A 72,089-nucleotide genomic window follows, 5' to 3' on the forward strand; every position below is an offset into this window, starting at 1 on the left:
CTGCTCTGCGGTTTGAATGAAAGAAGGAAATAAAGTTTTTCGAGAGCGCAAATCGTATCGTTCTATTTTTGTTTGCTTTTTACATAAGCTAAACACGCGTAGCAGTTTCTCTTCATTGTTTCTTTTTCTGCACCAGCTCATGGGGCCGATCCTCTCCTCCTTTGCTCACGCAGAACCCCCCACCGAAAACGGGAGCTAGGTCTATGCTAGGCACTCAGGATCGTGCCCCAAAACCATATCACAATTTCCCGCGGGAGATCGAGCCTTGGTCTCCAGAATGTAGACAGTGGGGAAACTATGTTTTCGATGAAATGCGAAGCCCTGGGTATATATCTCGGCCACAAACTTCCTGATCTTCTAATTTGTTAAAAAACCTTCGTTAAAGAAGCGATTCCTGTGGCTAAAAAAGCGATTGATAGTTTAAGTTTTTGTAGCCTTCATAAAATCTTACGTTTCCTCAGCGATTTCTGGTTTGTTCGGAGGTAAACCAGGAAAGCTAGAGCCCGATCCCGCGAAGTGTTGAGTTCTACAGGAGTAAACCGTATTGAGCAACCAGGCAAGATTCGGACACTAATGGGGATGGGGGAACAGGCTATGTCGTAGCTCGGAAGGTTTCCTGCCCTGTTACAAAACACAATGCTGCCACTGGAACTTTGGTCCCACTCGGCTTTCACCTACTCGCACTGAATTTCACTTCTGGGCAACGTAGCCTCTCAGACTTGGAAAATTACGCCTCGCTGCTGGAAGAAAAATAATGCTACTGTCAAATCATTTTAAATCGCCAGTAAGGAAACAATCAAAAAAGTTATTGGTGATACTTTAAAAAACGACTAATGAATAAATACGTCATTTAGCACATTACTGTTTTGTATGTCAAATTATTGATGTATATGTTGATTGATGTATATTTCATAAAAATTCTGTAAGTGAGCATCATGCTATGTTTAGTTATACAAAGACGGGTTTCTTTTTAAGGTATGTTTTGTTGTTGTTTTGGAGACTAGATAAAACAATTTGATTTGCCTAGAAACATGATTAACCTCTGAGTGCCAAAAATATAATGTGTTACAAGTTGTATTTTTAGCCGCTGAGGGATATTTTCAGACAATGCAGAGCTCTTCATTTCCTCTGGTTTACTTAAAACAAGGATACAGAGAGTTAGAGGTCACCGTTTACTCACAGCTTTTACAGAACACCACTCCCTAACCTTTTGCTTCTAACCAAACAAAAGTAGAAACATAAAATAGAGAGTTTAATCTACTTTACACTTCTCAGTCGCTGGAAGCGTTGATCAAACTCACTGTTTATATTGGCTCATGAAGGGATACAAATCACACAATTTCTTTAAAAAATAATAAATTAAACACCCCCCTCCCCACACCGACTGACGAAGGTTGATGCCCCTCGGTGTGAATAATACACAAACTCTGTCTCCCACTTGTGTTAGGAATCGGATCCCATCCTGGGACACAGATCTTTTTCTACCTAATTGCGGCGCCGAATCTGCAATTCTGACAACATTGCAGGCTAAATTTAATTAATAGTTTACTCAAGACGTATTCGATGTTTTGTGTGAAAGACAAACTGATTTTCCCTCTTTCTTGAGTTGTCGATTTCATTAGAGAAGTACCATATGCAATTCACACAACCCACGAGGCATCAAAAGCGCCTTTAACCTCCTTTTCCTTTTCATTGTGTTGTTAACGGTTTGAGTGATCTGTGCCAGCCATGTCTGTGAACCCTAAATCACAAATTTGGTAAAAAGTGGAATTGTAGCCACTTTCTCCAAAAGGAATAAAGGAATCAAATGAAAGCGGCAGCTGGTTTTCCTTATAAGACCCTTTTCCTATTTCAGTACAAACAGAACGAACTATACTGATTTGAAAAAAAAAAATTTCTCGTGGAATAAAATTATTCTCGTGGCTTGTTCACATGTTTTCTGTATGTCAATTAACTAAACGGTGGGGGAATGATTCTATTTCAAGAGAGGAAAAGAACAGCGTAGTTCACAGGGATCTGACTTTTATTTACTTTGTCGATTTTGGGGCATACAACACCTATTTCAAGAGATTTGTCAACCTATATAATTTAAAAAAAAACCTGTATGACTTACTTATAATTATTATTTAGTCTTGGGATCAACATCATTCTGAACTGCAAGTCCTCCGCCAAACCTCCATTCCAAAAATAATTCCTAACAGATGCGCAGCATTAGAGTGTTTGTTGTTATATTCTGGGGAGAAATAGATGTAGGTTTTAGGGAGAAAAGGAAAGGAGTCACAGGACGGGGATTAAACCCGTGTAGATTCCTTTTGCTTCATGTTGAAACCAGTTGACCAAATGGCCGCTAGTGGGCGCTGTGGCTCTGTGGAAACGTACAAAGGGCGTCTGAGACCAGCACGTTCCGATTCTTTCTCCAGGGCTGCGAGGAATGATCTGAGTGCAAACGCTCGAACTTGAAGTCTTCCCCGGCCACCTACTCAGTTTTTACTTTTTGTGCCACTTTCGATCGGATTTGTTCTTTTTGAGCCCTGTGTAAAGGGACCTTAGGTAGAGTCTGACCCCAAGGAGACAGCCCAGTGTTGACTCTAATTTGCCATTTCTTGCCTCGTTGCAAAAAGTTGCCCGGTGCTGTTGAGATTCGCAAGATCTGGAGAGAGTATTGACCGAACAACCGTCATCATAACACACGTGTAGACGTGAAGAAAGTGGCATTGAGTGACAGACAAGGAAGGGCGAGAAAATTCACACCCGAGTTGAGAGTCTCTAATTATCTGTTGCAAATTCAGGCTCCACATCTCTTTGAAGTGGCTTTGCATTTCAAAATCCTGTTTATTTTGGACTGTCCGTGGCTAATTGTTTTGTAACAAAATAAACTTTGAAAACTGTAATTAAGAGACCCCGTGGGAAATGCTGACAGCCAGGGTCAACGTGACGGGATGGAGCGAAAAATACCGACTGAAAATATCAAAATGTGGGAGTAAGGGCCCGGGAGGACGGAGAGCTTTCTCTCATTATCTCTGTTATTAAAGTATACGTTATATGTGGCTTCATATGATAAAGTTGACGACGTGAGGTTCCATAATAGCGATTCCCCCAGTGAAACGTAATTAAAGTCAGGAAGCACGACCTGCAAATAGGGAAATATAATTACTCCGCAAGTACAGGTTGGATGAGAGAGGGATAAACTCCACTTTAATCCTTTTTATCTCATGTATAACATTGCCAGTACCTCGCAGCCATAGACATTGTTTGAGCCTTTATGACAAGCTGCGTAAAAGTTTTTTTTGAATTGTTCTTTTTAATACTATAATCGGATGGAAAGGTGTTAAACCGTGGTTGGAGTCTCATCTTGCATTGTACTATTCTGATCATGAACATAGCGATGGCGGTTTTTTTTATTGTTCATGTTATTAACAGTAAGATTATATTATAGTGTTTTAAGGGGATCACCTGTCACACACAAGGCCCCACCCGAAGACAGACTGTCGAGAGCTGAGGTGTGTAAGTGACACACGCGACACCCAACCAGAGCCTCCGCTCCTCCAGCAGCCCTATGAGCGCGGGCTGAAGGGGAGGATGGGCTGAGTTTATATTGCTATGACAGCACGATAGGAGCGGTTACATTTGTTCAGGGAGACTCCAAGCGGCGGCAGCAGCAGCGACTTGGAGCCTGAAGGAGCAGGGGAGGGAAAGGCTGCAGCTCGCCCGGCTCTTTCTCTCTCTCTGTCTCACACACGCACAAGCCACCTACTCAGCGGCAGCAGAGGCACTCCAAGCCCAGGGGCTCCTGCCTGTCTCTGGCTGGGTCTGCCCGCTTGCCACCCGGCGCTGGGCACGCACTGCAGATCTCGAGTGGAAGAAGCAAGAAGAGGGGAGATTTTGACGCTAGGAGCCCCCCCCCCCATCTCAGCACACAGCGGGGACGGCACCCCCGCGCCGGGGGCGGGCATGGAACCCTGCGGATGCGCTTTCCAGGGGCCCCGGGAGCTGATACTCGAAGTGGATTTATAGAGCGAAGCTTCCCTTCGCCATCCCTGCACTGCCCGGGCCGGTGGCCGCACGGATTGCACGCGCCGGGGAGCAGGGAGCACAACCAGAGACCCAGGGGGATCCTCCTGGCGGAGGCCGGGTCACTTCTCCCCTTTAATCGCCCCCATCTCCAGTTCTGCTCGGTTTCTATTTTACGCGATCCCCAGGCGCCGTGACCGTGGATGGCGCACTGGATCCAAAGCGGAGTTGGCAGTTTGAGTGGCGTCTTGCAAGCCAGCCGGGAGCCCCCAAAGAGCAGGGAGGACTGAGGCGTTTGCATTGGTGGTGGCGTTGTTACTTCGGAGGTGGCTGGATTCTTATCTCGCCGGAGAATTTCCGACATGCCTGGGGCACAAATGACTCAGTAACGCTGCGTGCGGTTCTCACCAAGTGCTTCGTCGCTCGTCTTGTTGTTGGGTTTGTTTCTGGTCAGTCTTTCTTGCTGGGGGATACCGAGCGTCCACCCGCCCCCGCTGACCAGGTACGGGGAGTCGCACGGAGGAGTTGGCGAGGTTTGGGCAAGGGACTTGGAGCCGCTTTCGACCATGGCTGTGCGGAGGGGAGACTCCTCCCTTTGGAAGTACTGCTGGGGAGTTTTGATGGTTTTATGCAGAACTGCAATGGCCAGATCGATAGTTTTAGACCCGATCTATTGGAATTCGTCCAACCCCAAGTAAGTTTGCCTCTTTCTGCTTCATCCCTGCCCGCCCCCGCCCCCATCGGGGTCTGATTTAATTTTAATGGCACAGCCAGCCAGCGAGGCCGACGTGGGTCCGTGGAGCGTGGAGAGCGCGAGTGGCAGGCACTGCGGTCCCAGGGGGCTGAGCTTCGGGCGGCGCCTGCTCTCACCCCGAGGGCAAGGTGCTGCCGCCGGGGTACTGCTGTGATTAATCGGGCACCACATGCGGAGCAAGTCCGGGCAGGGCACGGGCAGCGGGATCCTTGCGCTTCTCCTTACCCACCTTTCCGTGGCTCCCTATGCGCCGAGGCGATCCCTCGCCCTGATCCCTCCCTCTGCTCAGGGCGCTCTCTCCAGGTTAGAAACTCTCCAACGCCCCAGTGCACTTCAGGATCAGAAGACACCGGTGGGGGGGAGGGGGATTTGTGCACAGAGTCTGTCTCAATGGGGACGGTATCACGATAGACCTTGCCCGGCTTCTGTTTCTCTGCAGGACACATATAGACACGGCCATGGGGCCAGCTCCCGCTGTGCTTGGCAGGGGCCGCTCCCAGGGAGAGGCAGTGCCTTATGATTTGGAAGTCGGCGGGCGTTTTGCCTGAGCAAGAAGTGCAAGGATCCTGCCAGAGCTCTGGGACGGGGGAGATATGGGTGACAGAAGAGTAAAGGAGGATCCCTAGAGTGAAGTCTGTTGCTATTCCTGAGAGTTTTGCCCTTGACTTTAATGGGGCCAGGATTTCCCCTTTAGACTGCATACTCGATGGGGACAGGGGCCATGACTTCAGATGACTTTGCAGTTGCACAGCGCCTAACGCCAAATCTGACTGGGCCCCATGGGGGCTACAGTAATTGGATTCCGGCCTGGCTTTATTTTCCCAGCACTGGGAGAGGGCACGACTGAGTACAGAGCCTCCGGGCAGATGAGCTTTTTCATACAGATCCCCGGCAGGGCCAGATCCAGCGGGGCTCATTGCCAACCCTTGTAGCTCCTCACCTCCATCAAAACAGGGAGTGCAGGTTGGTCCCACTTCCTTAGAGCAGCGGTGCTTCATGCACTCTGAGAACTACTGCTCAACTTCTCCATGTGGAGACGCAGGGCCAGATTCAGCCCATTGACTTCAGTGAAGTTGCACCGGCTGACAGCAGGGCTAAATTTGGCCAGTGGACTTGATGAGAACAGGGCACATGCTTGTGAGTAATGTACTGAGTATTGTCCATCAGAGGGCATTTTCATGTCTCTAGTCAGAGCAGGCAGAAAGTATATGTGTTCTAAGATTTAATTATTAAGGCACAGTCTTAAAATATAGTCCTATTCTTTGAAAGTCTCCTCCTTAGGTGTATTGAGATTGTTACTTTTGGAAATAGGGATGTTATTTGCATAAGAAATCCTGGTGAAGAGAAAACTAGGCAATGATGCAAAGAGAACCTTCCTTGCTTTAAAACGTGTATTGTTCCAAACTGTTTTATTCATGCCACTGAGGCATATATCTAAAGTTGGCTTTGATAAACTTTGAAACCCATCAAAACTTTAGTGATATGGAAATATTTTCTTTAGCATAGTCTGAACTCCTCCCCCCTCACAGTATTATCAGGAAGGATAGTTTGATAATGAGTTTAGAAAGTTTTATGCTAAACATATTATTTAATGTATAGTTTTAATTAAATGTGTTTAAAAACAAACCAGACACACAGAAGATCACAAATGTAAATTTCAGCATACTCACGTTGTTTATTAACTGAATTCAGGTTTTCCCATTTAATCCATTTAGTAAATATCTGTAAAAGTGCCCTTAGATGAACAAGACATATTGGAAAGTGCCCAGAGAAGAGTGGAGTATTTCCTGAATCAGGGAACTAACTGTGTATTGGTAGCAAAACCCAGAGTCTGACTGAAATTACACAAGCTTGGATTAGATCTAGGAACTGAAAATATTTATTAAGAAATCACATCCTAACTTCAGCATTTATCTTCCACTGCTTTTAGAAGATAATTTATTATAGATGTCTCCTGACTTTTTTCAAGAATGGAAAGATTTATGAGTCCTTTGTAAAATTTTTACAGGAAAATTAAAAAGGACAATGTAGTTTTTAATTAAAATATGGAAAATGATTATCATGAACAGAAACATTTCAAATGCAGTTTTTTCTAGTTTTACATGACAAATGATCACATATACTATATGAGATGAAAAGCCAGTTTAAACAGAGCCACAGTTTAAACTAGATCTATGGACCTGCATTTATATGATGCTATCTAGTTAAATCCTTTCTCTGACCTAGAAAAGATTAAACACCAAATCTTTGAATAAGACAAACAAGACACTTTTAAAATGCCACCAGAATTCCTGAACTCACAGATTGGTGGCAAGACCAGGTTGCATTGCATTAGCAGGCCTGCAGTGACTGTGGAGAGAGATTTAGTACAATGGCAGAGGAACCAGAGCACCCACCCTGTGTCCACAGTCCAGTGATCAGTTTGTTCCTATAGAGGTCACTCTTCCAAAACAGAACAGTCTGTGCACCAGACCTTCTTCCATGCCATTCTTCCAGTCCTGGTTTACCTTCACTTTTTTTGCTTACACTGACAGCTTGCATTAGATATTTTCATTTCATTGATGCCTAAATAACCAAATTTTATCCCTGCTATAGTACAAGGTTCAGTGCCTATCATAGCAAATAAAAATAAAGTTTCAATTTTGCTAATTCTAAAAGATATTTTACTTCAAAAAGGTTTGAACATTATTAATGGCAGTTCTAATGATGCTACCTAATTACTTTTTCAACTTAAATTTACACTTAAAAAAATTGGTTCTGCCTGTTGATGTAATTGAGTTTTCTTGAGTGATTCATTGAAGTTTAATCACCACAGTGAAGAAGTACACTATTAAAATTAGTCTTTTTCAGTGGCTGGGCCTAGTGATTTATAGGGCACTTGGAGGCCTGTAGTTTGAGGAAGCTTACAAATGCATTAGCGATATTGCTGTTGGTGTGATTGCTCCACTTTTCAGGAGCAGGATTTCTTTCTAATTCTTGTCACAATGGTTTGCCTGAAGGGTACTGAATTATTTCTCCTTAGAAAAGGTCGATCTTTCACAGGTCTCAAGCTCAATACTAGGTTGAGAAATTAGAAAATTTCCTCCTGCTGCTGCCGGGAGGATCTGAGGATAGTGCAATATTAAAGATGCTTTCTATGTCTGTAATAAATAATTTCCAGCTTTGGTGTTACAGCTAATTTATTTATGGAAGTTGCATGTATATTTCTGTTGAAAGTTTCAGTACATAAATCTTCTGTACAGGGCAGCAATTAAATGCCAGGGGAATTTATTAGTAAGTTTAATATAGAGGATGGAATAATAAATGTAGGCTGAGGGGAGCATACACTAAATTTGTTTTGTGTTTAGATTTAGAGGTCATAATTTTTAGCTGGTGACTGGGACAGAGTGCTCATGGTAGTTCTTTGAACATAAGATCAATGCCCCCTCCCCCATTACAGTTCTCTCTTTAGAGATCCACTTTCATTGCCTTGACTAAATCTTCAAATGTAATTTAAAAAAAAAACATAGTAAAATGGAAGGAATAATCTATTGTCTATCACATTACATTTTTGGGAGAAATGGTTCAATTAAACGCCATCATAGTGGCTGATTTCGTGATAGACTTCTCATTTGCAGACTCTCGGACATTAAGCCATGTTCTTTAGAATATAAGGACAAATGATTATGAAAATGTAACTCCTGTTATTTGACACATTTCAATCAGGGAATATTTTCTCCATGTACCTAGAGATATTTTCCCCATGTACCATGTTTCCACCTAGAGAAATGAGATGCATAGATTGTGGGAATTACTTCAGTTTTATCTCACAGTGCACAACACTGCCTTTGTACTACATTGCAGAATGTAGTTTTATGGATTTTAGTCAAACATTACAGAGATCCACTTATCAACACAGTGTTTCTGGTGTCTGAGGCTACTGCTGTATGTGGTAGGCCTGTTAACAAAGCATTTTTCTGTCATAACACAATGAAGCCTCTCCATAAAAAGCTGTATTTTTGATACTGATTGTCTTAGGGAAGACAAATGGTAGCTAAATAATATCTATGATAACCTGATATATGTGGAATCTTCCACAATCAGCCTTTGAATAAATACCAATGTGTCAGAGATTGATAAAATAAACTACAATTGATGGCCCTGTTTAAACAGTCTATTCAAGAGCATATAAACCAGTCTGCCTCTCATTGTATCTGAAATTCTTATTTTTGTAGGTAAACAAATGCACATTCACTCCTGATTGAATAGCCCCTTGAACTATGCTCTGCAGTTTGCATTTGGGTTAATCTTGTCGGTTTTAATATAGAGAGAAAAAAGGACAAAGCACCAGGGGTGGAATTGTTAGTGCTTTCACATCCACATTCCTCACATTTTGTCAGGATGATAAACTGTAGGTAATGGACAGTCCTTGTTTCACAGGACAACTGAGCCAACCGAAACACAAAGAGCTTGCTAAAACGATATCTCACAACATGTTTGGTCTCCTCTTTCTAGACAAGAATTTATTTGGGAATCCTGTGCCATGGGACTGCGCTCTTTAACCTTAACAATTACAGCTTCAAGCTGAAGAAACAGGAGCTGAAGGTTAAAATGATTTAAACACATGCTTCTAAATCTTACCCAAAACATAGCTGTTGACACTTCGCATGCTAGTGCAGAGAACTGTGAACAGTGTCCTCTGTCCCATTAGATATTTCTGACACCTATGACCAACTCCTAGCTCAGGTGAATTAGCAACATAAACCTCGAACAAGCCGAAGGCTGAATTTTTGACTCAGTGATTTTCTACAGCCCTTTGTACACAGGATCAGTTGGAGTATAAATGCTATATTATTTATAGTAATTATCTTAAAGCCTCTTATCTGTAAACCTTACTAAGGAAAAGCACTTTGATTAGTGTGGTAATTGTCTTTAGATAGGCAGTGACTGAAAGTCAAGCTGAAATCATTACATTTTTCTTCCTTTTTTTTTCAACCTCTTTTTCGCCCATATTTTATTGTAATGAGCTCACATTGCTTTAGTATGGCACGTAGGGTATATCTCATGCTCACAAAACATTCCTATAATGGGAAATTACTTGAAATACCAAGATGACTACAGGGAGTGTTGGCAAAAATAGGTGTAGCAGCCATAATCAACTTTTTTTAGGGATCTAGTCTTAATGTATCATGCAACCTTACTACTCAAAATTGCTTATTACAAATGAGACACAATCTTCCTGAGAAAAATAGTGATTAAAATGTTATTCATGTGTGTCTAATCTCTGCCTTCTCTGGCTCCTGACATAAAAAAACCTGTTTTTCAGGTCATTTATCATACATCTACATAGATTTGCTTATGAGATCACCCTTTGTGCGATGTTGTGGACACTTAAATAGGAGTGTTCAACTGTCTAAAATGTTTTAATTAAAATACGCAGGTCCACAGAACTATAAACTTCTAGCCAAGACTTAAGTCTTTGGGTGATTTATTTTATTTTATTTTTTTTATTTTGGTATATAAAAAAAAAGGAAGGGAGGATGGCAAATGGACAGTGTTAGAACAGCTTGGAAAAACTCCTGTGGCTTCATTGTCTCTTTAAAGCCAGAGAATACAAAGACATATGCAATTCAGCCCTTCTCCCATGATGGAAAATGTAAACCGTTGACACGGCTCCCATGTTTAACTTGTTTAATTCTCATTTTAAATTCAGTACTATACCAGCCGTGTGAACTCTGAAGATTTCTTTAGTAATCCATTTTGTAGTTCCGAATCAAAAACAAAGTGAAAAGGTCTGACACAATTTGCTTTTATTTTTAGGCAAATCAACCCCGGTCATAGTTAATAAGGGGATTACAACTCAGACTAGGTCTTTACAGATGTAATGTAAATCAAGGGCAGAGTATAAAGAAACTGATCCCTTTTGATTGAAGTATGGTAAAAAGGCATAGAGAAACTAGCAGCAGTAATCTGATTGTATGGCAATAAAACCACCATTTTCTGTCTTTCAGATAAAAATAATGTGGTAAATCCATGCAGTTCATAAGATGTAAAAGCAGATAAAGGGTGATGCCATGGCAACATATAGATTAGCTTGATGTTAGAAATGACACGTCTCTGAAAGGGGTGTTAGAAACTAAGGGCCTTGCTCCGGGCTGTAAGGTATTATGTGAGAACTGCACAAAACTTGGAGGCCAGGATTAGAAAGTATGAAAGGCCTACTTGTGGCTTCGGATGGTTAAAGTAGTAAAGAAAAGCTGCTCAGTTCTTGCTCATTGGTGGTGTATAATATGGTAAAAGTAGATTTCATTTACTGCTTTTTATTAAGATTTGGACTGATTAGAACTTCAGATCACTGCAATTGTTAGGATGTGGAAGATTTTCCTTTTTAACTCCTGGCCTAGCAGCAGCAGCCATTCTGTAGGATTAGCAGCACTTTGAGTTTGTTTCCTTAATCTATTTGGGCTTCAGGCAGCAACCTGCTGGCAAGGAATAGAGAGCAGAGGGGATAGGTAGGACTAGGGTTATCTGAAAAGAAAACAGAGACCTTTTGATTTCAGCCATCTTTCAGACTGTGGTCTCAATCTCACACTCCATGGGAGAAGCAAAGGTAAACATTCCGCATTGTCCTTTTCCCTTAGCGAGACGATTCTTGTACAATTTTTGTGTTTCCCACCCTGCAAACATATAAAAGAAAAAAATCCAGCTTTAATTCAAATTAGCTAATAAAGCTGCTGATAGCCAAGTTGATATGGCTTAGTCCAGGTGGTATTTGCTCCTGAAAGGCAATCTGAAATCCACAGTTGAATGAGATAGGCCCCCTGCAATTTAAAATCATTGGGCTAAATTCTCTGTTGGCCTAACTCTATTGACTGCAATGGAGTTAGGACAGCAAAGAATTTGGCTCTTTGTGTTGTCATTTATTTTAAGTGCTCTGTAGCTGTAAAAGTTGAGAAAAGATTTTGCTTGTTGCTGCTACACTGGTCCTTCATTGCCTCTTGTCCCAAACAGCCTTGTAAATAGCTTAAGACTTTTGTTTTTGCATTGTGTTTACCATTATAAACATCCTAAAAACAGAAAGAGGCCATAGACCAGCCTGTTGGGTTATTTGTTGTGTTGCAAACTACAGGTGCAGTCCAGAAAGGAATATTTGCTTTATTATCTGTTCATTTGTGTGCAAGGGGAAAAAAGCGGGAGTCTAGACACAGAAAAAAAAACTCTGATACCATAACTATTGTCTCTTTTGATTAAGTGGGCCTTCCGTGAGTTTGAGAAAATGAAACTCAGTGCTGTTTGCTGGCAGTGCCTTGGTCACTTTCTAGGTTTCTGAACTCTCAGGGAATAGGGAATTCAGAAAATTGCATTTTCAAATTTGCAGTTTTTGTCCTAGCTGATAGCTTTAACACATTTCTGACAGAAAACCTGAGTCCCAAACCAAAATCGACATGCTTCTGAAGCTAATATGGTTTAACAAGTATTTATATGCACACACACCACCAGATAGAGGGGGATTGAGCAGATTTGTGTAATATATGGAATCTGAAGCACTCAAAACATTTCTTCTATTCCAGTTTAACCTTCAGAAATCTATATAGAAAGATCCATTTCATTTGCTGAAATTCTGCAAAGTACGGGGGCACCCTCCTCTAATTTACAGGCTGGTCACATCCAAGCACCTTGCATTCTGCATTTGACAATGATTGCTAATGGGCCATTCAACTAAAGTATTTGCTTGTTAACAGGGAACAGAGCATGATAAATGTCCAGCAAGCTTGCGGCCTCCTTCAGCTTTTCAAATGCAGACTGGTGCATATTTATGGCAGGCAAATGACAAAAGAGGAAGCTGAATTACTCTGGCCTTATGCTTTCTGTTAGAACAAGGGTTAAAGTGATTAAAGAAATAATGCAAAAACCGATGTCCTTTGTTTGCTAACCATTATCCAACATTTAGCTTTCGAACCTACCTGTCATGTCACATTTCAGAACCGTACTAGATAATGCTATGTACATTTGGTGAGGCATAGGAAAGAGTAGGTGATCATTTATGTAATGTTTCGCATGCAGCGAAAGTCAGGTATGTCTATTTATGTTGTTCCTGTTGAGAATAATCAGCAGGCCCTATTCTCTTAAAATACTCTTCACTCGTATACATTACATTTAAAGATGTTCTTACAAACATCTGCAAGTAGTCCTGCAAAGGGGACCTTGAGGTTGGTGACTGCGTTCTCTGATTACAAAAGAAAATAAATAGTAGGAGAAACTCATAAGAAAGAAAACAAGCCTCATTGCCCTCAGCCCATTTCTCTAAACAAAGTATGAAAACAAAGTGGCAGTATAAGAGCACTATTTAGTTTGCTCTCTCCATTCTCCAGGACATGAATAGGTAGATTTTCAAAATGGAGAGTATAAGGCAGGGGTTGGCAACCTCTGGCATGCGGCTCGCGTAAGCACCCTGGCGGGCTGGGCCGGTTTGTTTACCTGCCACGTCGGCAGGTTTGGCTGATTGCGGCTCCCACTGGCCACAGTTCGCCATCCCAGGCCAATGGGGGTGGTGGGAAGCCGCAGCCAGCACATCCCTCATTCGCGTTGCTTCCCACCGCCACCATTGGCCTGGGACGGCGAACTGTGGCCAGTGGGAGCTGCGGTCTGCCAAACCTGCCAACACGGCAGGTAAACAAACTGGCCCGGCCCACTAGGGTGCTTACCCTGGCGAGCTGCATGCCAGAGGTTGCCGACCCCTGGTATAAGGTATGTGTACAAATTCTGTGAATGGATAGAGGGTTCCCAGCACCATTTAGAATACATGGAACTGTATTCCAGTACCACAGCCTTTGCATATTAATTCTGTCTGAGGAAGAGTCTGCTCCATCTCCCACTGAAGTCAATGGCAAAATACCCATTGATTCCAGTCATGCAGGATCAGCCCCCCAAATACTTCACTGTATTCAAAGTCCTTAACTGAATCTGTGACTACAAGACTCGATGAGAGAGTCTTGGGCCAAAATTCTCAAAAATGGGCAATTAAAGTTAGGCTTCTATATTTATATTCAGATAAAGGATCTGATTTTCAAATGTAGGCATTCATTTATGAAAATCTTGACCTTGTCCGTTTTATTACTTCATTTTCAAGAAGACAGACATGTTTAAGGCCCCAGTCCACCTCCGAATAAAGTTAAGTGGAAAGACTTCCAGTTACTTCAGTGGGAGTTAGATGGAGTCCTAAGGGAGGAACCTTCAGCTGTATAGCACCTTCTTTTATATTTTAAGATTTCAAGGTTGTTTTCTTTCAGTATATCTGAATCATAGTCCAGGTTTTTATTTTCTAGCAGTGTTGAAAGTTTGTAGTTTTATTTGGCATAAGAGAACAGTCCATTTTTTTTCTCTATCAGTTGCGTTATTCATAGGACTCTGCATCGATGTTGTGATTATATGTATTTTAAATATAAGTGAGAAGCACAGGACCTCTGTCTTTCTTTTTTTGGCATCCCTGAGGAGCCAACACCCAGTGTTTCATTGCAGTATCAGCATGATAATTATAATGCAGCTGATTTAAACTTTGATGTAACAGTCTAGGCTTTCTTCTGGTTTTAAACACAGTTCCCCAGCCAAGAATGATTTACGGAGACTGATAGGAGATTGTATTGCTAGGTAAATCATTCCTGGTGCATGACATATACATATCATTGTAGAGTTTTTTAATCTATCGACATTTCAAAAAGATGCATGTCTAAAGACTAAATTAACATTTCCAAGATTTTGTTCACCAGGACCAGACCTTTGCACATATTAAAGAATAACCAAAATATACGTATTGCAAAATAAAGTGATGGCCTGTGCTACGCAGGGGGCTAGGCTCACAATGACCCCTTTTAGCCTTATAACCTATCACTTTCTGAATTATTTCTTAATGTTTTATTGTGTCTTTGTTAAAGATTTCTGTTTAATATATTATTAGTTACTCTTTGCAAAGAGCAGTGGGGCAAGATTGGCAATGGGTAGTGGCTGGATTAAGGGGGAAAGTATGTGTTAAATCTAATGAGAAAGTCTGACTTTTTAAAAGAGAAAGTCAAGTCAAAATTGAATGCCATATTATTTTGGATTTGGGAATTCTGCCAGATTCCAGCCTGTCAGAGCTGAGAAGACTCAAATCAAGTCCAGGCCTATTTCTACAGCAGACTGGAATCCTGGCTTTTTGCCTTTGGGTCATTCAGTAAGACCCATCTGGCTTTTGATGTTCTGCAAGTTTGAAGCAGGTTGCTTAAGGAACTATGCAGTGAATACTGGTGAATCCATACATAGCTGCAGTTTTGACTCTCAAGTGGTGCGTCAGTTTGCATTTCCATTTTCACTGGTGCTTGCAGTCTGTTTTCTTATTGCCTGAACAGCAGTTGGTTTCTATACCTGACTGGATAAAAGTGCAAATTTAGCGTGAGGAACATCTTGATTCCTTTTGGGGCTCGACAGTCACATTGCATTCACTGTCCACACTTCAGTTGCTTTCTTTATGTTTAATTAATTTCAGTTTAGTTCAGGAGCAGCCTGCTTTAATCATTGTGCAATGTTTAACCTTTGGGGGTTATTCAAGGTATTTCCAGAATGTGTAGGTTAGTTGAGCAGGGAAAATCATGTTGGCAGCCAAGATTGCTAGGCATGTTTGTAAAGACATGATTTTTTGGGGGAATCTGTATTGCTGTGAATTTACAGAAGTCAATCTGATTCCAGAGATTTTTCATGAAAGATAAAGGCCAAATCCTGCACAATTTACTCACATGTATAATCCATTGAGTTCAGTGGGTCTTTATGCAAGGGTAGAGCAAGCAGGATTTGTCCTTAAGTATGTTTGCTCTGAGAGACCCTGATTCAGGAAAGCATCCCTCTTCAACAGAGTTCTTAAGCACCTGTTTAACTGCTTTGCTAAAGAGGGAGGAATTTAGGCATGTGTTTATGTGCTTTCCTGAATTCAAACTAGAGTGAGAAGGCTTTTGATAATAAAAAATATAAATTTCTTCCTAGATTTTAGCTTTGTAAAATCCTTTACATTCGAGATGGGCCTGAATCAAACCCCAAGGCCTTCTATGCACTCTGGAATAGGCCCAGTTCACCTATTGGTGGCAAGTAATTGATGTAGCTCAGTGGCCCCCAAACTGTGGGGTGTGCCCCCCAAAGGGGCACAGAGGAACATTCGGGGGGGAGCACATTCGGGACCTGGGCCAGCCCCCAGGGAGGGTGGGGCGGGAGTGCCACCCAGCCCTGCTCTGCACCAGCTTCAGTCTGGCCCAGCCTCAGCTGCAGGTCAGCTGCTGGCCGTAGATCCGCTCCTGGCTGCGTCCCTGGCCTCGGCTCCTGGCCCCGGCCTCAACTGCGGACGCCAGCCCCGGCTCCGCTCCCAGCCACAGCTCCACTCCAGCCCCATTCCTGGCGGCGGCTCCCGACCATGGTTTGGGGGGGGGGGGAGGGGATGCAGGCAGGTTCCATTATGGGTAAGGGGAGAGGCGTAACAGAAAAAGTTTGGCTACCAGTGCAGACCCCTAATAGTAAAGGACAAGTCAAGGGGTACATAGGATGACTAGACATATTTATATTATTGGGACATCTCAATATTAAGGGCTTTATCTTATATATGCAACTCTACATGCCCGCCCCTCGAAAAAAAATGTGTCCCAGTTTTTCACATGCTATCTCGTCACCCTAGGAGACACATCAATTTTGCTAATCAAGCTCTAACCTTACATGAATACCTCAGTTGACGCAAACCTTTGCATATTATTGCCTGCTGTTAGGAGTATGGCCAGTGTCTTTACCCTGATTGCTGGCCACCAGTGCTGAATCTAAGCTGTTCCAGAGCAAAGTCAAGATCTTAGATCTGAGACAGAATCCAGGCTGGGATTCTTGCTCACAGCTTGAGCCTAGCTCTAAAATGGGCTGAGTCTGAAAGTTGGATCTGAATTTTGGGACAGTTTTGATTTAAATCTGGATTTCAGATCCCCAAGTTCAGGAGTGATTGAATCTGTGGTTTACAAAGAGATGTAGTTCTGATTAGACCCCAAGTTTATATCTTGAGTTTTGCTTTGGGTCTATCTTCACTTTAAATGAAACTTCTGTGTATTACTCCTGTTCTTGAAGCTTTTTTTTTTTTACGTGAAAAGAAGAGCAAGTAAGATAAAACAAGAAGGTTAAATGAAATGTGTGGATGGGTTTTCTGAAAATATTTACATATAAATTCTAGATTGTAACATGCCAGTGTATTATCAAAGAGTTGTTTGTTTATTCCATCCTATAATGTGACAAACCGCTGGTACGGTATATCCCAGACTGAAATGGCATGAGATAGGAACTTGTTCCAACTCTACGGTTTCCTTATGCAGACAAATAGTATGGAATAATTTATTTTAGAACAACTGTGGACCAGCTGAAAATACTATCGGAATGTATTTAATAAGCGATAGTCAGTGATTATTAATGTCTCACCAAATAACAAGGCAGGCCCCACCCTTTTTTATAGACTGCTGCTGGCAGCATTGCTTGGAACAAGACTGTACAGGTGCAAACAAATTATACTTAAGAGAAAGGAGACTGAAAACTTTATTTCACCTCCTTGCATTGTGGCTGACACCAGATTTGGTTCTGTAACAGTAACAGAGTAGAACACAGAATAACACAGTAATAGAACATCTGTTTTTATTGTCTCTTTACCAGCTTTAGTTTGTGATTTATAGTGTCCTTTAAAAGCCAGTTCTTTGGCAAATGCCAGCTGGTCTCTGTTAGCTTACTAAGAGCAGAGACTTTAGTGATTTCTGTCAGAAATACACATGGTTTGATTTGACTTTCTTTTCCATACATACTACACACAGCTCTGCATCTTTTCAAGGAAATGCTGTGCTTCTCATTTTCGGCTCAGAGTATTTTTGAGCACTTTGAGTGGAGCACCAGGTTTGTGTTACACTGAATTCATGGCCTGGATTTTAAACAAACAAATAAATAACTTGATTATCTTTACTGGGAGAGCAAAGACTAGTTTAATGTTTCCAGCATCATATTTTAAACAAAAACTCTTTAATTAAGTCAACATCAGGCTCTTCCTGTATTTTGTGGCTAGAAATGGAGGAAAAAACACCAGCATTAATATCAAAGGGAATCGGTTTTCATTACAGTAGAGGTTCAGTTGTGGGTGCTGTAGGCAGTGAAATTTAATATTACTGTGACTTGTATAGTAATTGTAGGATGACAGAGGGAAATGGATTAAGTTTAAATATAAGTGTACACAACAGCACATGGACTTTGTCAAATGAAAGCCAAGGTTACTGGGGCAGGGAGAGCCCCCTCTGGCTCTGTCATCATGAATTAGTATTTTGTAAATAACTAGCCAATAGACTATAGATTTATTACCTTTTGCACTATATGTATACACAGACATAGACACACAAGAATGCTGTAACTACTGTAGCTGCAGTGCAGAGTTGCAGAACAGGTTTGTGGCCCTTGGGCTTGTAGGGCATTTGAATGTCTAGAGGCTTCTTGTCTTCACCTTTCATGAAAATATTTTGCCTGCCAGTTTGTGAAGTTCTGGTTTGAAACACACACCTATACTTTTAGCACAGGGATTGCTAACACCTTAATGGCTCCCACACTGGATGACCCTTTGTCACTCTTTTTTTTCCAATGAATAAACCAGGTTCAAGTTGCAGATGATCTTTGCTTTAGAAAAGTATGAAAGAAGGGCCACCTGCGATAACAAACAATCACCCCAAGCACACACATGCAAGCAGATTAAAGTAGAAAATGTCTATTCAAGCCTCCAATTACTGATCGGTTCCTGGCATACTGAAGGCCATGAAGGATCAACACCTCACTTGTTTACATTTTAGGTAATTGCAAGATGCTCCAAAAGCAGTGTGTGATAACGTAATCCTATGTAAACCTAGTGCCCTATTGTTGTACCCCATTAGCACACAGAGTTTCACATAAGTAAGTGCATGCTGAAACCTGTTCTAATGTTAAAGTGCAAAAGGGGGCAGTAAAGTGCTATCCAAAAAATGTTGATTTTTTTTAAGGGTATTTTTTCATGGTAGAGGCCGCATTTCTCTCTAGGCTTCTGATCTTCTGTCTTTAAAATAACCAGTATTTATGAATATTTTCTGCATGTAGAGACTTAAAAAATCGTGGAAGGCATTTAACATTAAGCATTGTGGCAGTAAATGTTATATGTGTGTCTTTCTGTACTCCGTCCTTTAACCCCATCATGAAACATGCTGCCCATTTGGAATGATTGAGTCAGAAATCCTTGCTCAAGTGTATTTAGAACATAACTACATAAAGCACTTCTGAAAGAAGTCTAACATCTAGGGCTCATTTTGTGTATTACCAGAAGTGCATATGTGTAAAAAACAAAACAAAAAGAACTCTGAGGCTTGGGATTCCTGGTTGAAGTACTAAAGTGTGTAGTGGTGTCATGGGTCAAGAGTTGGGCTCTCATCCAGAGCCGCATGCATCATTTATCAAGAGGTAACTAGAAGAGCAACTAATTACAATGCACCTACTGAGTGTTTTCTCTTCAGAAATTCCACAGAATAACCCATTTATACAGACCAGCTTCCACTCTCCACTGCAGCCATTTGCGTTTTTTTTTAAACCTCTTCTGCTGAAGTGTGTTGTGTTTGTGTGTGTGTGTGTGTGTGTTACCAAACTGATAATCTAATACCATTTTAAAATAAAATATTGGTAATATAATCAAACACAGGTTTAAAATAGAATATTGGTAATATTCATATAACATTCTTCAATTTGGAGACCAAGCCTACAGCACATTAGCTTCTCTTTTGTGGTAACCAGAATTGATTTAGTAAATGGATCTGAATTCTCTAATGCTTTATATTCTTATGCTACTGCAGTAATTGCTTTCTGCACAATAATACAAAAAAGCTAATTGCTATGAATAGTACTTTATGTGGAGGTCACGTAAGAAAGCTTAATATAAAAGCTGTAGTTTTGAACAGAAGTCTAATATCAGTCCAGTTAAAAGGGCTAGATCCTACACATTTTCATAATCTCAGGCCTTACTACCTGGTTTGCATTTTGGTGTGAGAAAAGCCAGACTTTACTCCCCATACTGATGTAAAAAAAGCCAGATAGGCATTTGCTGTGAGAGTGTTTTGCTTTTCAGGCACAAGGAAGTGCGGTTTTCCCCATCTGTGTGGTATATTTTGCACCAATCGCTCAGCCCAGATTTATGTCTGGTAGTGGGGGATGTAAAGCATGAGCCTGTCTAAATTTTCAGGAGGTTGGAGGGCATGGTTTAATGTTTTTCCTAATTGACAGTCAAACAGAGAGGGAAAAGGAAGTTCTCCAGCAAAGTAAAATCTTGCCTTTTATGCAGTGTGGTTGAAATTCATCCCCATGGGTGAGCACGCACGGAAGACGTGATGTATTCCAAAAATCTTGTGGTAGCCCTGCATGAGGGGGTTGAAGGCAGAGCAGCCATTCATTAGGGCTTCTGCACTCCATGTCCTGGGGAGGCTAATTTTGAATAGGCCAGTACAGAGAGAAATGCTGGGGAAGAAGCTGCTGACTACTCAGTTACATGGCTCCAGTTGCTGGGCTTCGTGGGTTGGAGATGCAGTGTATCAGTGCAGGGCTTGAGGTGGTAGCTGTAGAAGGCCTGGGCTGCACTTCATTGCATCATTCATTGTTCCCATTGAATGAGAGCTAATTTTTAAGCTGAAGTCATAGCCTTTGAAAACCAGATGTTCTCATGAGAAGATAAGGTATCTAATTTAATGGTATCTCCAGGAGAGCAGATTCAGTGCCAGGTTGTGGCTGGCCCCTTGCATGTACACAAAGGATGGGGCGCGGGGACTTTCCCCTCCCAGGAGCTGGTCACAATTGGAGGCTTTGTGCTCCTTCAGGTGCAAGACTGTGGCCCCCTAGAGGTGCTTCTATAAGGGGTTCGGAAGAAATGTGACCATGCTTATTTCCCCCTCACCCCCATCCTCCTCCCAGGCAATGGCCTCCTGAGCTGGCTGGCCATATAAACAAGAACATGCTGCACCTTCCTAAACGATGGCTTAGGGGCTTCGCTCCCCAAGAGCTAGTTATGCCTCCCAATGTCGCTCAGGGCTGAGTAGCTGGGGCTGTATGACTTCACAATGTCCCCTCTTCAGGACTGTGCTATAACGGCACTATCTGACAGTCAATGCACAGTTCTGTACCTCTGTGCAAAGCAAATATTATTTTGTTCAAAAATCTATATACCTTGGGGCACATGCATAAAAGTACTTCACTGGTTTTTTCTGTGTTTTGTTTTTCTTTTTCCTCTAGTATTTGGTAAAGTATAAGCATTGGCCTGCTAAACCCAGGGTTGTGAGTTCAGTCCTTAAGGGGCCGTTTAGGGATCTGGGCCAGAAATCTGTCTGGAGATTGGTCCTGCTTTGAGCAGGGAGTTGAATTAGATCAGGGGTCGGCAACCTCTGCACGCAGCTCGCCAGGATAAGCACCCTGGTAGGCAGGGCCAGTTTGTTTACCTGCCGCGTCGGCAGGTTCGGCCGATCGCGCCTCCCACTGACCACGGTTTGCCGTCCCAGGCCAATGAGGGTGGCGGGAAGCCGCAGCCAGCACATCCCTCACTCGGCCGAACCTGCCGATGTGGCAGGTAAACAAACTGGCCCGGCCCACCAGGGTGCTTACCCTGGTGAGCCATGTGCCACAGGTTGCCGACCCCTGGACTAGATGACCTCCTGAGGTTCCTTCCAACCCTGATTTTCTATGATTCTATGATTACCAAAAACTGCTAATTGGAACAGCTGAAACTGATCTTTCCCATCCACCTATAATTTAGACTAAATTTAACATCACAGAGTCGTAGAAAAGTTGCCAGGCTTTTAGCAGTAGGTATATGACACCCCCCTCTCTCCAGATGACCCTGATCTTTCCTCACTGGGGTCAATGGAAGTTCTGCAACTGACTTCAGTGGGAGTAGGATCTGGTCCTCTATAAAGTAGTATGACATGTCTGGGGCTGTGATGACTTCTGTTACACTAACTGGTGGCAATGCTGCTATTTTGTGTCCAGAATGGAGACTGAGGACTTGTCTACATGAACATTTAGTTCACGGCCAGGTAGGTGAGTATATCTGCCCAGCACTAGCCTGCTGCATGCTGAGTGTCTGTGTGGACATACACTAGCAGTTCCTCAATGCGCTTGGATCTACTTTTGTTTCAAAGTGGAGTAGATTTACACCCCAGCTTGCTGCGAACTACATGTTTGTGTAGACAAGCCCTAAGTGGGTTGAACCCCTGAAACACTCCTTTTCCAACACACTGCCTGTACTTCCTCCTATCTAGGCAGAAGCAGGGTGGAGTGCACTGCACAATCCAATAATAGAGTATGGAGAATAGTGACTGTTTCAATGGATACTATTTTGAAGCTTTTGTATTCAAATGGCTTGCCAAAGGGAATAAGTAGAATGTTTCCAAGCCTAAAAAGTACCTTTGTCGAGGGTTTTTTTTCCCCATTATTTTTTCCTTCGTGAAAGGGAATGTCAAAGAGCCCCAGTTTTAGAAACTTGCATTGTGATATTTTGTAGTTTGTTAATTTGACTTTCAATGATATTAAGTTAGAACTGTGAATTTATTTTTTGTTATTAAATCTCTTTTTTGGCCTGATCCTGCAGTCCTTTATTAATGCAAATAATCCTTCCTCACATGAGTAGTCCCATTAAAGTAAGAGAGAGTCCTTGCATGATCAAAGATTACTGATGTGAGTAAGAGTTTGGTGGATTAGATGCTAGATGAGAAGTTGACTGTTTTTAAACAAATACATCATTTAAAATTTGGTGTCACACCTTGTTATGTGCTTTTCTGATAGCCTAATAATATAACACTGGCAAGGAAAATAGATTTCAAACCATGTTTAAGTCAATTGAAATGAAATGAAATGGAATACGTTCATTTAATTTTTCAAAGTTTACTCTGCTAATTTGTGTATTCAGTCATCACATATTTTTGGTGTCAATCCCACAGTCTGAGGTAATTTTTCTCTCAGAGGACCTGTGCAAGACTAGTGGCTTTTAGAAAAAAAACAAAAAACAAATTCCATAAGAGTTTTGAAAGATGAGCTTCCCCTTCATCTTTCTTGATGCAGCTCATTTTGATATTTCTACCACATCAGCTGCTGGGGAGCTAAGTACATGCCGGGTCTGACCCTGCTCCCATTGAGCTCAGTGGCAATTTAATCTTCAGTGGGATCAGGCCCATAAAGTTACTGCTTCTGAAAATGCATAGATACAATTCCTAATAAGGTGTGCAGTACCTCCAAATTATAGTCATAACCTGAAATGGAATAAGAAGGTGATTGATATAAAAAGTTGTATTTCTGTATCGAACAGACAACTCATTCACTTACAACTGGTTTCCAGTCACTTGGGCTTTGATATGCAAATAGGATTTGGACATATGGGTTTGATATGCAAAATACTAATTTTGTCATTGTTTTAAAAGCAAGATCATGAATATATATATATTATTTAATGGCCATTGTTTCCTTTTGTTTTTTTTAAATAGGGAGATATACTGGGCACAATAGTCTTTAGTCTGCTGCAATTTGTACTTTTACAAGCAACATGGCCACATCTAACATATTAGGCTATTAGTATTCATGACATTTCCTTAATGAAACTTTTCAATGAGTAGCTTTATAGTCAGATTGGTAGTTAAACTTCATAAAGTTAAGTAGCTAGGATTCTTTAACAGAAGGTTTCATATTTCATTTTTAAGAAGCAACTTGATTGTTCTAATTTTTAGGGTTATTTTTGTCATGTTAATTTAAGACTTAATGTTGATACCAATTATTTCAGATAAGATATTAGAGGATGTAAATTTGGCACTCTTTCCCTAGTTACATACTCGAGGTTAATAGGTACTAACATGCTTTCTATAATTGCATTCATTTAAACATTATTGGGAAGTTTTTAAAGCTGAGTACATACAGATTCCCTGGTTGGGAAAAGCACAGCAGGACATATTTTTAGCGTCAGGATTAATTAATGTAGTCTAAGAATTTGTCTCCCTTGACTATTTTACAGTTTCAGAAGCGTATGTAGTAAGGATAGCACATATTCTCAATGAAAAGTTCCACTTACAGATGTACTCCTAATTTTGGTAGAGTCTAATATCAGGAAATAGGGCAGGTTTGACCGGTTACTCTTATGGAAAAGTCCCATATAATTTAATAGGGGTGAATGTAATAGGTTTTTATAAAATTTAATTACATTCTTAAGAAATTGGACTTAAAACTCTATCAAATTTAATAGAGAATGAGATCCTTTCTATAGAATTTTTAAATTTAAATTCTATAGTACTTTGACCAGGATAGTATATTAATGCCAGGAAATGGTTAGGGCTTACCGTAGAAGCACAAAGTGTACTGTAGAAAATTACAGTAATACTAATGGGAGCGAAGGGTCAGACCTTGTTCGTTCCAGTTCTCTTCCCTGCCCAGCCCCCCAACTCATTTTGTTTTTGTTTTTGGAGTATATGAATATTTGGTGTACAATTTTTAAATAAAATGTCTTTTGAGAATGTTTTCTGGGAAAATTGAATGTGCTGTTTGTCATGTTACTGTTTATTAGGCCAAGATGATGAATAGTTTAAATAATGGATGGGACTTGTGTTCATGGGATTTTGAACAGTGTCAACAAATATTGGACCCTCAGTGAAAATGCACTGTTGGTATGAACATGCCTACAGAGAGAGCAAGTACATTAATTTCAATGCCCAGATTTCATTATACCTAAAATATTTTCTGCATACTTTCCCAAAGTAATTGTGATGACAAATTTCTGTGGGTCAGATATTTGATCACGCAGCAGCCTCTCTGCATAAAGGAGCCATAAACCAGTAGATCCTTCCCCCGAGGATTGTGTTGGAATGGGAGACTTCTTTGTTGGTGATGGGCTGCTGGCATAAGGGACGTTCCTGGGCAAAAAGGAGTGTCCCTATGCCAGGCAAACTCTGGTTGTTGGAATGATCCCTTGGGACCTTAGACAGCTACCAAGTGCAAATTAGAACATCCCTGTGGCTGCCATCCAATTCCTGGCATTGGGGAGGGATGAAGATAGATTAAATTCACCTTTGTCCCTCAGTCTCCTCCGGTCTTGCACTCCGGGCTAAAACTCCCATTCTTAGAAAATATGCTGCATGCTCACTGATTTCAATGGAAGTAGGATCTATTCCTCACTTTGCATGTGTGTATGTGTATGTTTACCCACTAGTATTTGTTTGTTCTTTTATACCTCCTTGATAGATTAACAGAAATAGCCTGTTTGAATTCACCAGCAATGGAAATCTGCACTGAAAGCAGGCATCTGGAGGGCAGCATTTTAGACTATGGGCTCTGCATTTAGCCTTTAAGCCTCATACTGTGTATCTTTGCTGTAGAAGTTGCCCCAACTGTTTCAGACATAATTAATGTATCCTTGCTGTGAAACTCAGTCCAGAGTGTAATCTTTAGTGTAACACATGCCACTGGCACCACTGCTTTGGCATCGTTCGTGGGATTCAGAAGACTTTTTGATCCTCCGTATTAGTTACACTTCTATTTGACATAAGCTTTTAATTAGCTGAAGGCACCTTCTCATGCACACCTTTCAAAACACTTCCAGCGTACTTGGATGGATTTTGGATGTGTGAATGTCTTAACACTGCAGTCAGCCTGCTGCTGCTACCTTAGTTGGCTTCAAACACTGAATTTTTTGTTAGGACTGTAGGATGAGAGCAACTTACTGACTTTATTATGCAGCCCTTCAACCATTTCAACAAGGAGGTGTTTGGCTCGCTACCCTCAAAACTTGTAAACAGTAGATGCAATGATATAAATATTACAAGCTATTTTCAGCCCTGCTGAAGTTTTGTTAACTAACACCAAAGCTGAATGTAGTCCTCCATTTGCAGATGTAAAGGTTTAGTCCAAGATTTTTTTAAAAGTGGGGTCCTAGATTTTTGCTCCTAATTCCATATGTAGGCATCTATATTAGTGGCCTTATTTTGAAAATCAGTTTATTTATTTAGGAACCTAAATGAAAAAATATAGGAGGATATCTACACTGTAACTCTTCCCCTCCTCCCCCCGCAGCAGTGAGTCTCACCCCCTGGGCCAACTGCCTTGGGCTTGCAGGGTTCATGATGAGGCTAAAAATAGCAGTAGACATTCCTACTCTGGCTGGAGCCTGGCCTCTGAAACCTGATGAGGTGAGAGGGTCTCAGAATCCAGGCTGCAGCCCAAGCAGGAACATTTACACTAATATTTTTAGCCCAATAGCATGAGCCCCGGGAGACCGAGTCAGTTGACCCAGGATCTGAGCCTCGCAGCCTCGGGGAGTTTTTGCAGTGTAGTTTTTGTAGTGGTTCTCAAACTATGAGTCGGAACCCCAAAGTGGGTTGCGACTCCATTTTAATGGGGTCACCAGAGCCAGCATTAGACTTGCTGGGACCTGGGCCTGAAGCTGAAGCCCGAGCTCCGCCCCACCCTGTGCGGCAGGGCTTGGGCTTGATTCTCCCTCCTCTGGGGTCATGTAGTAATTTTGTTGTCAGAAGGCGGTCGCAGTGCAATGAAGATTGAGAGCCTAATTTTAGTTTCATATTTTTGCAAATCTCAGCCTTACTCATATGCTATTGTATAAATAACTGTTCCCAGTTATGGGTCACTGCATTTCTGTGATTGCACATAGATGAATCAGGTGAAGTTCTTGATTTTTACAGTCTCCACCCATATTTATAAGTTACTATCACAAGGAAAGTAAATTGCAAGAACTCTGCTCATGAAAAGGTCGCAGCCAAAGCCACAAACCGTGGAGAAGGTTTCAACTCAATCAGGCTCCTAGCACCACCTTTCATTTTCTGGCCCCCTTTTTTCCCTCCCTTTACTTCATTAGCGTTAGATGCTAGAAGTCTGAAAATTGGAGCGGAAGTAGCTTTGTGAGGTTCAATTTTCAGAATATGCCGAGTTCAGACACATAGCCAGAATATTCCATCTGCTGTAATGTCTAACCAGTGCATCAGTTAAAGCTCTTGTAAAATGTGTTGTAAACAGTATAATGCAGGGGTGGCCAACCGGAGCCTGAGAAGGACCCAGAATTTACTAATGTACATTGCCAAAGAGCCACAGTAATACATCAGGAGCCCCCTCATCAGCTCTCCCCCTCCTGCTCCCAGCACCTCCCACCCACCGCAGTGCATCCCTCCCCACACCTCCCGATCAGCTGTTTTGTGGCATGCAGGAGGCTGGGGGGGGGGGAGGATGAGGAGCAAGGGCACAGCAGGCCAAGGGGAGGGTGCGGGAAGGGGTAGAGTGGGGGTAGAGCCAGGGGTTGAGTAGTGAACACCCCCCGGCACATTGGAAAGTTGGTGCCTGTAACTCCAGCCCCGGAGTTGGTGCCTATACCAGGAGCTGCATGTTAACCTCTGAAGAGCTGCATGTGGCTCACCACAGGTTGGCCACCTCTGGTAAAATGGGACTGTTCTGTCCTTTACCCTTTATATTCCGATTCCTGGCTTTTAAGTGGCTTTTAAAGCTCTTTAACCTTTTATTTCCCCATCCATTTTTCTATTCTTTTGCATTTATTTATTTCCTTAAAAAAAACCCAAACAAGAACAACCGCTGAAAGCATGTTTCCCACTGTGTGTCTGTTTCTAATTGAAACTGTTCTCTCATACTGACTCTGGGCCCTGGCCTGCATTCCTTTTGCACTCCAAACTTCCATTCACTTCACTCATCTCTATTGACCTGTTGCCCCCAAAATTTAGGATCAGCTTCAAAAGGTTCTTTTTGTTATTTTTCAGAAAGGCTTCTAAATGATATCGGCAAGATTGATTGTAAGCAAGTACATGTTTTAACCCAATTAATGCAATATTTATGTCCATGTTACATGCAAATGTAAGCTGATTTCTTAAAAACGAAGGGCCCAGTTCTGCAAGCGCTTCTGCGAATTGCATGAAGTATTTCCTTCATCTGCAATGGAAATACAGGAGTAAATGTTTGCAGGCCTAGGACCAAACAGCCGCTGGCCTTTGTCCTGACACACAGTGGTGAGGAGCCCAAGTAATCTTCCCTCTGCCCCAGGATTGTGGCCAGCCCCTGTATTGGTATATGGGAGAGAAGTACAGTAAATTCTTCTCCAGCCCCAACACTCCTTATGCTCCCTGTGCAGGGTTGGCCACTCCCTGCCACTCTGCTTGTGCCACTGTAGGTGCTGGCCTCTCCAAAGGTGACAGGGAGAAGAAAGCAAGGTGTGGGGCTTCTCCATTCTGGCCATCTCTGCCATGGAGAGACATATGCAGCCCCCTTGGGGGAGGCAGCACGGGATGAATTCCTCTTGCATGCCTATGAGCTGTGGGAGGCAGTGCAGCTTCACGCTGGCCCCAACGTAGGCCTGTGCCCAGTAGGCATGGCTGAGCCCAGTATTTGTAACACAGAAATTAAATAGCACGAGCGAGAGGGACCCAGTGAATTACAGCAACATGCACTTTTCTTGCCATAACACTGTCTTGTTTTTTTTAATGCATTTGTAATTACAATTGCCTTTCTCCTGCTACATGCTGCTTCACAACAAATATAATTCTTCCAAAGGCTTTGTGAGTGAAATAATCCCATTCATTAGTACAAATCATAAATCCTAAACTCACGTTGTGCAGGACCAAGAAATCACAATTTACAGACCAGAAACTTGGGGCACCTCATTGCTGTTTTTGAGTTAGTGACTTCTGATCTATTAATAATGCTATAGCTGGTGGGCTCCTTTAGTTACGTAAAGGATGGGGGTACTTTAGGCTTACAGCTTTGTTCTCCATCTCTGATGTTTTAATGAGCCTGCAGGATGACTGCCTATGGATGAGCTGGGTTTTCTAAGTGTGTTGTTTAGTGTTAGCACTTGAAGAAGGATGTTCATTAGGAAGCCATTGTTTCAGTTTTTCAGAGCAATTCTCCATTAAGGAAGATCTTTGCAGCAATATGGCTGGCAGGTAGGAGAAAAAGGGAAGAGAGAGGCTTTTAGCTGTAGGCATTAGGGGATATTGTATCAGTAGCTCCAGCTCTAAAGACTTGCTTTGAGGCATTAATTGGACCAAATACATCTTAAGAAAAAAGATTAGCAGAAAAGTGCAATGGCTTTTGTCCTTGCAAGAATAGGGCTTTTTGTTTTGTAGCTGAATCAATATTGCAATTAATTATTTTTAGTTTTCCTTTATGGGTTTGTAAAACATTTCTTTTAAGGCACAATTTAAAATAAGTCCTGTTGTTTGATCGATGAGTGACTAATTATGATAAGTAACTCGACATGTTCTTGATGAAGCTTGCCTGTTAATTAACTTCAGCAGCAAATATATAATAGCAGGATGGAAACAAAATGCTTGCACACTTGTGATTCCCTAAGAATTATGAAATCTGTGTCAGCGTTTCCAAAGGGACTGCTAGAGAAATAGTGGAGGCTTGGATTGCAATACAAGAAATAAAGCCTTTCTGAAGTTACCAAGACCACAACCATGTTCTCGATGGGATCGGGCAGCGAAAGGGAGAAGAGGAGATCATTAAAGCTGATCACATTACTGTATGATTGGCAGTAGAATGTAAGCTCTTTGGAGCACAGAATGCCTTTTTGTTCTGTATTTGTACAGCACCTTGCACAATGGAGCCCTAGTCCGTGACTGGGGCTCCTAGGTGCTGTGCGATACACATAATAGTAACTGATATGTTAGTAAATCCTAAGGGCTAGATTGTGCCATGCCCTGGAACAGGAGGTGCAATAAATCTCTCACCCTTTGGGTTCCCATGCAGGAATCAAACAAAATAAGTGCAAGACAGCGTGAGGCTGGAGACGCTAGCCACCTAAAACAGGAAGGAGAAAAGATGTCATGACCCTGCCCTTCCTGCACTGGCTTGTGGAGTTGGCTAGCTGTGGAAGGAAGCTTTGGTAATCATTGTGCTTGCTTGGGACACAAAGCCTTTTGAAGTCCCCAAAAGTGGGGTAGTGCTTATAAGACATACTCTGGCTCTAATTTTCAAGAACTAAATTCGTACCTTGTTGATTTTAAATTGTCAGGCACAAACTATCAACAGGTGCTTCGTTCAGCTGTATCATGTATGGTTTGGAAACGGTGTATTCCTGTCTGCTCATTTCACATGCAATTTGTTTGAATCAGTCTTTATCAGATATCTCACATTTCCCCTTTTCTCCTTGTTCTTTTAGATTCCTTCCTGGACAAGGATTGGTACTATACCCACAAATAGGAGACAAACTGGATATTATATGCCCAAAAGTGGACTCTAAAACTGTAGGTCAGTATGAGTATTATAAGGTCTACATGGTTGATAAAGACCAAGCAGATAGCTGTACTATTAAAAAGGACAACACACCTCTACTCAACTGTGCCAAGCCAGATCAAGATGTTAAATTTACCATCAAGTTTCAAGAGTTCAGCCCTAACCTCTGGGGCCTGGAATTTCAGAGGAAAAAAGATTATTACATTATATGTAAGTACAAGTTAGCGTTTGTTTATTCTTTTCTTTTTTTTATCTATGTACATTGTATGCAAGTAAAGAAGTTGCCTGGATTTGTATTGTTTTTTCTTTTAAATTATTTTCTTGCCAACTTGTTTTCAACAACATACTTAACATTCCCTGCTGCATCTGTAGGGTCTGTCCCGTCTCTTTTTCAGGCTTGTATTCAGTCACTATAGATTGTACCATTATGCCTATAAGGACTTCTCATAATAGGTTTGGGTACTTACTAAGCGCCAGATGGCTATATCCTTGCTCACATAGTACCGTACAACATGAGGAGTCCCACTGAAGTCAGTGGGGCTTCTTGCAAGGTAATATTCTACAGATTGTGAGTTAAGGTATCTAAACCTAGCCGCAGCCAAATCTTATTAAAGATTATGGCCTAGACCAGGGGTTGGCCACCTTTCAGAAGTGGTGTATCGAGTCTTCATTTATCCACTCTGATTTAAGGTTTCACGTGCCAGTAATACATTTTAACGTTTTTAGAAGGTCTCTTTCTATGTCTATAATATATAACTAAACTATTGTTGTATGTAAAGTAAATAAGTTTTTTAAAAAAATGTTTAAGAAGCTTAATTTAAAATTAAATTAAAATGCAGAGCCCCCCAGACCGGTGGCCAGGACCTGGGCAGTGTGAGTGCCACTGAAAAACAGCTCACGTGCCGCCTTCGGCACCCGTGCCATAGGTTGCCTACCCCTGGCCTAGACCCTCAGCGAGTGTACAATGACATAGCTCCCTTGACTTCAGAGGCACTGTGCCAATTTACACCAGCCAAGGGTTTGGCTCTCTAACATTAAGGTCAAAGTATCTCATTCAAAGCCTTACAGGCATTCCATCTTTCTCTGGAGAACTGAGCAGAGATCATCTGCTAGTAGGAGTTGGGCATACTCCAGAAAGTCCATTTCCTGCAATTACAGGTAGGTTGGGCATTGGTGGACCTTGGTTCTTCCCATCTTCTTCTTTGTGTGTTTATGTTTGAAAACTGAGCCCCGGAAAGAAGCTGCCCTTGATATTTTTTTCATTTGTAATAAACATAGATCATTTAAAAAACATACACAAAAATTGGAGTGTTAAAGGGAAACAAATAATAAAAATAAAGTGGATACATACTCCTCTATTACATACATATTCATATGGACTGCTTCTAGTAGTTTCATTATACTTAAAAATATGTAATAAATTACTGAGAAATATGTAACCGGTCAGTATAATTAAAATGTGAAATAATCACAGAATTGATAGAGAAATGTGGGAGTTTTAAAATGCAGTTTGTTGATGGTGTCAGGCTCTGTCTAAAAAAAACCCAAACCCACCAGTCTACTAAAGTAGGTGCAAAAGAGCCTGATGCTGTAGTCAATGCGAAGCGCCCATTGAACTTTGCCTGTGTAAGAACTGCAGGATCAGATGCTGTGTCAGTTGCATGTAATCCTAATGAAAGGAACATAAACATGTCCATTTATACGCAAATACACCTCTTCCCCGATACAACGTGGTCGTGGGGAGCCAAAAATCCCTACCGCGTTATAGGTGAAACGCCGTTATATTGGGGTAGCGGTGGCAGGGCTGCAGTGGTGATTTAAAGAGGCTGGGGCTCTGGCTGCGGGGAGCCCCAGGCCCTTTAAATCACTGGCGGAGCCCTGCTGCTGCAGCCCCGGGGTAGCGGCGGCAGGGCTACAGCGGTGATTTAAAGGGCCCGGGGCTCCCCACAGCAGCCGGAGCCCCGGACCCTTTCATGTGCCACGGGATCCCGCTGCTACCATGCTATATGCGAACCCGTGTTATATCGGGTCACGTTATAGCGGGGTAGAGGTGTAGCTGGCTTTAAGGGTGAAATATTTAATGTTCATAGCACATATGTAATGCTAGTTTAGGAAAAAATCCACAGTAGACCAGATATAATGGAATAAATGTCACCATTATAATTATAACTTGAGAATTATGGGCTCAAATAAAACCTTCTGATAGGCGGTCAGGTCTGTCATATGTGAGTCAACAATTCTCTGGGTAAATCCATGAGTATGACTCATTTTCTTTATTTTTCTATAATTATTTCATTATAACAATAAGACATAATAGATATTGCCTTTCCTGGAGGATTATTGCATTCTTTGGTGGGTAGAAGTCGCTTGGCCTGCTGCCTTACTCCTCAGAAACCATACTAGATTTTCAGTAACACCTTGCTTACTGCCTAACAATATGGCCTGCCACACTTACTGCTTATTGTGGTGTCAAGAAAAGGCCTTCCTTGTATTATGCTGGCAGTGCCCATAAGCACCATGGCCCAGCTTCTCAAAGATATCTAGTCCCCTAACTAGTTAGGCAACTAAATATCTTTGAGGATCTGGGCCCATGGGTCTGATTTTGAGAAGTGCTGAGCACCCACAGCTGAAGCAATGGACTTGTGAGCACTCAGTAGCTCTGAAAATCAGGTATCGTGGAGCTGAAACTCCCTTCTTTTCTGTGGTTCAGAGGTAAGTGGGTCTGAGTCAGATCTTAGTTATGCCAGTTTTACATCAGGGTAATTTCACTGAGTTTGTTAGCGCTCCTCCTGTTTTACACCAATTAAGCAAAACCAGAATCAGGTCTAATATTCATCAGATGAGTGAACCAACGGGAGCAGAGCCAGGAAAATCCATTGCAATTTGGCTGTAAATTGCTGCTTTCATTAATGCTACTTGGAGCAGTGTTAACTTCTGCTCCACAGCTTCTGCACTCCTTGGAAGGGAGGTGATACCTGGCTAAGAATGGGGGAATCAGTGACAATGTTGCCCCCAACAGTATTGCCAATCCCAAATGTTTGGAAATCACAAGTCAGACCCCAAAATTACTTAAATCATCAGATTTTAAAAATAATCAATGCTTTTTTTCTTGGTCTTCTATTTTTTGAGGCTTCAGGGTTCATGTTTTCAAGGGGGGAGGGATAGCTCAGTGGTTTGAGCATTGGCATGCTAAATGCAGGGTTATGAGCTCAATCCTTGAATTTAAGGCTATTTAAGGATGTGGGGCAAAAATCTGTCTGGGGATGGGTCGTGCTTTGAGGAGGGGGTTGGACTAGATGACCTCCTGAGGACCCTTCCAACCCTGATATGAATCTATTCTAAGCCTTTTTCCTACAATCATGAGAAATTCTTTTATGAAAGCTGAAATTCTCACATATTCTCACACGCCCATGAGAGCTGAGCAAAATACCACACATGGTGCGAGTTGGCACTGCTGCACCAAGCTAGCCTCGCTGCTGAGGGCAAAGGGCATGGTCAGCTGGGCAGGAGCAAGGACTTGGCCTTTCTGCCCCTTGGCTTACCCCACCCCTAGCCTGGCCTATTCAGGCCCACTCTGTCCAAGAGGTTCCCCCTGGCCAGAAACTTGGCTGTTACCTAAGCTGTTACAGTCAGGGCTGCTCCAAGTGGGATCTCTATAAATAGAGTATTCCAGGCCCCTAACCACAGAGCGCCAGCTTGGAGGACTCTCACCACAGAGATGTAGAGCATAGTCCTCCAACCCACCCCTGGCCAGAGACCTAGATTTAGAGCTAGAGCAATGCTGGACCATAACTAGGGAATAGCAGGCAGAGCCCACACTCCATCCCAGTTAGTTCACAAAAGATAAGGGATATCCAACTAGGGTAGCCAGCAAGGCAGAGAATTGCCAGCTGATGGGAGGAAGCAGCCAGATCCCCTCCAGATTGATTGGTCCTGCTTTGAGCAGGGGGTTGGACTAGATGATCTCCTGAGGTCCCTTCCAACCCTGATATTCTATGATTCTATGATCATCATCAGACCAGGGCAAGCAGCCCAACCACAGCCCCTTCCTGGGCTAGGACAAGGAGCAGCCAGGGACATTGCCTCAAAGAGAAGCCATTTACTTAAACACCAGCCCAGAAATATGCCAGAGCCAGCTGGGAGCTCAGAAATTCCCAAGTCCATAAAGCTTATTCCCTGATATAGCCCTGTCAGAAGTACTGGTAATCAAGATATTTGCTGTCAATTATGTAAATAACATAATGCATATTTATTATCCATGCAAATTAGGATACAAATAATTTGCATAAACTCCAGATTCCTGAATCTTCAGTTTAACAGGTGCTCAGTTCCCCTGGAAGAATGCATTGAGTTATCTATTGTATGAGAGACACAAATATTTTGTTGTAATATTTCCCCTTCTGTGTGTGTTTTTTGCATTGCATTTTTGACAGTATGTTCCTATCTGACATTGTCTAGTTTGGAAGCACTGTAAGATCCTGCACTAGACTAAGTGTGACCAGATGAATGATGGGAATCATGATCTTGGGAGGGAGGTTTATGGAGCACAACCTCTATTGAGAATTGACTGTGGCTTGATCCATAAAATAGGATCCTGGCAATGATGATGATGGCACAGCTAATAGTGAAGTGGGTAGAGAAACACCATTGTACCACGTGCCATAAGGGAAAGGTGAGGTTAAATTCATGCTTTCCCATGGCACTTAGACATTTTAGTAATGGAAATATAAGAGAGAGATCTTCATACCCACAGTTCCCCCCAAAAGTCTGACTGTGGGCTTTCCACACGATGCTTTAGTCTGCACCAGAGGGGTGTAAATTCTAGTGCACACTAGCATGTCAGAGACCTGTGTGGACCCTGCTAGTACACACAAAAAGTTCCCTAATATGCATTAATGTAGTGCTATTTGAAACTGAACTACATTAATGTGCACTAGGAAACTTCTAGTGCATGCCACCAGGGTCCATACAGGTCAGTTAGTGTGCAACACACTAGTGCGCACTAGCTTTTACACCCTCTGGTTTGGACTAAAGTACCCTGTAGACAAGCCCTATGGATGCAGTTTTTCTCCATTAAATAATTACATGTAAAAAAATGACCTCACAAACAAAAGGATTCTTTAAAATGCATTAGAAAAGAAAGGGTATTAGAAACTATCCATTCTCACATTGAGTTGTACATTAACCTGCAATTAATACAGTGCATTTCTGTGGGACTACTGATAGAGTGAGGTACAACTCAGTGTAAGTAAGAGCATCAGAATCTGGTCTGAAGAGTTAATGCTGCTAATGGCAGTACTGGAAAGATGATGTTGCATACTATTGTTAAAATGAATAAACTGCAATAGAATAATGTCCTTACTTTGCTATCATCAATTTTTGGTTCCTTGGAAATTACAGTAGAACCTCAGAGTTATGAACATCAGAGTTACAAACTGACCAGTCAACACACCTCATTTGAAAATGGAAGTATGCAATCAGACAGCATCAGAGACCAAAAAAAAAAAAGTAAATACAGAGCTGTGTTAAACATAAACTACTAAAAAAAAGGGAAAGCAGCATTTTTCTTCTGCATAGTAAAGTTTCAAAGCTGTATTAAGTCAATGTTGAGTTGTAACCTTTTGAAAGAGCAACCATAATGTTTTGTTCAGAGTTATGAACTTTTTAGAGTTACGAATAACCTCCATTCCCAAGATGTTTGTAACTCTGAGGTTCTACTGTAGTAGATCTATTTCTGTATTATCTGATTTCTTTCCAACATAGCTGGGTGAGGTCAAATGTAGTTGAGATTTGAGATGCATTCACATCAGATTACTCTAAAATATACGGCTATTTAACTAGCATCCCTATTTCCCTAAGGAAATCTATAATTAAATGCATGGAGCTAAATCGTGCTCTTCAATGTAAATATCCATGGGAAGGACAAAGATAGGCAGAAAACCGCAGATTTGAGGCTGTGGATTTTCCACTAAACCATCTCATCATGTGTTTGCAACTCTGTGTAGGCGGGAAGTGTGACCCTCTACTCCTTGTATATCCCAATATGCACAGGAAAGCTCTGTGTTATTAGGATATCCACAAAAGGCTGGGTCTTCATGCAGAGGCCCAGTACCTCCAGCAGGCCCAACCTTCCCTAGGTGGAAGGGGAGATTTTTTAAGGTGGAGCCAGATTACATAAAATAAAATGCAAAATCATCTTAGTTAGGGAAATTATTATGAGTTTAAAGGAATTGATGCCAAAACCACTAGGGCAGAGGTTATCAAACTGGGAGTTGGGACCCCTCAGGGCGTTGCGAGGTTATTACATGGTGGAGTCGTGAGCTGTCAGCCTCCACCTCAAACCTCGCTTTGCCTCCAGAATTTATACAGATGTTAAATATATTAAAGTGTTTTTAATTTATAAGGGGGTGTTGCACTCAGAGGCTTGCTGTGTGAAAGGGGTCACCAAACAAAAGTTTGAGAACCACTGCACTAGGGGAAATCCTGACCCCACTGAAGTCAATGACAAAACACCCGTTGACTTCAGGAAGATTATGATTTTATATAGTGACTTTTCTCTGGCTTTGTCCCCTTTCCAGCCAGCTGTGTCTTCAGCCCCAGAAACTGCAGAGCCCCAAATGCACTGATTTAGCTTGGAGGGGCTTCCGTGGAGTTGGAGAAAGAGACAGTGTCATTTTTGTTCAAATCAACACCACCCACATAGTAGAATTGTAGCGAAGGGAGCACGTTTTCTGTTAATCTCCTCCATTCTGTGGCACAAAGCAAAGGGGATATGGTCCAAAGTCTTTAAGAAACTGAATATGAAGCACTAAATAGCAATTTTCAATGTAATCACTGCGTTTTAGAAATTTGAAAAATAAATTTTATTCCTCAATAGAGAATGCTTGAGACCCAAGGAGTGACTGCAGAATGCCCCTCGGAAGGGTTCCACTGAACCCCCAGGTCTGCCTCCGACCTCATTAGCTCAGTTTACTGTTAGATGATCATTTGCTTTGACACTAGCAAAATGGAATATGCGGCTTTCCTTAAATGTTTTTTGTCAACTTTTTCAAGTGACCCAATTATGTAATTGGCCTCTGGCTTAAATTGTTAAAAAATCTTTAATCCCTCACTGATCTAAAAGGTTGGACTGGCTAGCAGAACTAGCGCTCAGAGAAGTCTTTTAATAGCAGGGTGGCTTTTAAGATCTAAACATTCATTCTGTATCTTTAGCCTTAAGTGGATTTTTAATAAAACCATAAGGCTTTTATGTTATCTGTGTGTCATTCTGTTACAATTAAAAGGCAATAACTGTCAAAGAAAAAAACACATAAAAAGACTGTACAGATTGTGTCCTGAAATATGGCCTGCTTAGAAGGAGTAAATCTTTTTGGGTGATCAAGCAGATTTACATGAACATTTGATTTTATTTTTGTATTCTGACAAAACAATGTTTAATCCTCAGCTAGTCAGAGTGGCTGAAGATGCTAATGCCTCTTACACAGCGTTCTCAGTCTGTAATACTTGGAACCTGCAAAAGGGCTCACAAGAGAACTTTCAAATACCCAAAAGAAACTAGCACAGATGCCATTATGAAATGTTTTTAGTTTCAATGGCACAAAGTTGCACAAATCCTATAGACTTTCACTCCTCCGATTATACAAAGTCATTCATAATTTTATTGCAGATCATACATTTGTAGCAATTTAATGTAATTTGTATTTTTTCCAGGAGGCAAAGCCCATGTATTAAAAGCCACCTTGACTCTGGCTATACATGAAGTACATTCTCTCTTCCTTCCTCGTCCTACTTCTCCTCTTCCTCAGACACTTAAATGAATTACCTTCAACTCTTCTTAGTGTAAAATGATATCCAAAGGTCAGTCTTTGAGTTTGTTGAGAGTTTTCTAAGGGATATATCAGCAACACACTTAACTCTTGTATATAAATACAATTCATACAAATAATATCATTGGAGAGAGAGAAAAAATCAGTGTCTGTACAGCTTCAGATTCCTGACAGTGTCTAAGACCTGAAGGACTAATGTAGTCACGGTCTATTGGGATTTTTGTCCCAGACCACACAGGGTCTGTAAGAGAATAAGATTATTTTAGATTGATGGTCTTTGTTCATATTCAGTGCCATTACCTAGGCAATACTGACAGTTTATCTCATTTAAAGCTAGACAGAGGTACTACAGCAGGAAATCTGTAAGTACCACTTCTCTGTTCCCAAGGGCAGTAAATGAAAGAACAAGATTGCTCTGATTGTTAGTAGGATGGGAGCCGGTGAGAAAAAAAAATTATATGCAAAGTGGATATGTAAGCAGACAGGAAATGAAGAATGATTGCTTAGAAGTGAAGAAAGAATTATTTAAGAATTGCTCAAAATGAAACTGCTTTTAATATTTCATAGGATACAGTTTAGTATTTTCAGCCACTATTTATTTATAGCAATTTTTTTTTAGTTCACTTAGCTTTATAAATGATTCAACAATACTAGAGATGTAGTATATGCACGAAGGAAAACAATTTCCTTGCTAAGGAGCCTTTATTTATTCATCATGCAGATTAGCATTAAGAGAGAATTGAAATGCTTAAAAAAAAATAACGTAAGCCCAGATCCTGCCAAGACTTATGTACATGCTTAGCTTTAGGTGCATGAGCAGTTCCATTGACTTCAGTAGGATTACTCACGTGTAAAATTAAGCATATGCGTAAATCTTCACAGGATCAGGGCCTTAGGACCTATTCTCGTGCTGCAGGATCTGAGTAACTCTCACTAAAATCAATGGGACTTAACTTGTCTCGCAAGGTGAAAGAGTAGGTCCCTTAATTAAGATCCAGTGTATTTTATTATTTATTAACCTAAAACAAGAAACACGTATGTATCGGAAACACACTTACATTTATTCTATATTTCTGTTGATGCATATTTATCTATGAAGTGGGATGAGCAGTCTTATATATTGTACTGTTGTTTGTATTATATTATTTTTATTGCATAGTATGTATTTCTAATTAATGGAACAGGAGCCCAGAGAATTGCATAGGCATCTACAGAAATGTTTATGAATCTAAAAAATAAATAAATAATATATTAATATAACAATCAAAAATCATTTCCCTCCTTACTTAGACCCTTCCCAGCCTGGGGTCAGAAATGTATTTTTCCAGAATATACTTTCCCTGGCTAGTGTAGAATTTTTTGTCTGTGAACTGTACTAGATAAAGTGTATTATAGAATAGAAATGGCTGGAAAACAGGGTGAAATTTGAGTGAAATTATTTGCGAAATCCCATCTCTGGTTTTAGTCAACATTGGAAATTTTGATGAAAAAATGATCACCGTTTTTTATTTCTGACCAGCTCTGCTATAAACTAGGGCCACAGCTTAGTTTCTGCTTTCAGTCCAAAAGAAATCAATACAAATACTAATGTGAGTAAGATGAGCAGGATTTGGCCTTAGGTAGTCTGTAACAGGGGTTCTTTGGAGTGGTTCAGTGGTTCCTTCTTCACAGTGTTCTCAGAAATTATACTAGAATCCTACTTGCAAAAACTATTTTAAAAACATGGTTAGAGCTTTAATTGCTAATAGGTGTATCTGTTTCTGATGCACTAGTTGATGACACCATAAGCAACTAAAGTGCAGGAAAATACACATCTTTATATGCTTGTGATGTTTGAACTGCTGCAGAGAAAATAAAGAGCTCTGAACTCAGGTCCTGGCAGGTAAGTTGAAAAGGAATTGATTTTCAAATATTTTGTGTTAGCATGCAAATGCATTTGTAGGCCACTATCCAGCAATCAGACCCATTGGTGCAGACCCATTGAAACCCCATTGATTGAGTGGAGATCTACATGGGTGCTGGCACCTAGCTCTGATTGCAGGATCAGGGCCAGACTCTAACTGATTTGTGACCTTAGAACAAATGAAGTTCAAAGATGAATTGAAAATTATTTTTTACGAATAACTGTTGCTTTAAAATTTGACTAACACAGTTTTTATTTAAAATATCTATCCTCCTATCCAGTCATAGGTATGTGTCAAAATTTTCAAACCTGGGTGTTCAGAATTAGGCAGTTGATACGTAAATCAATAGTTTGACTCCTAAGGGTTTGTCTGCATCAGAACTTTTGTAGATAAAAAATTTGTTGGTCAGGGTGTGAAAAAAACACAACCCTGACCGATATAAGTTTCACAGACAAAAGCGTTGGTGTGGACAGCACTGTATTGGCAGGAGACGCTCCCCCACTGACATAGCTACCTGCTGCTCATTGGGAGTGGTTTAATTATGCCAGCGGGAGAGCTCCCTCCTGTCAGCATTGAGCAGCTACATGGGAGACCTTACAGCAGCACAGCTGTAGTGGTATAGATGTGCTGCTGTAAGGTCCGTCGTGTAGACATAGCCTAATTAAGGAAAAATGGTCTGATCTCTAGAAGGGCTGAGAACCCACAGTTCCTGCTGAAGCTAATGAGAATAACAGGCACTCAGTACCTTTGAAGGTCAGGCCACTTTGATTTAAGTGCTACACCCAAGTTTGAAAACTTGGGCCCTGATCTGAACGATGATGGTTTATAGTTCTAGACACAGACACATACATACAACAATCACAACAGTACTTAACTTCTGATTAGCTTTGCCAAGTGCAAAGCCGTTCAATAGCATCATAATTGATCTTAGTACTAAGGTGCCAAACTGTGTGTTGCTGAAGGATAGTTAGATGATGTAAATAGCTTTTTGTGTTTTGCAATAAAGCATGCCTTTGTTGTGCTTGATGTAAAAGCAGGAGATGAAGGTATTCTTTTATTGAAGCAAACATGTGGAAAATTGCTCTAGATTGTTATAGTATAGAGCATCTCCCCTGAAAGGAATGAGGTTCATCTGTAGGGCAAACTCTAACTGTTTCACTTTATTGGGGTTACTGCTGGACTCTACACGGTCAAAGCAAATAACGTCATGTCCATCTAAACTATTATAAGCATGAGAGTGGCACATTTTCTCATCTGTAGTGTTATATTCTAAACTGTCACTAGGCATTAACTCAATCACTGGTGAAGTCCTACCACCTAGAGATGAACTCTGCCTCAAAATGATGTTTTCCACTTCATTGCCACTCGTATAGCAATTACTGGGTCATTAATATCATTGCATGCAATTAGTGACAGTAGAATGAGCACGAGTGGGCTTTTATTTTGTTTTTTGTTTATTTAATATAAACATTTGACTATAACCTTTTCTCATCCAAGGGCTTCAGTCAGAAACCAGAGAGATTTTAACGACAGCTGCAGATTCGAAAAGGAAGCTGTCGAGTTTGTGTGCTATAGAAAATATTGTCCTGTATAATATTAAAGCTCATGGTCTTGTTTCTAGACAGCCTGTTTGTCATTAGGGACAATCAATGTAACCTGAATGCTAACTAATTCTATTAGTTCTGTTCAGCTGAACTGTTAAGCAAAGCTTATTGTGGCAGTAGGGTGCATTTCTTTCTATCCATGTGGGGTTTTTGCCAGCAGAAAGAAGGGCAAACTGTGTAAAATATCTGTTCCTGTCTCATGAAGTTAACTATCCAGTAATCTGCTTTAGAAGAAAGTTATAAAGTGAATACATTTTGATTAGCAGGTTTACATCTGCTATACAGTTTAGTTCACCACTCACATAGACATAATTTGTTTGTATAAACTGTAGGAAACCATGTGGGTGGTAGACATGCGTAGCTGGATCACTATGGCAAAAATACAACATTTTCTAGAGTGTTCTTCATGAGAACCATTTAACGGAAATAATGTTGGAAAAAAATTAACTCTAATGAAAGATCTTAGAAGTATAAATAATATTTTTTAGCAATAAAGCCTTGAGGACTGTTCTCTTTAATTGGCTCTGAATCTTTACAACTCATTTTAAGACACTTGAAACAATAATAGTTTTTGGTGGGGAGGAGGAGGTAGTGATTATGGAGGACACAAGCAAATTACTTCATATCACCTCATACATTTGTCCAATATCCGTAAATAGGAAGGGAAGAAATTTAGGCCTGATCCTGCTTCAACTGTAGTCAAATGGGGTTTTGCCATTAACTTAAATGTGACCAAGATAATGCATTAGTGACATCACTATTTGAACTTCATAAGAAAGAACAGATATTTTGGGCTAGCATGAGTAGGTACTTGTAGTCTTGTCATTCTCTGTTGCCTTGCTGTGGACAATGACAGGCGGGGCCTGTGTTGTACAAAGACAAGTGTGGCCCCTGAAATGCCTGCTCATTAGATCAAGATGTAGCTCTGGATCTTTTGGGCTTTCACGTGGTTACTGGACTTCACCCATGGTATCCACTAATCTGGAGTGATACTGCCTTTCTCTTCAAGATTGACAGGCAGAAGCAAATAAATTTAGAGCTCACAAGCAGCATCAGGCTCAGCCTCATTGAATGCCACTTCCCTTAAAAGGAAAGATGTAAGTTTAATAGTAATAATAATTAATAATAAAGGATCCAAGTCTGCCACCCTTACTCAAGTTGCGTAATAGCATATCCCATTGGAATAAGTGCCATTATTCACTGACTAAGGCAATAGTGAATGTGAATAAGGGTTGCAAAATTGGCATGTAATTTATTCCCCAACCTGCAGGTATATACATACGTGCTAACTTGACTCAGTGGGCCTACTCATATGCTTAAAATTATGAGTGGGTGTCAGTATTTCCAGTGTCAGGGCCTAACTTTGGTACCTTTTATGGATACAGTTGGAAGCTGATTCCTTGATTAAACAAAGCTTAGATTCAGGAGATTTTTTTAAATATGTGCTAATATTAATCTGATGATGATTTTAACTACAAGCAAAAGTAAACTATCAGCAATCTGTAGGTAATTAAAATAAACAGATTTTATCCCCACTGTAAAATTTCTTGCGGCCCATCAAGCAGAATGCCTGCTGACTTACCTGTTCTTTGGCTAACTGATCTAAATGAGTTTCTTTAGTTGTTCCAGACTCATCAAGATCTGACATTGCTGCTGGGTGAAAAAGGCAAATATAATTCTATTTAATTAAAACACTCTATATCTCCTCAGCTGCCTTGTCCATCATCCTGGCTGTTCTAAAACAACTTTCTTGATTTGTGCTTATTTTGGTATGTGGTTCTTGGTGTTCTTAAACCTGTCTCGTAAATGTAGATAATTTATGGGAAAGAATTATTTATTTGGTGCTTTGCTGAGAAAGTCTTTAAAAAGACCAAAAGTGAATGAAAGCAGCTAGAACACACATCCAGGATGCTGTGGCAAAGGAATTTTCTTTTATTAAAAAAAGCCATGTACTTAGTGATCCTGTGAGCACATATTAGATCAAGTATACCTTTTCAATAAGAATAACTTCTTATTACTGTTGGATCTACAGTTGGCTTTTTTTTTATTGCTACTTTTGGGTTTTTCTGTTCCTTTTTCTATTTTCAAGAATAGCATCGGGTGAAAGCTGGATGAGAGATTTATAGGGTTTTGATTTTATTTAACTCTAATTGTAAGAACCCACATTTCAAAGGCCTAGATAGTGACTTAAGGCACAGTTCTGAGCAAGAGGTGGCACACAGAATTCACTAACCCAGGAGTATCCCTGGGAGCTTTGTACCTCAAATAGACCCTTCTAAGTCACAATTCCTTTCCTGCTTTGCCCTTACTCTGGCCTACACCAGCAGCAAATTACAACAACCTCTGTGTCTGCAATGTCTCCTTTGTGCTGTTCCTCACACTAGGTGGCTGCAGAGCTCAGGCTGCACCTGTTCCCCCGTCCAATTTCTCAAAGGGAGGAAGCAGGCACTCAGCCGTGAGCGCTTGCTCATCTCTGCATGCCCAGACACAAGGTCTGAGAAGGCAGCGCTGGCATGTTGGGAATGGGTGTGATTTTACCTCCTTCGGTGGGTGGGTGTAATCCATGTCACAATCCAGCCCTGAAGTAAAGTGGTCACAAAGTTTTTTAGGCCAAAGGACATGTCACTAATGTGGCCTATTTTGTAGCTTAAAAAGCATGGAAGTATTTGTAACTGTGACAGATATAAAGGTAATTGTGACAGATACAAAGGCCTAAGACTTTGTTGTAGTAGCATTTTCCTAGAAGTAATGGCGGTGGAGCTTTTAATTTTGTACTGTATGTCTTTAAAAGTGAATGAGCCTTGATTTTTGTGACTTTGCCTTCATTTCTAATCTCTTTGTGAATGAAAAGCTATATAGAGGCACAAATCCAGAAGCTTAATTCTTCATCTGATTAGAGCAAAGTCACCAACCTGATTGGTTGAAAACAGCCAAAGATGCATGGAGCGGCTTAGCCTCCTGGGAGGCCGAGTAATAACAATCAAATGAAGACATATTAAAATGTAATATTACTTCCTCTCCATGGGGACTGTATAAAAATCATAGCCAGGAACTATTCTTGTCTGCTGATTCTGTTTCAGTCACTGATTCCCTGCCTCTGCATTTATGGCTAATGCATTTCACACAATAAACAGGGATTGTGAAGTTTTAAAAGCAAATAAATATGAAACATCAAACACTGATTTATGACTTCCAGTGGCTTTTTATGTATTTTAAACCACAGAAGGCAGAACTAGAACTGGATGCTTTGATCTGAATAATTTCATCACCTCCCATTCAAATCAGGGGATATATGGAGAATGTATTTTACAATTACTGAATAGATGCATTTCACGTCCCAAAAGCAAGAATTAGTCAGGTCTCTTTAACTGCCATTTCTTAAAAATCCAGGGACACAAATCCACAAAACACTTTGAGCCCAACCCTGTATTCCTTGCACTCTGACAACTCCTGTGAACTTCAAGTAATTCTGGCTCAGGCCACTAGTATAGTGATCAAACATTAATTTCCGTTTATTGTTGAAAATGTGTTAGTCTTAAACTTTGGACAGGGACAATTGGGATTCAGAGAGATTTAGGCATCTGTCTGTTTGTTTAAATGTTGGGTATAGGCTCTTGCTTACCAACTGCCACATTCTGCTTCTGAGTGTAATCAACAGAAGTTTTGCCATCGACTTCAGTGGAGCATGACTGGACTTCAGAAGCTTAGATGCACCTGTGTCATCCAAGGGGGGCAGGGGGGAGTAATGAATGCTATTTTATGCAGTTAGCACTGTTGTGCTTATTTTCAGTTTACTGGAAGATGCTGGTGACATGATATAAAAAACATAGAGCCCAATCCTGAAAACATACCTTTGAGCAACTTTGTTTAAGTATGTACATTTTTGCAGGATTATATAGTTTTTCTGATGATGAATGTGACTGGTTGCCTGGGATAGACCACACTGAGAATGCCACACTCAGGACAGTCTGCAAGAAAGTGGGCTGACGGTCCCCCAAAACTGGTGGTTTATTCTATAATTAGATTCACCAAACCAGTAACAAAGGTGCTTCTGTAGTTAACCGCACTGGTTAACCAGAAGCCACACAAAGTCCCCTTTCAGCATTCCAGTCCTTGGTTCCCATCCAGACAAACAGGTCTAAATATAGTGAGAGGTTTCTGAAAACCCAGTTCACCATATATGAGGTTCTACCACTCCCAAGGGATCAGACACATGTCCCTTAGGTCAATATAAATCTCAGATGTTAGCCAAATATCATGTTGTCAGCCAATCCTTAGTAAACTAACTAGAGATTTTATTAACAAAAGGAAATAAGAGAGTTATTGAATGGCTAAGGAATCATGTACATAAAAGTGATTTTCAGTGTTCATAGATCAGGATCATAGCAATGATGGAATAGATTGCTGGCTTGTAAAAGTGTCTCTGGTAACTTCCAAAAGATTGGAAGGTCCTCAGTCCATAGTTCAGAATACTCCTTTTTAATTGTAAATCCACAGTCCAAAGAACTGGAGCAGGAATGAGGGAAAATGAAGATGTCTCAGGTGTCTTTTATATCCTTTGACTAGGGTAGGTGCCCGGTTTTTGACTGGAAAGTCTGGTAAAAAAGGGGGACTTGGCAGTGTCCAGTCAGATGTACTGACCGGACACCAAAAGTCTGATTACCATGTAGGGGGAGGCACTGGGTCATCAACCTGTGCCAGCCCCTGCTCAGCCGGGGCTGCCTTCTACCTGCATCTGGCGGGCAGGCAGGCATCAGGCTGTAGCTCCTGTCTCAGTTCCGGAGCAGAGGGAGCCCAACAGGGGTGGTGGGGAGGTGGAGAGGATTGAGTGACAAGGATGGGGTGGGGGAGGGAGGAGAGCAGCGAGTGATAGGGGGAAGGGGAGAGGAATGAGCAGAGCGGGGCCGTGAAGGAAAAGGCAGAGCAGGGGCAGGGCCTCAAGAGAAGAGGTGGAGCAGTGGTGGGGACTTGGGGGAAGAAGCAAAGTGGGGCAGGGTCTCAAGGGAAGATATGCAGCAGCAGGTGGGGCCTTAGGGGGAAGAGGCCGACCAGGGGGATCCAGTTTTTAGTAATTAGAAAGTTGGCAACCCTACCTCTGCCACATGCATGGAAATTTACTGGCCCAATCAAAGCCCATAGACCCTGAGTATGGAAAGCTACTGACAAAGATGGAGTCTGAGGTCACATGTTCACATCACACGCTCTTACATGTTTTGCTGAATCACAGGGGTGGCCATTGGCTCCTTGCTGTCTGAGGCATCCTCAGAAAGAGCTTTCTGAAGAATGGATTCTTAATGGCCCATCAAGCTTGAATAGCTTATTAGACTCATAGACTTTAAGGTCAGAAGGGACCATCATGATCGTCTAGTCTGAACTCCTGCACAATGCAGGCCACAGAATCTCACCCACCCACTCCTGTAATAAACCCCTAACCTATGTCTGAGCTATTGAAGTCCTCAAATCATGGTTTAAAGACTTCAAGGTGCAGCGAATCCTCCAGTAAGTGACCCCTGCCCCACGCTGCAGAAGAAGGCAACAAAAAAAAACAAACCCCAGGGCCTCTGCCAATCTGTCCTGGAGGAAAATTCCTTCCTGTCCCCAAATATGGTGATCAGCTAAATCCTGAGCGTGTAGGCAAGACTCACCAGCCAGACACCCAGGAAAGGATTCTCTGTAGTAACTCAGATCCCACCCTATCTAACATCCCATCACAGACCATTGGGCATATTTACCGCTACTAATCAAAGATCAATTAATTGCCAAAATTGGGCTATCCCATCATACCATTCCCTCCATAAACTTATCAAGCTTAGTCTTGAAGCCAGATATGTCTTTTGCCCCCACTGCTCCCCTTGAAAGGCTGTTCCAGAACTTCACTCCTCTGATGGTTAGAAACCTTAGTCTAATTTCAAGTCTAAACTTCCTGATGGCCAGTTTATATCCATTTGTTCTTGTATTCATTTATTCGTAATGGGCTGGCGAGACTGAATGTAAACTATGGCTGTGTCTACACTAGAGACCTTACAGCTGCACAGCTGTACTGATGCAGCTGAGCCGCTGTAAGAGCTCCTGTGTAGCTGGTTTATGCTGGTGGGACAGAGCTCTCCTGTCAACATAATTAAACCACTCCCCAGTGAGGGGTAGTAGCTATGTCAATGGGAAGGTGTCTCCCGCCGACATAGCGATGCCCACACCGGCGCTTCTGTCGGTGTAATTTATATCGGTCAAGAGTTGTGTTTTTTCACACCTATGAACAACTTAAGTTTTACTGACAAAAGTGCTAGTGAAGGCATAGCCTACCTTGTCGGTATCACCCCAAGAACAAAACCACCTGAGATACAAATACCTAGCCAATATTCATAACTCCAGATACAGTGATGATACATGGATTTAACCAGCGTAATCATACTTGACAGATTGTAACTTTTCCATTGACACCTGACATGATACACTTTGTACAAGATTTGTTGCAATTGTATAACAGTGGTAGGAACAATGATACAAATGGTCATCTTCAAGCATACCACATCATGGTCAGCATGTAACTAGAGCCTAATAAACTTTCTTCTTAGCATGACAATAGGCTGTCAGATAAAATATTTGGAGCAAATGCTCCTAAAGCAGATCAAGCCGAGGCATAGAAAATGCACATTCTTTTTTTAAATAAACTGAGTGGAGAGTTTAAGATTTTGGTTCAATATTTTATAAACACACAAATCTCAGATTAGCAAGTGCACTTTAAAATATAGTTAATTATTTTTGTGATTTCATGATCATTACCTTTAATAAAATCACAGTAAAAACCTTTATTAATTATTTTAAAAAATTCTTAGGAATCAGGATGCAACATTAATGTAATTAGAACTCCAGGAACAGGGTTACCCACCTGAAGTGTGCGTGTGTGTGTAATGGAGGAGGTTTAGATTACTGGAGGTGTAATTTTCACTCAGAGATCAAATATAAAGACAGCTGCAAGTGTTCTAGGAATATTTTGCACTAGTTCCCTTGTATGACTTCTGCATACTAAGCTTTTGACAGGAAAGAGTGTTTTCTCTGGTATCCTATGTTATTTTTCTCTCTCAGTGAAAATCCTTCATCTTCTTGAATCTTAAAACTGTTTAAAACTGCCCCGTCTTCCTCCCCACACACTGGGGTATGTGAGGTGATATCTTGACAGCCATAATGAAATTTTTCAAATAATTTCCTCCACCAGCCTTGACTAATTGTTAGTTTAATTAAGGGGAGAAGTTGCTTTGCCACTGGAATATACTTCACTGAATACTCCTCCTTCCACAGGATATGGTGTTCTCTCCCCTAAACTATAACATCAGCTTTCAGAAAACCCCTTGAAGGACTGTGGAAAAAGTGAATACTCCTGCAAATTCATTCATCCATCATCAAAGCTATGAAAGCATTCTTTTAGTAAGCAAGCAAGGCAGTTTGAACTCTGAAAAGCACACATCAGCTTCATTGTAATATTGGGCTATCTTGATGGAGACCGGGCGTTTGTAATAGTTTTGCATTCCTATTGCCATCTTACTTTCCTTGTATTAGACTGGGATTAAACTGTGGGTCTTCTAATATTATTGGGGTCTCCGACAGTGTAGGTTAAATCAGACAAATTTTTAAAGGATACTGATATTGAGAAGGGGTTGTACTCTAATCAGTTACAGTCTGAGAAAGTGGAGTTTAAAGTGATTGTGAATCTCTGTAGCCTAGATATAAAAAACCAAAACCAAAACTCACAAACAAAAAAAACCCCAAAATAAAGTCAGTGTTTATTAGCTGTACTCTCAGCTGATGCTCAGTTTTGATATTTCTATTTACTACTTTTTTTCCTGTCCTTGTGCCTGTACATTGGCAAATAGGTCATAAAAAACACTTTCAGCAAAGACACATTTGATTTATGTCCAGAACTAGTTCTTAGTATTGATTTTTTTTCCCTCTGGAAAACAAAACAAAAAAAACCTCAAAACTATATGTCTCCATTATTTTCTGAGTCTGGCAATGCAATGGCACGTTTCAGATCTGCTTTTATCTTAAATTACTTATTGTGGTGTGGGTTGTTGGGTTTTATTTTTTTCATTTTGAAAACTTTTTAAAAGAAAAGATTAGAAGTAAAAACAAACTGAAGTTTCAGTAACTTTCTTTGTGACGATGGTGCAGTCAGGGAGGGGAAAACAAGATTAGTTGTAGAGGGGGGAAAAAAACGGGAGGGCCCAAATATGAGGAAAGCAAAGTATAGGAGAAGGAGTAACAAGTTGGAAATTGTATGTGGGGCAGGGGGGAACAGGTTACACGCAAAAGAAGCAGAAGTGGAAGAAAAACAAGCAGTGGATCACAGGGTAGGAAGGTAGGTTCAGTGTAAAGGGTATATAGCTAAGGAGAAGATTAAAGCAGAAAAAATATTAACATGGGCTGGGAAGACACTGTGAAGGAAGTAGGAAATACACATAAGCTATATTAAAAGCAAATCCCAGAGGAAGCTGAAAGGGGAGGGGAAGGGGAACTGAAAACAAAGAGCTGGACAGTGTGAGGCCCTTGCTGAATTAGGTCCTCAGATGAAACGACTGAGTCTAGAGGAAGAAAAGTGCTGTTTAATATAAGCAGTCCATGGGAATCCCAACAAGTAATACAACTGGTATCTGTTATTTATTTTTTTGCACTAGGTGTTCTGGTATCAGTGTGTGTGTGTTTTGGGAAATAAAGGGAAATGGACAAAACACTCATACAAATTATGAAATGAATTAGATTTAGAATCATCCCCCACTATTAAATACTGCATTGTTGTTAATGTATTTGGTTAATCTGCAATATTGTCTGTCAGGAGCATACTTATAAAGATGAGGCTAGTAAAGGATTGTAGTTGTAGTCGTAAGAATACAATACAGTATAGTATTAGTGTAGCATGGAAGAAAACTGATCTCCCCCTCTTCCCCCGAATATTGGCGATAGAGTAAAATCATGTAGACTCTGACTTGATTTGTATGAGTTCCTGAAGTGAGTTGTGCTTCATACACAAATCAGATTGCAATACCAGCTAGCAGTTGGCTGCAAGTGGGTATGTGGAGTTCAAGCAAGCATACAGATAAGAAAGAACAATTTAAACATGGGGGAGACACTAATTTGTTTGTAGAAGCTGAAAGGTTTCTGTTAAAGTAGAACAGTTTTTAAAAGCCTTAAGAAAAATAAGATTGTATTTAAAAAAAATAAAATACTGTTTTCCAATCAGTGTGGAATCTCGGATTTCACCTTGTCTTTTGTATGTGCACATTTCCTTAAACAGGAGATCTGTCACAGAGGAAGCAGGTGTACTGTGGTGATTATGATGATGTTGCTTTTAAAAAAAAAAGTGAATTAAGTACTTTGCTGCTTTGAGCCTGGCAGGGCTTCTTTTTCAGCTGACTCCATTACCTTTATTTGGAAGGTGATGCCATTTCATCCAGGGGCATAATAGAAAGTCAGTCAATTGTGCATAGAAGAAAAAGTGGCTGAGTAAATTTGAAACCTGATAACTCATTCCAGCGTTTGTATATAATGTATGACTTACCGATGTATTCATTCTTTTGGCTTTCAACATTTCACAGCTTTTCCTAGGTCAACCTGAGCAACAAGAACAGATTCCAGTAGATTAAAGGAATCCCTGTTTTCAGGCATGCATATTCACATCACTTTGCCTACTGATTTCCTGAAATCTTTTTTTGTTTTTCTTTTAATCAGCAACATCAAATGGGTCATTAGAGGGCCTGGATAACCAGGAGGGAGGGGTGTGCCAGACAAAAGCCATGAAGATCCTCATGAAAGTTGGACAAGGTAAAGACCATCTGCTGTTTCATGAAATCACTTTGATCAGTCTCAGTACCCTACTTAGTGTGCAGGCTTCTTTTAATAGCATAGAACAGAGTGCCAACTGAGTCTAGTTTGGTCATTCTTCCCTTAGATTTTGAGAGCAAAGCCTATTTTCTGTACCTAAGCTACTGACAGATTTCTACAAGTGGAGCACTAGTGTAATAAGATCTCTTTATTGTAGAGCTCTCTAGAAGGGAAGGACAGCCAGTAATAATGCATTTCAGTCATTTTTATTTTTATTTTAAAAACAAAACCACAACTTCACAGTTCATAATTATTTGGAATAAATGAGAGGAGGGAAGCTAATGTTTCTATAGTTTTTTTTGTTATGAATTCTAACTACAGAAGAGGTTTTTGTTCATTGTCTCTTTATATATAGATAACCTATTGTGCAGAAAGAAAGAATTATTCTTCTAATTAGAAATTGGTTTAGGAGTCACTCAACTTGCTCAGTTAAACTGAAATGTCATCTGCAAAGCTTTTCTAGCCAATTACAGGAATCCCTATAGTTTCTGCAGATGGCTTCACAATCTAAACCTCTGAAAAAATCAATTTTGCTTTAAAAGGAAAATTATATTCTTCTCTCTCATAGCCCTTTGCATAAAGAATCTTCTATTCAAAGCTAGTCCTATCTCATGATATATAGCAGCCTTATAAAGCTTAATATCTTCAGTTGTCTAAATCGAAATCAATCATTTTTCTTTCGTACAGATCCCAATTCTGCTGGATCACCCCGTAATACTGATCCAACTAAACGTCCTGAACAAGAAGCTGGTACCAATGGAAAAAGCTCCACAACGAGTCCATTTGTAAAGGATAATTCAGGTACACATCAGGATTTTTTGGTCTTGGGAAGTGCCATTTTAAGGGATTTTTTCCATTCCTTACATCTTTATTTTAGCACTGGAATTTGTTAAAAGCAAATATTTGCATAGTGAGATCAAACAAAAATGTGTTCTGATGCACCAGTGGATGGTAGCTAGAAGCTGTACATTTTGGCCAGTGCACTTATTGCCTCTATCCCATTTTGCAGTTGGAGTAAATTACATCTTCTAAGAAAATCATTCATTTCCAGGAAAGTTTTTGGGTAGTAGTTTCTCTGAATAGCTTTGCTGTGGTAAGTGCTGTCTTATGTTTAGTACCCTGGCAGATGAGAGAATATTTCTATCTCTTCCCGTCTGATACATTATCAAGTGGTTCTCAACAGCCATTTGTAAGGTGTATTTTAACGCATGTATAATTAATGCTCTAATCTCTTATCTGATCTTATAAAGTCTACGAATGACTGATTGATCCTAAATTTTAAAAGGTTTTTTAAAAATGTATCTTTTTAATATGAGGAGCTCATGGTTTTCAGACCAATATCTTCAAACTGCTTTAAGTGAACAAAAAAAATAAACAAGGTCACGGTGAAAGATAGCAAATTTAGAATATGACAAAGCCAAACTGATTATCAGTCGACTCTGGGTTTCACCAATGGCTTCAAGTCTGTCTTCACTGGCTACATTATTTGCTACCCTGCTAATGAATCTTTGAGTTGGCAGTTGTCGAGCAGGCGTCAGCAATTTTGTGCTAAGGTTATTGTAGGCTGAGTTGATAGTTATGAGAATTTAGCATCCACAGCATTATTGCATCTGGAACTGAGCATCAAGAGAGGGAAGTTATTTCAAACTTTCTAAGTAAGAATTCATTGAATTCTTGTGACAAACTGATAATGCGATGATGCCATGCACTCAGCAGGCTGTTCAGAGTGAGAGGTTTTTCTGCCTTCCAAATCTATTTTTTTTAAATAAATGTAATTTAAATAATAAAAACTAGTTGCATCATAAACATTTTACCCACCTCCCCCACTGCCTGCAGCTTCCTTGTTTCATTAGTAAGCAAAATACGTAGACAGAATCCGTGGTTTAATTTAAACTAGGATCTGAAAGAGAAAGTAGCAACACTATGATACCAAAGTGTCAGCTGTCCTGAGATTTGCCATTTCCCTGTTTGCTGCCTTGAGCTGGCCGGCATCTGTTAAAAGATGCAGAATGTATCAAAGGCTGCCTTGTCAGTCCCAGGCCTTGCTGCTGATGGATGATGATATATGAAAAGAAAACAATGCGGTTTGGGAGCAGCATAAAAGTAAGACCAACAGACAGAAAGTCTTGTTTAATATTGATTGCTGACTTCAGCTGTTTGTATTTAGCTACCTAACAGGGTAATTGGTTTGTCAAAGTTTAGCTGCCAGTTAATTCTTCCAGTCCTGCTGAGTCTTCACATTTTTAAATTAAGCACCATAAAATGGTCACAGGACAGTGATAACTTTCCTTTGTGTTTTCCTCTCTTTCTAGGATCCAGCACAGATGGTAGTAAGGCTGGACATTCCAGTATACTTGGTTCAGAGGTGGCCTTATTTGCAGGGATTGCATCAGGGTGCATCATTTTCATCGTCATCATCATCACTTTGGTGGTTCTTTTATTGAAGTACCGGAGAAGACACAGGAAGCATTCACCTCAGCACACTACAGCTCTGTCACTTAGTACGTTAGCCACCCCAAAACGTAGTGGCAACAACAATGGGTCTGAGCCAAGTGACATTATCATTCCTCTAAGGACTGCAGACAGTGTTTTTTGCCCTCACTATGAAAAGGTCAGCGGAGACTATGGACATCCAGTGTATATAGTTCAAGAGATGCCTCCTCAGAGTCCAGCAAACATTTATTACAAAGTCTGACAAACTGTGGTACCTTTGAGTTATAGAGGAAACTTACTGGTCAGATGCTTTCTGTTGGGGTTTGTGATGACCTCCTTGTGCACTAGTATTGACTCAGGCACGGGGGGAAGAGGCAACACCCTTTTCTCAGAGAGCCTTCTTGAGCTGGACAGCTTATCTAGTCTGTAGAATTCCTGTCTCAGTGAACAAACATTCACTAAAAGCTGGAAGACTTTCCGTAGAAGATACCCATTCTCTGATTGCTGTATTCTTGTTACATTCATCATCCTCGAAGCCATGTGCTGCAGGCATCCAGGCATGTACAAAAGCCAAGGGAAGATGGAGTGATTTGTGGACGTTTAATAGTTCTAGGCATCCTGGGAAGGTGCTCTAGGATATCAGGCTTGAAATGCAATCTTACAACTTTTTGTGTCTCTCTCTCAGTGCAGACTGGATTTGTCACACAGACCTCGGCATCTAAGTAAGACTTTTAAATTCTCTTGCTTTTAGTCCGTCACTGTTACATTTATTTCTGTTATCCAGGGTTCTGCCATCCTTCACATAAGATTTCCATTCACTCCACCTCCTGCATCACTAATGGAACATTAACATTTGGAGTGCCATGCTTCATGCATCTGCTACAGCAGCCTCTCTCGAATGGGTAATACATTTATAGAAACTGTGTTTGCTAATAAGGAGCTTTCCAGCCAAAAGTTAGGCTGTCAGTGAAGTCAAGACCAGGACTGGACGGTGGCAGGGAAGGGCTGACTGCAGTTGCAGTTGAATGCTGCTGCCTCTGAAATAGAAGCCAGAAAGAAACATAATTTAGGTAGCACAGCACTTTGGTGTGCTAAGTTTTAAGAGGCAAGTAGGAGACACAACATGCGCAGTGGATTAGGGCTGCACTTGAAGGAGTTCACGGTTATCAAATAGCAATGTGCAGAAAAAAATAGTACCTTCAATACAGTAGGACAAAGGGGTATTGTTAATAAATGAACAGGCCTGGAGGACAAGACAATAGTAGGCCGCTGATGATGTATTAGGGCAGAACTGTTGTGGTACTGGCAATAAGATATACAGCTTGGACGCTGTCGCAAAATCGTAGTCTGCTTTGGATGACTTTTTAAGCAGACTCAGCTGCTATACTTATCACATTTTACTAAACACAGGGAAAGCATTTAAGAAAATAGCGGAGAGCCAAATCTGACCGAGATGATTATAAGCCAAAGGGTCAAAAGAGCAGTAATTCCATCACCAATGGAGTTATTAAATACATTCTCAGCTCTCCAAGTAGAACAGGATTTTGTTTCTGATTGAGCCTTTTGACTCTTTGGTTTATGGTAGGGCTGTCCCTGCACAGTGCAGTGTAGGTACGGTGACTGACACAGCAGTTCATTGGTGCTCTGTTTCAAAGTTAAAGCACATATGGAAAACCTCTTACCATAAGGATAAAATAAATTATGACACTGAGAGGGAGAAGGACGATATGACTTATTTATAATAGGTGTATAAAACACAAGGAATATAAAGTGAAAGATTGTTTTTCTAATATATATTTTGAGATTGCACAGAATCTACACCAGAAGATGTGAAATTAATTTGTGGCAATTAAATGGTCTTAATTTCTCAGCATTACAAAATAAAAATAAAAATTGGATGACTGCTTGTGGGAAAAAAACAATTTCATTCCAAAAATAACAATAATGAGCGCAAATACAAAAATAACAAAGCCCTGTAAAGGCGTCTCTCATAACCATAGACTAGGAAACACAAGCCCAGAAATCCAGGAAATCAATGTTACTGAATCATATATTTTATAATGACAAGATGTTCCGGCATTTATTTTCTGTGTTGTGTTTTCCCTTGCCTTATGGACTGAAGTGTTCTGTAGATTTCAGCAGGTGACACAGAAGGGGAGTTTCAGGTTAAAGTTTTTCTGCTTTAGCATGTTTTTTCCCCCACATTCCCCACGCTGAACAACAGCAACAAAAAGAATCCTACTTTTTATGTGCTATGCAAAATAGACATCTTTAACGTGGTCATGTTACTATGGTAACACTTTGCTTTCAGAATTGGAAAGAAAATGTAGCAACAGCATTTTAAGGTTCTCAAACCTCCAGCGAGCACCTGCAAAAAAATGAACTGTCATAGAAATGATTACTCTCTCTATTTCCTGAACCTGAAAATGATGTTGGTCAAAAAGGAGAGGAAAAAAGAAAAGAAAAAAAAAGCCTGGTTCTGTGGAAGGTTACCATGGTGACTAACTACAGTACATATGTAATTCTTTGCAACAACCCCTCCTTTCTGTGAAACCATCCATACAAGATTTTCTTGTAAGTCATTAAGATTTTATTTTGAAGGAGGGGGAGAAAGGGGAAAAGGAGAAAGGCATAGTGAATCTGATTTTAATTAAATCAAGTGTATGTTTCATCAGTTGGCTACATTCTGGTTATGTACTAAACTGTGAAAAAAAATCAGATGAATTGATGAAGAGCAACCTGCAACCAGTTGAAAAAATGTACTGTGCTTCTGTTTTGTGTTTGGTGCAGCATTATGACAATCTACCAACTGTTCCTTTATTTGACGTTGGTTCAGCTTTGAAAAGTTACTGTAAATGCCTTGCTTGTATTATCATCCCTAGTCACCCGACTTGGAATTTGCACCATCATGTCTAAGTGAAGATGCTGTAAATAGGTTCAGATTTACTGTATATGGATTTGGGGTGTTACAGTAGCCTTATTCACCTTTTTAAATAAAAAAAGATACACACGAAAACAAGATAGAAATGGCTTTTCTTAACCAGATTGTGTATATAGAGCAATGTTGGTTTTTTATAAAGTCTAAGCAAGATGTTTTGTATAAAATTTGAATTTTGCAATGTATTTAGCTACAGCTTGTTTAAAGGCAGTGTCATTCCCCTTTGCACTGTATTGAGAAAAAATGGTATAAAAGGTTGCCAAATTGCTGCATATTTGTGCTGTAAGTGTGTACCATGAATATTTATTTAAGAATTTCTTTGTCCAGTTTGTAAGTAACACAGTATTATGCTTGAGTTATAAATAATTTTCTTTCTTTCTTTCTTTCGTTTTTTAACTAGCCTATCATAGGTTTGAAATCTGCTTTAGTTCCACATTGCAATTAGCCCCCAGAAAATGAAAATTACGAAAATCACATTCCACGACTGTTTCAAACTGAATTTGTTCTTAAAAAAATAAAATATTTTTTTCCTATGGAAATCTTGCCTTCTAAGTATTTTCTTTAGTTTTTGATTATTTATTTTTTTCCTTTTTGTTAGTTTTCTTTTTCTTTTTTAAAAAAAAACTCTCCACAGCTACTAGTGATTTATAGGGAGAACTTAAGTCTACTTTTGTTTCAAATTAGGGCCCTGATCCTGCAACCTGATTCGTATTGGCTGATCACTATGCCCACACGGAGCCCCAGTGAAGTCAGTGGGTGCCATTAAGGCATAGGAGCCTACTAACATGGATCAGCTTGTGGAACGAGGACCTGGTGTCTGACCTGCAGACACTTAACTTAAAGTCAGTGGGATTTCTCAGTGTCCCAGGGCTCCCAATACTTACGTACATGTTTAACTTTACTATCGGTGAGTAGTCCTAGTGAACTCAATGGGACTATTCATGTTGATAAAGTTAAAGTGCGTAAGATTTCCCAGGATTGGGTCCTATGACATACAAGCTAACACAAGCCTTAATACAGAATATGTGGGTGTGGTGCTCTATAATTTTCACTTAAACAACTGACACCCACATTTAACAAATACTGTCATTTTTTTCCACAAAGCCCAGTCACCATGAAAGCACATAATTTGAACAATCATGTGTAGAGTAATATATGGGGAGGTCTGAGGAGGGGAAAGATGCCTTTGTCACTTTAACAATTGATGCCAAGTTGTCTTAAGAGTTTCCACTCGAGAAAGGCAGTTAGTTATTCATCGCTTTTGGTCGTGTAATTCCCATTTGTCAAATTGTCTTTGCTGAATAATCAAGGAAAGAATGGCTGACAGGTGAAAAGTAAACTTATAGGTGAAGCATGAGATGCACTGACACTTTTTTTATACTTTATACTTTATACTTTTTGAGGGAAGCCTAGAGAATGTTAGTGACGTTAATTTGCTGTGCCATAGACTCCCTGTATGACCTTGAGCCAGTCACTTGGGCCCTGCTCCAGCAAAGCACTTAAGCATATGTAAAACTAAGCATGTGAGTAGTCCCATTGACTTCTCAGGCAAGTCACCTGGGCCTGATCCTATAAAATCTTATGCAAGTAGATGACTTTGTTTGGGACTACTCGTGCTTAAAGTTACTGGGATGCTTTGCTGGCCAAGGGCTTTAGTCTCCCTGTCTCCACTCCCTAGTTGTATATGGGGTTAACAATATTTCACTATCTTACTAGAGTATTATGAGAATATACATTCACCATTGTGAGGTGCTGAGATACTCTATTGCTGGGGTGGGGGGCATATCAATAAACAGATAGACACTCCATTCAGTCCGTTACATTTCTTTTGGTGAATGGTATGTGCCTTATAGAAGTACACCCAACATAAAGCTGCTGACTTAGCCCATCTTTTATAACATGCAGAGAAAAAAAATGTACTTGCATTTTTGCACTGCTGCTGACACTGCACTATTAATTATCAAACAAGCACAAAATCAAAATTTACTGCCCTCATTATGAAGCCTGGTTCCCCAGTAGGAGTCTGTCTGAGTCAATAGGCTCTGCTAAGTGGAAAATAAAATTATAATGTACAGTTGTTATCCATCTAAAGTGGAGTAAGAATCTATTACATGAAATATTGTCTCACAGAGTAAGCATAGCAAAATGTTACTACCTATGTCTGAAGTGTTCTCTCTTTTTTTGAACATTGCAATGTTGCATCAATCAAATGCTCACTCAGTGAGTGACACACTTTGATTCCATGAACACTGTAAATTCCCTTTCTGCAGAAAATTTACTCATTCAAAAACTGGTGTAATAGCAAGAGAAATCAGAAAAGTCAATAAAATATGGAAAACGACTTTTGAAGGATGATCTTGGTCTTTGTAGCCACCAAAGATATAATCAGAAGCGGGGTAGGGGGGAGAGAGGGCGGAAAACAAACCCCGGTGTGGTAAAATACAAAACACACTGGTGACACAGTTGCTACTTCACTATGAGAAGCATCAGACTGCAAGTAGGGTGATGACTTTTTGGAAAAATAAGGGAGCTGGGAGTTGGAACTCTGGTTCTGTTGCCACTGACGGACTGCATGGCCTTGGCTTGTTGACTCTTCTGTAGTTTGTAAAATGAGATTCTATCTACATACAATTTAACTCACAGGCATGCTCTGAGGCTTAATTAATCAGGGCTTCATGTTCTTCTTAGTAGTTGTCAGACAGGTAATGGTGATGATGGAAAGAAGAATGATAGGAGGTGTGGTGTTTTTCCTATTTGTGCATGGAACTTCTGCCCATGCTAAAAGTGGGAACAGAGCCTAACAGCCTTGCCAAACATGGGCAAGGTTCTACCCACACATGATGGAGGTGGAAAGCAGGTCCTAAAGAAGGATGGGGTGGAGCTGAGGGGGGAAGAATCTGCTTGAGCAGTGCTGGGAATGGCAGGGAGGGGTGCAGAGAAGAATCAGTAATTGTGAGAACAGTGGGGAGCCAAACTTGACCTAGATGTCAGACCCAGTTCTGAGGATAGCTGGACACAAGAATTTCTTGTGCCATTGCTGATGATAATGGCTTGGTGCAGATTTTGGAAAAGATGTTGCAAAGCTGAACAGGACATGGAGAAAAGTGCTGATACTGGAAAGGGAAATCAGGATAGCCAGGTGATGGACTGTACTATGAGCAGGGGGGAAGCCAGGTTCTAGGCAGTTCGGCCAGTGGATACTGGGAGGAGAGAAGGAACATGCAGTTCAGAGGAGAGTGGGAACCAGCATTCAAATATGCCACAGATAGGATCAGAGTAGAAGCCAGTGGAAGAGAGAGGGTAGCCAGGAACTGGACTCAGCTGGAGTTACTAGAGATCCAAAAGCGCAAGCCCCCTTGCCACTTAGATACTGAGCCCTGTGGGGCCCGGTCTGTGTTTTCATACATGTATGGACAGTGTCTATGGGTGCTGCTAGAATACAACTAATTAAACAAGAAGTAGCGAGGGCCTGCCTCATCTCTCCGGTCTTTGGGTATCAACTTGGGGAAAGTGATTGTGTTGTACTCTCTGGCCAGATCCTCAGCTGGTGTAAATTAACGTTGCTCGGTTTAGCATCTGGTTCAATATTCTCACAGTCCTGAATTCTACACTCATCCACAATGCTGATTGTATTATGGCACCCCAATCCCCTCAATGGGGAGAGAATGCTTTATAGAAGTGTCACTACACTTAGCACTACCATTAGTGGACTGAAAACTATATTAATAACAATGTGTTTATAAGTGATATTTAATTTCCATAATAATTGTAATTTGTATTTCATTGGACATAGACAGTAGTTTGCTACTTACTTTTATTAAAAATAGCTATTGTGGGCTGGCTTACTAGCAAATGTATAATAAAAATGGTTTCAATTCAAATGTCTCTTCTCATCCTCTCAGTACAATATTTAAACTCAATTATTATGCCCCCCTCTGCACTGGGCACACTACCCCCCCACCAAATGGTCTGTCCCCTCTGCTCTGGGCATACTATCCACCACCAAATAGTCTGTCACCTCAGCTCCCTGCACCCTCTGCACTAACCCAAATGGTCTGTGCCCCCTTAGTTACTTTTACAGTATCTGTTTGCTTGCACATCCTGCGCTCCCAGGGTTGCCAGCTACTGCAATTTTATTATGAGTCTCATGACATCTGGTATTATTTTAAAAGCCTTTCCTTCTGGAGTCATGGGGTCACATGAGAATCTCAGCTCTTGTGGTTTTTTTTGTTTTTTTTTATTATAAATTTGTAGCTTTCCTGACTATGAAGAAACATAAGAGAACACAGATCTTGAAGCCTGAAAAGCCAGAAGGCAAATAAAAGGAACTCCAAATTTATTACTTTATAAAATCTCGTGATTCTTAAGCCAATCTAGTGATTTTGGGGAGCCTGATTCATGACTTTTGAATTTGTGGGGTTGTCACTACTGGCCATCTGTTTCTTGCATATAAGCTACTCCTCATATTTCCTTTCCCTTTCCTACTATGCATAACCCCCTCCCACGATCAGTAACACATTCTCCTTGTGCCTGATATACAGAGGATGTGAGTCCGTTACAGGCCCTAGTGACAGAACCTGGCTCTTTAGCTCTAGCAGTAAAGAATATTCTATTATCTCTGGAGGTCCCCAGTTGAATTTTTGGTGTCTACCAAAATGGTGGACATCTTGTATACACATTGTTAGCTTCCTTCAGTCCCATTATCACATACCCTTGTGCCGTGTCCCAGTCACTTACCCAGTATTGCCAACCCCAAGATCCTTTGGTACATGTTATGGGGCAAATCCTTCCTGGACTGGCAAGGTCGGGGAGCAGGAACACTGGCCTATGTACCTTCTGATCTAAGAACCCATGCAATCAGGGCACTTTCTATGGTTCAAACGTACAGATCAAGTAGTGGGATACATTTTGCTGCTGCTTTGAAAAGGAGCATCATGCATCCCCAGTTAGAGCCTGGTTGCTGATCGCAGCTGGACACGCACTTTTGCAGACCATGCTTTCTTTTGGTTGTGCTGCACAGGCCAGTGCGCTTTGTTATTTTCCTGAGGTGACATCCTGTCCTGCTGCTTCCAAAGGGGATAAAAAGCAACAAAGAGTCCTGTGGCACCTTATAGACTAACAGATGTATTGGAGCATAAGCTTTGTGGGTGAATACCCACTTCATCAGACATATGCTGACGGGGATAAGAGATTCTTTAAATTAATTTCCCCAGTGGGAGATGTAGCCCAAAACAAGCTTTAGTACAAAAGGTTCCTAAAGGTGCAAAGAGCATGATTCTCTTGGAATTTTTTAACATAGAATTTCTTCCTTTTGTATGGCTGAGTCTGGATGACAGTTGATCAAAAATTTTTGATGAAAAAGAAAAACAAAGTTTTGTTGAAAATTTTCATGATTTTCTACAACTCACCTATTTTCCAATCTCCTCTAGCCGGGAACTCCCTGTTATTTCATCAGACATTTAGTATTTATTAAATTGATTGTCCGAGTTAAAAAAATGCATGCAGTGAATTTCCTAAGTACAAACTCAAGATGAGCTCATTTAATTCCATTTGGTTTTACATTTCTTCTCCTCAGTAGATTGTGCTATACAAAAACATTCAGCTGTGTGGTGGTTTTTTTTAAAGTAAATCTTAGTAAATCTGCTCCCAAGAAAGTCTAAGTAGTTTACTTTGGAAGACATCCTTTGGTCAGAATCAAGAGACCATGACTAGTTTGAAGCCCACAGGTGAATGCAAGTATTTGAAAGATAGACTGACTTTTGGCAATAATCAATACTTCTTTTTAATAGTCAGCACTGAGAAGTCAAAGTCTTCAGTAGTTTTACTGTTCTGTGCATTTGTATGGTGTCAGCCAGCATTGGGCTTATTTATGTAGCACTGTCCGTTCAGTCTCTTATGACATGCCGTGATAAAACTGAAGTCGGGGGGGTTGGGATACCAGCTAGTGTAACCTATGTGATTACATACAATACAAGCAATTTATACTAACACACAGCTCCTCCAACAAAAACATAAATTCCCCTTCTCCCCATGCTAACAGTCTGTGTTAGAGCAGCAGGGTTTTTCCCCCCCTCCCTTTCATCCCACACCCCAAAGTTAAAATATTTTAAAGATAAAATAGTAAGTACTACATTTGTCAGAAATGTACTTACACAAGCATTTTTGTTTCTCCATGCAGCTGGTTGCTCCCGATGTTTGCACAGCATTCCCTCACTGAAGACACTAGTAATATACTAATGTCTAGGTACATGTGGGGGATTCTCAGGGCAGCTTACATTTATGTATAGCTTTCATACAGTGGCTTTGAGAAATATTCCTCTGTTACATTTCACTGTCCTCAATCATCAAGGGATCTAGATGTCAAATATACATTTGTCTATAATGGGCTCTTCTCTATATCTTGGGCAAATTGTTAGTATTTGGATTTTTTTTCTTCCTCTTCTTTCAGTCATGATCTGATGATAAGAAATAATAATGAGCTTCAATTGAGCAAAGGCTTGTGCAAAAGGGTTTTTGTTTTGTTTTTTGTATAATGTGCCGAAACAATCAGGCTTGTGCTGGTTCTGATCTCAGTTGAGGGTTCTCCATGGACACTAATATGACCTGGGGGCAGGCATTTCGTCCTGGGTTCTGCCTAGGGTGGGCAGGAAATGGGGTTTCTGTCCTGTGAGGAATTTCTCAAGATTTCAGACAAATTTTCCCATCAGAACAAAAAGTAAAAAATCTCAATCATTTTCACAAACCAAAAAATTGAGGAATGTTTTGGTGTGAGCCAGTTGAAACAGTTTGGTTTTAGGCTATATTTACTAACATTTTGAAAGAAAAGTTGTTTTGACTTGAAAAACCGGAATTATTCATTTAAAAAAATGTTTACATGGGATGTTGTCCTGAGGGCTGGTCTAATGCCCAGCCTGTACGGTCTCCTGGCAGTGACCCCTTTAGTGTGCTGGGCCCCAAAGACCCACATGGTTCTACAGGGGCAAGTCTGTGGCCTCCACAGATTCCCAGACTGGTTGTTCTGTCCCAGTGAGCTCGCTCTCTCTCTCTCTCTCTCTCTCTCTCTCTCTGGCTCCCTGTGGCATATCCAGCCAGGTTGGAGTCTGAAGGAAGGCTTGTACTGTGCCCCTTCAGGGCACAATGATCTCAGTGAGTATTTGCAATGACACAGGCAGCCTTTTCAAAACAAGGTAACCATTTTTTAGTCACCCGGCACACAGAATATGAAAGGTCTTAGGTTAGCACAGGGAAATGAAGATTAAAGCATAGTCCATTCTGGTTAGCCCAGAGCCAGTCCTTTTCAATTACCCACAGGCCACACGCACCCCCCACCCCAATGCCTCTTAGCAATCTGCTCATAGGTATTGACTTTCCTATGGCTGGACTGGAGCTGTGCCTGCTGTGCTCCCCACAGGCCTAGGAGCTCCAATGTCTCCTGTCTACTCCAGGCAGGAGTGCATCTGGCGAATGGGGCCAGCATGGTCAGCTGGGCAGTTGCACTCAACAATGGAGAGCTGCTTGGTGTGCTCATCAAGCTGGGCAATTAAAAAAATTCACGGAGCTTTCGAGGGGAGGGGGGACTTCCAGTCCCTGTGACCCCTGGACAGTGGAGTTCACAATGGTGACCACAGCAATCAATGTGGAACACTGTGGGACCACTGTGGGAGGTTGACCTAATTAATGCAGTGTCTACACTTGTGCTGTGTTGACCTAAGTACATCTACCATGGCGCTACACTGTTTGGGGAGGTGGTGTGACTATGTTGGCATAACTGGGTGCTTACAGTGGTGGGAGACCAGTTTTAGTGTAGGCACATGTACAATTAGGTCAACATAAGCTGCCTTGCATTGAGCTAATCATGTAGTGTAGACCATACCTTAAGCCTTGTTCCTCCACTGGATAACCATGCATATACAGGGGAAACTGAGGCACACATAGGCATCATAAAATATTATAGAAAATTCCCACTTCGTCATAGATGTTTCAACAGTTTTGAAACACTTTTTTTCCCCAATAATTTTTTGAGGCAGGAGAGTTATCAGAAGCAACCCCATTTTGCAAATTGTCAGTTTTGATTAATCAGCATTTTTCAGTTAAAAAAATGTTTACAGTAGAACCTCAGAGTTACGAACACCTCAGGAATAGAGGTTGTTCATAATTCTGAAATGTTCATAACTCTGAACAACGCCTTATGGTTGTTCTTTCAAAAGTTTACAACTGAACATTGACTTCATACAGCTTTGAAACTTTACTATGCTGAGGAAAAATTCTGCTTGTAATCATCTTAATTTAAATGAAACAAGAACAGAAATAGTTTCATTACCTTGTTAAAGCTTTATTTTTTTAAAAACTTTCCTTTTATTGTTTTAGTACTTTACATTTAACACTGTACTGTACTATATTTTCTTTTAATTTTTTTTTTGTCTCTGATGCTGCCTGATTGTGTACTTCTGGTTCCAAATGAGATGTGTAGTTGACTGGTCAGTTCATAATTCTGAAGTTCTACTGTAGCTGAAAAATTCCTGTCCAGGTCTAGTTCTGGCCACTAATACAAAACTCACTTGCCGAAGATATCCAGGTGGCTATGAGCATGAGAGCAAATGGCACGTCTTAAATGCAGCCTTCCCAAAGTAGCACCACGCACAAATAAATAAACACATTTCAGGGCCAGCTAACTAGACAGGGGAGATATAAATATCTTTATGTCTTATCATTTTGAGGGGAATCAGATACCATGGCCATGCAGACCTTATAAGAAATTAAGCTGATAGAACTGCAGTGGCCCCGTTGTGCACAACTGTCAGAGTACATCATGGATGGTCACTCAAATAGCGAAGCCCAGGCCCAAGGAATGCTTTAAGACTGGGACTAAGAATTTGAACTGAATCTGGAAATGATTGGGGAGCCAGTGGAACATGCAGAGCACTAGTGTGGTGTGCTTTTGGTGTTCTTCCTTGATCAGAGGATGGGCTGCTGTGTATTAGACAAGTTAGAATTTGCACCTGGCCTTCACAGTCAGCCCTGGGTAGAGTAAGTTGCCAAACACAAATACCGTATGCTAAATACAGAGGGAAAATTTCATGTGACGTTACTGAGCAGTACAAAATGTACATATTCTGGCCCTCAGGTATGTCTATGCAACAGTGTGGAAGTCAGTGGGGTTGCATCGGAGTAACTAATGGATGGAGGAGTGCAAATGAGGGCAGAAATTGACCCTTAGAGTATATCTGGGTATATCTCTTGATGCACCACGGTTGAGTGCTTTCCCTACAATATGTTGTCGGGGAGCAAAGTGGAAGATTTGGCTTAACACTTATATAAGCAGGATCCCGTGTGTGGCGATGATCATCAACAAGACAGGAAGAGACAGCAGCAGCAGCTAGCCTAGCAGCATCCCTTACAGACTGCAGAATGATCCAGAGGTACATAATTCCTTCTCAGGGCATTGTTGGTATTCCTGGGCCGTGTCTGAAGTCTAGAAATGTTATTTGAAATAGAGGGAGGAATTCTTTGCTGATGTAAATTGACTAAGGATGTCAGTGGAGCGGCACCAATTTACCCCACCAGGGAATTTGGTCCATGATTACTAGCCAAGTGAGAGCTATAAATTAGATAGTAATTAAACTATTTAAAAATATGGCAGTGTTAAGCCTTTTAGCAATGTTATTTATGCAAAAACCCTTTTCAGCTACTAATTATTTTATTTGAAGATTAACAAAATTGTTGACTGTACCAGTTACATTTCCTGCATAACCAGTAAAAGAGAGGGTCAGATATGCAAGAGAAAAGAATGCAGCAGAGCTAGGAACAGGAATTACCAGACTGGATCAGACCCAAGGTCCATCGAGTCCAGTATTCAATCTCTGCCAGTGGTGAGTACCAGATGCCTCAGAGAAAAATACAAGAACCCCACAGTTGGCAGATGTGGGGTAAACACTAGGTCTCATCCTGATCTAGAATAATTAGAGATTGGCTTAAGCCTTGAAGCATGAGTTTCAATATCCCTTCCACCATTTTTGTTATCATTAATTATAACTCTGAATATTCTTTATCTCTGTTTAAATGCTCCATCACTCTTGCATCTTGCTAAGTTCATGGCCTCAATGACTGTGGTACTGAGTTCCACAGTCTAGTTACACACTGTATGAGAAAGCATTTCCTTTTCTCAGTTTTGAATTTCACACCTTTTAATTCCTTTATCCTTGTGTTGTAATACAAGAAGAACAGATGCTCTCTAGACCATTCCTTATTTTGTATACTTTTATCATATTCTCTCTCATTCATCTCCTTTTTCAGGCAGGCAATACCAATCTTTTCAATCTTTGTGGACACAAGAGATTTTCCATGTTCCTAATAATTTTTGTCACCTTTCTCTGAACCCTGCCCCCCTAATTCTACAATATCTTTTTTGAGATGGGGTGACCAATAATGCACTCAGTCTTCCATATATAACTGCATCAGCTATTTATAAAAAGGGCATTATAGTATTTTACATAATATTCTCCATCTCTTTCCTTATGCATCCTGTTAGTTTTTTTTAACCACAGCTGCACATGGAGCAGAGATATTCATCAAGCTATCTGCAGTGCACCCAAGTCCCTTTCCTAAGTTTATAGAGTTAATTTAGAACCTTGTAAATTTAAAAGTTTTCCCCTAGTGTATATTACTTTGCATTTATCAACAATAAGCTTCATTTGCCAACATATTGCCCACTCACCTTACTTAGTTAGGTCTCTCTGAAGTTCCTCCCACTCCTCTCAGGTCATGACTAATCTAAATAACTTTGTGTCATCTGCAAATTTTGCTATTTCACTACTCAGCCCCCTTTTTTGATCATTAATAAATATACTAAACAATACTGGACCTAATAAGGAATGTTTGAGACAGTTAGGTGTTGGGTTACAGTAAGTATACATCCTGTTATAAAAATTATTAGTTATGTATAACAAGTTCACCCACATTGATTCATCTTCCCTCCCACAGCTCAGCTGTTAAATTAATACAGGTAGTAGGTGTTTCCATTTATCTTAATTCTTTGATTCTTGACAATCCATTTCTATATTTGTTATTTCTGTCTGCAGGCATAGAATCTGATCCTTTGAGGTGCTGAAAACCTTGTGGGATGTGCTAAGCACCTTTAACTCCCATTGTCATCAATAGGAATATAAAGTGCTTAGCATCGCTTAGAGATCCTGTCCAGAGAGAGGCATTATATTTTATTGGCTGCAGTCACGATTCACAATGGGTTTCTAACTTTGTTTCTTTTCCGTGAACTCAGGACATTTCCCTCACAACATAAAAATAGGCCATGTATCCCTGAAATACTCCTGCATCAGTTTCCTAACATTATATCAAGTAGCTACCCATTTGGGGCATAAAAATCCTTTTCCAAAGGAGCCCTTCATCCATTTTCTTCCCCTCTGCTCAGGTAAATCATCCATGCTCAGAAGAACCCCTGCGTCTTTCACCTTTTCTGATCCCACCCTCAAACTTGCATCAGGTTGACCATCGTGTTGGGAAGAGATTGGCATGGTTCCCTTCAGAGTCCATCAGCACATCAGCACATCTCCTCCAGCAGCAGTGAGCATATCTTCATGGGACCAAGGAACCAGGAGTGAGCCTCAAGAGGGTATTTGTCACCAAGACAATAAGCACCATTTTAACTCAAGGCAGAGCCTCATAATTTGGCCACCAGAAAGAAAGGAAATATTAGGCATTGACTGTAATTTAAAGCACCTGTCATGTGTAATGGCAAGGCTGAGGTGCTGATTTCATGACAGCCAGAGTAGAAATGTATATTCAAGATGTGTAAATAAGTCCCCAGTACATTGTAGCTACAGTAACATATGGACCAGTTTAATTGATTTTATGGATGTAGCTATCTACTGTAATTCATGAACACATACCCTGAGTGAGCTAATATGATTGGAAGCACCCTTTAGCACCAAGGGTGAAATTGTGTCCCCATTAAAGTCAATGGCAAAACTCCCGTTGATTTCACTGGGGCCAGGATTTCACCCCTAGTGTGGAAAATGTACATCCTTAATGTAAAAAATACCTGGTTATGGGTCACCAGTTTCTGCTCCAAATGGGAAACTGAACTGCAAGGCACCGCTTGACCAAAGGGGCAGCACGGGGCAGCCATCTGAAAGCCAGTCGCAATTCACACTGGCTTTCAACAAACTCTAGTGGTTGTTGTCAAGAGTTAGGAATGCTGGATAAGACAGCAGATCTGGGGTCAAATCCATCCCAAGTGTAAGAGGCACAATTTCAATTGACTTCAATGAGAGTGCTCTACCTGCCTACGTCAAAGCTGCATTTGTTCCTTGGAAGTGAAGAGCGCATACTTTGCAGTGCTGAGAAACAACACGGCTGGCCAGTTGAGAAGCAATATTGATGCATTCAGTCCTTGGCTGTAAATGTGACTATTATAATATAGAGTTTTGATGGCAGAAAGGGAGTAAAATTGGGGGAATCGTGGGGTTTCAAGATGGCTTCAAGGACCCTTGCTTATTTTTAAAAAATCTTGAGTTTGCCTAGTGTAGCAAGTAGACACAATTGCTTGCTGGGAGTGATAACAAGATAGAAGAAAACTTGAATCCATTTGTTCCCTTTTATACTTTGTTTCCACAGAAAGAGCTCACAGGGATGGTTTGCTGCAGCGACAGTTTACAGGAGGCCTAAAAGAAGCATTAGAAAAATATATTAGAAAGGGATCATGTTGCAGGGAGCTGTGGCAACCAATGATGAGATCTTCAGTTTCATAGTCATTTTAGGTCAGGAACCAGGTGCTGCATTGTTGATTTCACGGCTGCCTGCCATCCCCTGCCTTCTCCTTTAATGTATAGATCTGAGCTGTACTGGTTTCACAGCCCCAGATGTTTAAAAATACACTTTTAAAATACTTGACCAATAAAGAGCTCTTTTTAAAATGCAGCTTTTTGTGCTCCATGGTTGTCCCATGATGGTTCCTATACAAATATGCTGCTTTTTAGATGATATTTTAAGATCTTCAGCAAGTTTAGTCCCATATATTCTTTGCTTATAAAGCTGTTTAACCCCTTTACCACAATGATCCCAAATCTCCTGAGGTTCATCCCACTCTGAATGGGGGAAAAAAAGCACAGTCGCTGGGAAGGAAGGAACCTTTCTTTTTTTCAGCAAGAGGAAAGGCATACAATTCCACCAATGAAGGCAGACCTGACTGTATCTTAACATTTTAACCTCCAGTTTCACGCATGCATTTTCTACCAGCGAGAACTGGTTTGTCTGGTTTATCATACATAATAAACTGTCTGGCAATTGTGACAGTTTTGAAATATAGAATAGATGAAGGAAGTACCCTCCCATTGCAGTATTCCAGGAGATTTCTGGCTGTTTAAAAATAATCTGGAATTTTTCAAAATGAGAGACATCTACATGTAATTGGAACACACGCTCAAGTTACCATCTGAACAATGCCAAAAAAGAGAATAGGGGGAGCTAGGAAAGTGTTGTTCTAAGGGCTTAGCAGGAAAAAAAGAAAGTGTATTGGAAGCAAAAAGAAAATCAGACCTGTAAAGGAACATAAGTGAAACTCCAAAGAGCATCTATATGCTACACAGGAAGTGGTGCTGGCGATTCAGTAGGTGACACTCTTTGCTCTGATTTAGCACAGAACCAGCCCACCTACCAGTAAATCCAGTGCTGCTAGAGAAGAAAATCAATGGTAGTTTAGCACCTCAGTACCTTTGAGGATCTGGGTCTTAGGTGCCTCTCACTATGTATAAGGGTAGCAGGATCAGTCACCAAATGATTAGATAAAAAGAACAGGAGTACTTGTGGCACCTTAGAGACTAACAAATTTATTTCAGCATAAGCTTTCGTGAGCTACAGCTCACTTCTTTGGATGCATAGAATGGAACACACAGACAGGAGATATGTATATGAACGCTTATGCTGAAATAAATTTGTTAGACTCTAAGGTGCCACAAGTACTCCTGTTCTTTTTGCGGATACAGACTAACACAGCTGCTATTCTGAAACAAATGATTAGATGATTTTTGTAGTTTGGTGGGGAATTCAATGGAGCTATCCAGACCCAAATAACATACATAATGCCCTTCCCGGAAACCAGTCACTGTCAGAGAGGCTGAGTAGCAGTACATCAGTCCTGAAATATATGGCCAAATTTTTCCAATGTGGATTCCTAAAGTTAGGCCCATAGTTCCTATTTAGACACCTAAATAAAAGCAGTCTGATTTTCAGACATGCTGATTCAATTGACTTCAGTGAGAGTTGTGGGTTCTTGGCACCTCTGAAATTCAGGCTATTTTTATTAAGATGCCTAAATAGAGACACAGGGGCCTTACTTCAGCCCCCCACATTTGACAAGTATATAATTAGTCTGCTTAAATGATATCTTGTGCAGTTACCCCGTTTTCACATGCAAATGGGTGACCATCAAAAAGCTGTATTCCCAAGTTTAAAGGCCGAAGTGAAAATTTGACCCTTACTGTCTTCAGCCGGTTTTTGGCCCCTTAATTTCTTATCTTGGACACATCTAAACACCCCACTCTTCAGTCAAATCTGTTTACTTCTTTGCTTCCTAATTCAAGCTGACATTTTTTGTCATCTTTCAGTATTTCTTATTCAAATAATCCTAGGGAATGAAAAGTACTGTCCCTTGTGTCTTTCTTGTAAATTCTCACAGGTGCTAGTTGCTTGGGTGTTCCATACAGCTTCTAATTCCCCTGCTATGCTATGGAAGAGAAAAGTCCCCAAACAGATCTGATTTTTCAGTTTTAGAATGAATTCTATGAGATTAGGACAGTTTTCCTTCACTCTTCCATTAGTGGAGATGACAATTTTCACTTGTTTAATGCAATGTCAGCCATTTTCCCAGACAAGGACATGGCCAACCCATCAGATTCTTGACAAATGATTGATTTAACCTACACATGTCTGTGTACAAGCTAATGCAAAAAAATTAAGTAAACTAATTAACATGCAGCATATTTTCCATGGCAACAAGAACAAAAGCACCACAAGGTCAACACTGTATTCATCATTGCCCCATGCAATCATTGCCCTTGTCTGAGGAAGCCTCGTGTATTGGAGGTGGCCTGGGGTCATGCTGCCCTTTTATTCCTATGTAGTTTATTAAGAGAAATAGTCTCCTCCAGAACTGCCTGTGCCAACCCCCTCCTGCTCCTAGGCACTGCTGTGGAGAGGGGCATACACTCTCGGCCTGTTCCTCTCATGTCCACCATCCCCACTTTTACTGAAGAACTGCACCAGTTCTGCTAGGAGGAGCTTCCTGGCTGTGGAAGTGAGGCTAGATTTTCCCCTCAGACACAGCCACTAACTGAAACACATAAACACATGCAAGTGGAAGAGAAGAAAAAGAGGGCGTGTGTCTTTAATTGCTCTTGATTCACTAAGGCTTTGCATCAAAGCTCAGCCCAGGGCAGGGGAAGACCGTCC

The 72,089-nt window shown here is 40.8% G+C and overlaps 1 protein-coding gene across 1 annotated transcript; it reads left to right on the top strand.

Annotated features, from left to right (window-relative positions):
- The first annotated feature begins 3,643 nt into the window (after nt 1-3,643).
- EFNB2 (ephrin B2) lies at nt 3,644-58,003 on the top strand. The gene is made up of 5 exons (XM_045008313.1): nt 3,644-4,705; nt 29,976-30,259; nt 51,104-51,196; nt 51,944-52,057; nt 53,569-58,003. The coding sequence occupies exons 1-5, from the start codon at nt 4,578-4,580 to the stop codon at nt 53,949-53,951; spliced, it is 1,002 nt and encodes a 333-aa protein (XP_044864248.1). The 5' UTR covers nt 3,644-4,577; the 3' UTR covers nt 53,952-58,003.
- The last annotated feature ends 14,086 nt before the right edge of the window (nt 58,004-72,089 follow it).

This window comes from Mauremys mutica, chromosome 1 (genome assembly GCF_020497125.1).
Source record: "Mauremys mutica isolate MM-2020 ecotype Southern chromosome 1, ASM2049712v1, whole genome shotgun sequence".
Classification (NCBI taxonomy): Eukaryota; Metazoa; Chordata; order Testudines; family Geoemydidae; genus Mauremys; species Mauremys mutica.

Excerpts from the sequence above, each read along its gene's own strand:
- EFNB2 (XM_045008313.1), top strand. The coding sequence starts at position 4,578 with ATGGCTGTGCGGAGGGGAGACTCCTCCCTTTGGAAGTACTGCTGGGGA. Across the intron at positions 51,197-51,943 it reads CCTCATGAAAGTTGGACAAG|ATCCCAATTCTGCTGGATCA; the intron begins GTAAAGACCATC and ends TCTTTCGTACAG. Across the intron at positions 52,058-53,568 it reads ATTTGTAAAGGATAATTCAG|GATCCAGCACAGATGGTAGT; the intron begins GTACACATCAGG and ends CTCTCTTTCTAG.